General features: G+C 38.8%; 1 pseudogene; it reads right to left on the bottom strand.

The window, feature by feature from the left end:
• Positions 1–29,602: 29,602 nt before the first annotated feature.
• LOC149238885 (uncharacterized) lies at positions 29,603–70,396 on the bottom strand (annotated as a pseudogene).
• Positions 70,397–72,089: the final 1,693 nt, after the last annotated feature.

Below are 72,089 nucleotides of genomic sequence, written 5' to 3'. Positions count from 1 at the left end.
TGATGAACATCCCATTTTTCATTTGCGGGAACATAGAGAGGATGAAAAATTTCATGCAGCATCAGACCCCTCAGCAGCAGCTGAACAGTGTTTATCACTTTGCTCTTATCCGGATTTTGGTGGATCATCAGTTGGGATTGCAGGGTATTGCTTGGGAGGACTTCATCTCCCATGGCTTCTTCAGTGCTCCATAGGTAGTATCAGAGGCAGAGCATGAGATAGGTGGTCCATCACATCAGTATGAGTGCCATGAGACTACTACTATGCCAGTAGTCATGACCTATCAGAGAGGTAGTAGACATTTGTTTGCAGCAACAAAGCGAGTGTTATCTCCACCCAAGGTGGAAGGCTCCTCGCTTCCAACATCAGCATCACAGGAGCAGGGCAATGGTAAGGAGCCAGTGCAGGAGGAAGGGCCATCAGGTGAATGAGATACCGAATTCGTTCTCCTCCATGATGATGAGACAGATACAGAACCAACAAATGCAGAGCTTACAGAGATCATCCAAGAGCAGCAAACAGTGATTGAGGCCTTATCCCTTGACTTGGAGAGGGCCAAGTGGAACATGAAGTACCTCGAGCAGAGAAACAAGCAGCTTGAGGACCAACGGGCGATTATGGAGCTGCAAAACATTCGTGAGCATCGCCAAGTTGCTCAAAGGAGAAGAGTTGAGCTCACATCATTGGAGCAAGAGATCAATGAGGATCGGGAGGCCCATCTCAAGAGCGTGAACATGCACTTAGAGAGGCTGCTGGACAAGGCCAATCAGGACCTTGCCTTGCTGAGACACATGGCTTATCATTACAGGACACAAAATATGAGTGCAAGGGCCCGGATAAGGAGTTTGAAGGTGAAATTGAGGAATGCAACAAGAAAAGAAAAAGAGGAAAAAGAGTAAGATCAGCTTCAGATCTTGGCTGAGGCTTCCTTGGCCCATCATAACACCCCATAGAGAACCTCCAACCCAAATTTCAAGAAATTTGGGGAATTTTTGGTCACATGACAAATTTTTGGGCAAACCACAAGGTTTTTCTCCCAGTGGCGCGGCGCTAAAAATCTAGAGCTTCAAACGAGGAATGGTTTGCATTTTTGGATTCAGCATGGAAAATCACAACTACTGGTGCCCGGACAAGAAATTTGGGCAAGATCTGAGTCTCCAGGAGGTCAAAAACACCCAAAAAATGGCCTCTCTACCCCTTTTTTGACACACAGGAAGCAGTCTTGGGAGAATGAAGATTTGGAGGGGAAAATGAGAACCAAATTCAGAAATTCCAGTTGGGTTAGAAAGTAGATAGGATAGGTTTTCCAACAAGCCCACTTGGGTACATTTTGGACACCTGAAAGTGCCCCAAAGTAGTGCGGCGCACAGAGAAAATGGCGCAGTGCACAAAGGAAAAATTGCCAAATTTGCTTCCGTTTCGCGAAATTTCGATTCGCGACTTCTCCAAGTGGGCCCGCTCATCTACACTTCAGTTTTTTGGCACCAAAGGCGACATTTAAAGAATTTTCTCTCCAGATGGACTTCTATCCAAGTGGCGAAGGAAGGCAAACGGTCACCCAAGACAAATGTCATGTTTGTAGTGCTGCACCTATAGCTGATGGTTGGCTCTTCATCTCCATTTTGTAATGATTCGAGTAACTCCCCAACCCTTGGGCGTTCTATCTCTTCATGGAACATTCTATATATTGTATGTAAGCTATTTGCAAAGGGTTGGTTGGTTGGTAACTTCTAGGAGATTGTGGGAAAGAAACTCTATTTCTTCACTATATATTTTTGACAGAGAATTAATGAAAGGCAGCGGCTCTGTTTCATGAGATTCTTGTGGTTGTGAGTGTAGTAAATGTGTCTCTTATGTTTTCATATATATTTAGTTATGTTTCATAATTCAATTCATGTTCATTTCCAGTGAAATTTTATGAGTGAGATTAGGTAGAATTCAATTTTATTGCTCTGCCTGTGGGAAAATTTCATGTTCAGTGTTCTTCTTTTGTTGAAAAGGATTCATGTTCCTATGCCCTTTTCACACTCCTCAGCAATCTCTTCGTTCCACGTTATTCCAAACTAAATTGCTACACTTTCCGCCTGCCTTGCCTCACGAAGTAATCTGTGCCTTTGTATTAAATTCTCTGTTCTTTGCTGACAATTGGTCCCATACCATCCCAGAAGCTTAGTCATTCATAGAAGTTGTTTCTTGTATCCCTATTCACTTACTAGCCTAAGATCAATACTTCACTGTAAGTCATCTCAGGCCGTTTTTTTCTTATCTATTCACTGAGCGTGAATCAGAGAGAGCCCTCTCCTATTCTGGTAGGGCTAGCTACCACACTGAGCGTGGTTTGTGGTTACCCTAAATTTTGCCTTCCTTCAACCTAGTGCAGATTTAGGTGCTAACAGGAAGTTCGAATTTTATGTCCAATTTCAGTAATGGATTTTTTCCTTTTGGGGTTTTGGAATGAATATAGGCAGTTTCAGTGGTGGTAGTGGAAGATGATGATGTGCGAGATGATAGAGATGATGAAGAAGATGACAAGGATGGTGGAGATGGAGGTGGATTTCCACCAATCCCTTTGGAATCCTTCTTCTCATCCTTTTTTCCTCTGAGCTTCCTTCTCCATGTGGAGGTTTAGAACTCTCTCCAACCATTTTGTGTTCCTCTCTTCATAGAGGACTTTAACCATCTCAGTCAAAGTATAGAAAGATTTCTTGAATTCTTCCTCTTTTGAAGAGGGACCTTAAAGCTCTCTTTCTCCAAACATAATGGCTATGGATTCAGGCTCAAAAGTTTGTATTGATTGTAACTCTTCAATCTCAATTGAAGGAAAAACTTGAGGAGTTTCAAGTGCAGCTAGAATTGGAACTTTGGTTGGTGGATTTGTAGCCTTGTGGCTCTCCTTATTCTCGGAATTACCTCAGGAGTTGCAACCGATAACTTCCCTTCTCCTCTCTGCAAATTTAACCTTGTAAGCATCACAATTTTGCAACCATTAAAATCCTAATTGCACAAACTCAAGCAATCAAGTAATTCAACCTTGAGCTCTGATACCAACTTGATCTGTTTTTGTATGATTAATTTTGTTGTGCTAATAACAATTACATATTTATAAACATGTGCTTGCTTCTTTCTTTTGTGTTGAGGTTTCCTTAGTTGTTGGTGCTTACAAACAGGTAAATTTCCTTAAGTTAAACAAGAAATTCATGAGAAAAATAACTTCAGAAACAAATTATGAACAACAAGCATGTACTGTTCAGCTTACCATCAAAGAGACACATTAACATAGTGTTTTGATGACAAAGTTCACCCCTCCTAGGCTACATCTTGGTCCAACTTCCATGGCTTAGGCCTCTATATTAGCTCAATGTGGAAAATTGGTGTTTACGAAGCTCTATGGCTCCTAATACCTGAACCAATGTGTTCAGAATGTCCAAATTAGCCAAAAACACTTCTTTTTTAGCTCAATTTGGTCAAAAATTGAGCAAGTTATGCTTCATTCAATTTTTCCTAGGAAACCCCGCTAAGTCTGGAGAGACTCCAATTAAGTCTGCCAAAACTGGCAGTTTCCGCCTAATTTGGCATGCCACCAAATCTGTTGCCAATTTAATCCAAATTTAAAGCCTGATAAATTAAAGCTTTAAACAGAATTAGTTTTAAAAAATATGATTAGCGCTAAGCGCTATCCATTGTTGGCCATCGATCGCATACTTGAGGTCGCATGGGTGGGCGATGGCTCCCACCACCCTCGCCATCGGCAATAAACGCGCATTTAAATATGGTTCGCAGTTGTTTGTTTCAAAACCTTCGTCGGGTGCCCCAATGGTATGTTGTAGACTTTGGGTGGGGCAGGTTGTGAGTTCAAAACCCACCTCTGCCCAAACCATATACTTTTACCATACCATAATATATGCGCCATTTATATTTTGTTACCCGTTGACCTTTGTATAATGTGGAACTTTGGTTAATATTGTTTAATATTTAAATATATAATATTTATATACATATATTAAATATAATATATAGTTAAAAAGCTATATAATATAAATAATAACTATATATAATAATATTTAAATAAAAACAAATTTGAATTCCACCTTGGAGCCAACTAGGCAATTTCACCATCTCTGAGTCAGACTGGTGAATCCAGAGGTGACACTTGTCACAACCCCATTGGGTGAAAACTGAAGAAGGTTCCCCTTGCTGACTAGACTACTGACCAGACAGTCATGTCATCATTCTGTCCCATTCTACAATTTTTTTTAGTTGTTTAGGAAAATGAACAACGGGCCTTTTCTCCTTCATCCGAACATAGTTTTTGATGAAACAAATTGTGTTGCGATCGAATTGATGAGATGGACATAGTTGTATAGTTTTCGAACCAATTTGAGAACTTTGATTTTTTAGCCAAATAATGAGCGCCTAATCAATTACCTTATGTTGATATGGTCAAATGGATTATTGAAAATGTGAATATTGAAGACAGAGAATTCATGACCTCAAGGCTAGTGGTCATCATCTCCTTTAAACCATAGGATATCAGAAGAATGTATCATTTACCTCCACCGCATAAGGTTTATGATAAAGAATTTTTGGAAAATTTTGTTGCTAAAAATGACGAACCTTCCGAAGTTATAAAACAATGGAGGGAAAATTCAAGCAAGCACAAGATGGATAGAACTGGTATGTATTCATTAGCCTCTCTCGCTGCTCCTTATTTATACATTGCCACAATGCTATGTAGGTTATTTGGGTACACAAATGCTACCAAGTTTTCAGTGGAATGGGTGCATCTCATTGATGCCACTTCTAATTCTATGGTCATGGATTGGGCCACAATTTTGTCAAATAACTCATCCCACCATGTCATAGAATATAGAAGGAATCATTATGTTACTACAAAAGCCATTCCTCCATTTTATATGTCTGCCTATGTCATGGATGTTGTATGTTTATTTTTTCCTTTTCCAATCATGGGACGAAAGTGGACTCTTCAGGATCCCACGCCAATCCATGTGTATCATAAATATCTTTGGAAATATTGTTTAAACAACATTTCTACCAGATTTTTCAAGGGGTGATGCTCCCTATTTATCAGGCTATCTTTGACAAGAAATCCCCAAGGTTATTAGAAGAAGCTAGGGTTGATATTCAACCTGTGGTGAGATGGTTTGGAGAAGAATTTTTTACATATATCAGAGTTTTTGGAAGTACTTCTCTGCCACATGTACTTCCGTGGTATGTCCTTGATAAAGTGTTAGCTAGAGAAATTGCATATCAGATAGTTACCAAAGGTGTAACCAAATCTCTCAAAGAGTCTAAAAAATCTATCTGGCCCACTTTCCCACTTCAGTGTGGTGTTTATTGCTTAAATGATTTCAAACATGCACAAGTCAAAGTCAAACACATTCACAGTTGAATCTTGTTGAGTTTAGAGAAAGGAAATATGACCCTGTCAAGGTTGTGTATGATTTTACCATGACTATTAAGGTCAAGGCATTTATTCATGAGGATGATCGTTTTGATGATCTTTTTCTAGCAGCTGAACAATTTTCACAGGTTCAGAGTTTAGCTTCCCTCCAACTGAATCTGGATGAATTAGCAGAATTTCAGGAATACAGACATCAAAGGTTAACACATGTGCCTTTGAATCTTCTTAAAATAATCCCACAAGAATCTCAGGAAGAAAGGTTATCTACTAATGGCTCAGAAGAGAATGCAAATAAAGCATCCAATGATGTTGAATCACAAAAAGAGTATGTTATAGAGAAAGACATAGAAGAACCTTCCAACAATAAAAGTACTGAGAAAGGACTTGATCAGGATCAAATGCAGAAAGAATGGGGGCAGTTTGAACAAATCATCAATGAATCATAGGGTGGTACCAGTCAAGCACAAACTTTGCCCAAAACACCAAAACATCCCAAGAAATATTCAGAAAAAGATCTCGCTACTTCAGAAGATATCAAAGTAATTCCTGCTTTTCCTTCTTCAGAAATTGTTTTGAAAGAGGAGGAAATTCCTCCTTTGGATATTTTTTATAGTCCCAAACATCGAGAAGTAATAAAGAGGCAAAGGAAAAAGAGGAAAATTGACCATGTTGTTATTACTCTGTTAGGAAATGAACCAATGGATGTTGTTTGGAAGGACACACCTATAGATCCATCTAAAAATTTGACCAAATTATCTCAGTTTGCAGGAGCTTATGCTTCTGCAACAATTGACAAAGTGGAAGAAGTGAAAATTTTGATCAAGGAAAAAGAGGAAAGAATAAAGCAGCTGGAACATCAACTCACAAAAGAAAAGGTGAATACACAGGAATAGATTAATTCACAGCTTGAACAAATGCAATATATTTTTCACAGCCTAAGACTTCAAAGCCAAGGAGATTTAAATTCTAAAGATATTGGAATCATGCAACTGTGATTTACTGCAGATCATATAAAGGATTGACCAAAAGTGGATGAATTCATCAAAGAAGCTTTAGAAATCAATTCATTGCTATCAAAGCAACAATCAATCTTCTGTAATAAGTTAATAGAGATTAGTCCATTGTGCCAAGAAGTTGATACATTAGTGGGTCAATTTAATGACGCTAAAACCAATTTTGAAGAAATAAATGAGAAAATCTCAAATTTGATCACATGGAAGGATAATTCAAAGGGAAAGATAGCATAATTGCCAAATGTCAAAGAATCTGATAAGGACATTCTCTTCATTGATTGGGAAATCCAAAGAAAACGAGATAAAAGGGTAGTTTCAAGTGCAAGTTAAACATCAAACAATATAATTCAAACTATTAATGATAATCTTTGGTATGCAGGTTTCATTCAAAGATGTTCGCTAGGAAATATTCTTGAGATTTATGATTTGCAGTTAATCTCGCATGGAAGTCTTGTAGCAAGAGAACAACGAATCAAACAGCTATTGAATTTGAATTTGGATGCTTATTGGTCATATTTCGTAAAATTGCATAGTCAATTGATGGCCCTGCGATGCTTAACCAATTCAATAATCCATATGACGCCACCGCTATCAAATACAATTTATTCAGGACAAGTAAAGATGAGCATTAGGCAACCTTTAGAAGTTCAAGTATGATGGATATCTATGAAAAGTGGAATCAAATGAGGAGCCAACACAAATCATGATCAGATTTTTAAGTTTTAAATGAATCTTAGTTTTTGCATTTTTGGCACTAATTCTAAGGAGAGTTGTTTCACTCCACAAGATTTAGTGCTTATCTATTTTTGTAACATTTTTTATTTTTAAACCCCATTCATGTATTTAGAAAGGGGTCTGACAATTTTATTTGAAACTCTTTAAAACATGCACTTTTGTATTTTTTTTGAAGATTTTCTTTAATTTTTGAAGATCTACTCCATGAAAGCTTATCTGAGAAAGCTTGTTATGAAACACACTTCTATTTTTCTATGATCAATCTTGGAGAAAATGCATGGGTTGCAGCCATATTGTCTATTAATCAATCATCTCACATCGGGTACTTTTATCATTGCGTAGTGATTATTTTATGAATGATTAAGTTGTTTCTTTTTATGTTTATTGTGTGTCAATTATATTTTAATACAACCTGTTATTCCTTCACTTTTGAATTATAGTTGAGTTGTCATCTTTTTAATTTTGATAAGCAAAAATATGTTAGATATTTGATGCGATAAATTTTACAGTCAACAATTTCGATTAACTATTTAATCGAAATAATTGTTTTGTGAATGGTTTATACTTCTTGTTTGAATAATCTTCATTATCATTCAAGGTAGTCATTTATCTAGATTGCACAAATATTGACTTAAACCCGGGTAAATAGTAAATTTAGTTAGTTTGATTTTTTCTGTTGAAACCACCCTCATCTACCAAATCAACTTTGATAATCAAACGCATACCCCATCCTACATTCTTTTTCAAATATTGGGAAACTGGCCCCATAAATCTAGTTGGAGCCACCAACCCAAACGGATAATGGACGGTATTCAAGACCCCGACCAGGTGGTTATCGCCCATGTTGTCGCAGAGAATTTCGATGCCTCAACACAACATTAAACTCGGTTCCCCGGCTAATTAAGAACAACCAAAAGTGTAATAAGCCTATTAACGCACAGGAAGCAATGCAAAAAATGATTCTAGGGGTTGACTTATATTGGGAAAACATTATTAGACTTAGAAAAAGACTCCCAGTTGGCATATGGGAGTTCTTAAGGATGAATGGTGGACAGATAAAGGATTGGGTATAGAAAAGTTGCTCCACACTTTTGGGTTACAAAGCCAACATAAGCATGTTGGTTAACGAGTGGTTTGGATTCCACTTCTTACAGGAAGAGGACGTGAGTAAGATTATAACACTCCCATGGGTTAAAGGTCGGGGGTACCTGACTCTACAGAAATGGAAGGTGGTTTTTGACCCAGTTACGAAGGTGCCAAAAAGGAAAATAGTCTAGGCTAAGTTGCTCGCATTCCCCATAGAATTATGGACGAAAGGGGTCATCTGAGAACTAGTTGATAAAATTGGCAAGCTATATTATGTGGACGAAGGATGCATGGGCCTACTTGATAAAAAAATCGCTTGGTTCCTTGTTGAAGTGGATTTGGGGGGGGGGGGGGGGGGTTGTTTACCTGCAGAGATTGATCTATTCTGGGCCACTTTCACTAAAAGACAAAAGATTGATTATTGGGGCATTTTGTTTCGGTGTTTAGAATGCCATAACACAGGACACCTGCTAATCAACTATCCAAATCGCTACAAAAATAAGGATAGTTTGGCTACAGACTATAAACTGCCCAATAGGGATATTGAGTATATGGATTGTGAGGGAATGAGGATTTTACTCACCCCAAAGTACTGAATCAACCCTTGGATAGATCAGTACTCGAAATAAAATCAGAAAACTAGGGCACAATTCTCGTACCGAAGCCCCCCTTAAGATTTGTTCCTAGAAATTTTACAAGTGAGAATGGATGCCACACTTCACCTGAGAGTATTTTAGTTGGGTCTCCATCGAAGAGAAAATGAAAGAGTTGTAACAGCCCTCATGAAAATTCCATGTAATAAAATTAAAAACAATAACCATGGATGAATGGGATACTTATTCTAAGCTTAATGTTGGGCAAGACATCCTATGAGGTGTTCTTTTGGTTGTTTATGGCTAAGGAAATTAGAAAATGCAAAGGCTAAGGCATTAAAAGGCATTTTGGCACAATTATTTATGAAAATAATGGAAATTAGGAGAAAAAGGAGGTGAAAAGCCACATGTTTCATGTGAGGAGGAAAATGAAGGAAAATAATGGAAAATGAAGAAAATAGAGGCCTCATTCATAAAAAGGCTTCTGAGGATCAGTTGGTAACCTTTGGTCAGTTTAGCTTTGGAGCTCTCTCATTATTCTCTCTCTCTCTCTCATACTCTTGGATACATAGAGTTTCCTTGGAGCACTCTTGGAGGGTGTGACATACTTGGAGTCTTAGAGCAAGAAGGAAAAAGAAGAGCAGGAAAGCGAAAGAAAGCATCGACATCAGCAGCTACATCAAATTTTCTTGCAGGTGCCAAGTTGGATGTATGATTTCTTCACTAGTTTGGACATGCATGGCATATGCATGTGGATTCTTGGTCATGAGTTGTCATTGGCATAGAGGATTGCTTGGATCGACTGTGGGTGTTGGAGAGGTAAATCCCCTCTACGGATAGAGGCGATCCCTACTAGCCCAGCAAGGGTCTAGTAACAATCAAACAATGCTGCTATGCATGTTCCTAATTACAATTAAACAAGAGGTAAAGAGCACCTACTTGGATTCCAGCGCTGTCGTTTGATGAAGAGATGCTGCCTTCGCTCCTTCGCTTTGGCTGGTCACAATCCTCCACGATCCCCGCGAATAGACACCTGCACACACGAAGAGGAAACAAACACAAGCGTGAAATCTAGTAAAAGCAACCATACATCAGTCAGAAAAGATGTAATTCACATTTAACCATTGCGTAGACAAATGAGAATGGAACAATAGTAGCAGTCATCTATTATTAATCAAAATAGAGAAGAGTACAACCAAATGTTCTGACGTCGGTATCCTTCTCAGGAGGGGCCAGTCAGCAAGCGTCTCAAGCATTCACCTTTGGAAATGATTCTCCCAAGACAAGAAACTCTCTCTCACACAAGCAACACAAAACAACCTTCCCTAAGCTATCAATCACTTCCACACTTAGCACACCAAATACCTATAGTAGCAGCAATCTGAGCACTATAAGCTCTACACAATCCAAGCTATTCCAAACTAGCTGCTCATGGTAATGGTGGAAGTTTATATAGGAGAAGGAGCCTCCTAAAAGGGTGGAAGGATGAGCTTATCCTTGAGGGAAGTGGTTGCAAAGGGTCGAACAGACATGCCATAGAAGGGAGTCGATACTCACAAAGCCAACAACCAAACCTGGAGTGATCTGGAAGGCTGGCTGTTGGAACAAATTCGCCCAAACAGGATCAGCGCGGATTATAAGGCAACTGACGCGCTGACGTCGCGCCTCGATAACTGGGAAAGTCATGTCAGCGCGACCCAATACAAAGGAGAGACGCGCTGGCTCATAAAATGTGACCAGCGCGGAAAAGTGATGTGCTTCCGCGCTGGCAGCGCACTGAATACACTAAGAGCCGCCGGTCAGCGCGGATATTTTAGAAACAGACGCGCTGATGAGGAAAACTATGGAAAAGTGGGTTTTGGGCCAGTTCAGAAGGCATGAACTTGATTATTGTGAATTCTTGACACAGTAGGGTAACTGACAAGCAGACAGTGACAAATTACTATGTAACAGTGGGTTGTCTTACCTTTCCATTTGTTGGATAGCCATGGTGGTTGTGGGTTCATTTTCATGTTTTTTTTTTTATTAGTTCTCATGATTCCTTAGCTTGGGTTGACTTACTAGTCATGGAATCCTTGGTTGGAAAAATGCTCTAGAAGTCCTTAGTGGGTTGCGTTACTAGTCCTGGAAGCCTTAGTTGGAACAAACACTCTCGAAGCCCTAAAAGGCTTGGATGGAGACTAATCTGATGATGGTGTTGTGATGTCCAACCATGAGGTGGAATCATTGTTTGATGGGTTGAGGTGGATGGCCTCTGGAAGCCCTAGATGAGTTTTGATTGATGAGTTATATGAGATCCCACATTCATGCTTGGAATATGGCACGAGGGTGAATGGTTGAAGAGAGATTTGGCTCAACCATTTTGCGGTCGGGTGGAACGTGGTTGTCCCATCTCCAGTTGGTTCATTGCATTCATTAATGAGAAATACTTTCCCTTGATTTCCATGTGTAAAGGTATTGATGTATTTATGGATTTGATTGTTGTCATGTTTATTGTATTTATGTCCCTAATATGTTGGTTATATGCAAATTTTATGACAACAATTATGTATGGATTTCAGCATGTTTTTACTTGTATGTGAATGGATAATGTGTCTATGACCTAATAGATGATAACACAACAAATGGCATAAGGGAATAGTGGTTTATAGAGATTCTCATATAAGTATGAGATCCCTACACTTAACTCTGTTATTTACACCTGTAGGTTACATGTCAATGATATGTTTGATGAAATCCCTGTCATGGCTAGTAGGGATAGAATCAAGGTCTTAATCAAATATTTGCTTTAGTACTTTCATTTCCATGTTAATTTACTGATTCGAAGAGATGGATCAGTTATGGGTAGTGTCTTGTGCTTTGAGCCTGAGAAAGTAGCTTAAATATTGGGTTCACTGGCACAACACTGACAATTTTGGTCCACAGTCGCTGGCAGGCAGTCCTGTGAGTGCAACTTTAGGTTTTTGGTTGCTCCCTTGACCATAACATGAGAGCGACTATGGCCCAAGAGACCTAAAACAATAGTGGGACCTAGGGACACGTTGCCTGATTGGTTGACTCGTCTTCTGAGGGTTTTGTTGATGATGTTGGATGTTTGTATGGTGTTTTTCTGTCAGTTCCACTTCCTTAATGTGACTTAGGAGGTTGAATAATATCATAGTGGCCTCTCATCGCATGTTTACCCTGGCTGGCTGGTTGCTTGGGTAGATGTGGGAGGAAGGTGTTACAAAGTGATATCAGAGCATGGTTCACCCTTCGGATTGGATGGGTTATGTGTTGTTCATGCATGCATGTTAGTTTCATGTGTGTCTCTTACACTTATATACTTGTTACATTTTATTGATGATTAATTAGGGTTGTAGTATGGTTATCATGGAGAATTTGTTATTGACTTCATGAAATGTATTTGAAATGAGTATGTGATCAACTGTGTATGGATAACATGTCACTTACATGTTGAATTCATGGTACCTACTTACATATTTGTATGTTAGGTTACATTTTGAATATTTTTATTAAATGTATCAGCCTTGTAGGTTGATTACAAGAACTGATCGATTATGTTCGACTACATGCAGTTATACATATTTGTAGTTGGTTTGGCCTTGCTTATGCATACTGCTAGTTGCATGTGGAAATGTGTACAATGGAGTGATGGTTGTTCTCATGCATGAAGTCATAGCATGCATTATTGATATGGCCTTGCATTGATGACTGGATCCTAGATAGAGTAATGTTTATGAGTTGATACATTTACTCGCGTATGTCTATATGATGTTATGATTATGATATACATGTATCACATTGACTCGGTAATCTTGCAGACAAGGTATCCTCCCCAAGTTATGCTAAGGTACGTTGGTTTATTTTTATTTTGTTTATCTGACATATTATGCCTTGCAGTAAGAAATATCAAATGGCTAGCAAGATGGTTGACTACAGAGACTCTCCCTACGAATTTGAAGAGCAGTATGGCGTTGGGAACCCCTCTGACTTGGCAGTTACAATGAGAAGTTTAAAGGAGGAGATAAGGAGTTGTAAGGTAGATAATGATAGAATCATACATTCACGGGAAAAGTTAGTAGAGGTGAATGTAGTAATACTTCAAAGCTTGTCAAATTTGTAGCAACAAGGGTCACTACAGATTAGTCATGAGAAGAAATATAAAACTAATGGGGCACATGACAACAGGTCTTGTAGTGGACACAAGTCAGATAGATCTAACACCATCCTAGATGGTAGATTGTTGGACACTCCGGAGAGGAGAAGGGATAGACACGGATATGATTCTAGTTCTGATTCAGATAGGCACTATGATCGTCATCAGTATCATCCTTACAAGAGGAGTGATATGGGGTATTTTCCAGATGAATTTAAGAAAGTGAAGCCACCTAATTTTGACGGGGAAATGAAGAAACCACAAGATGAAGAGGAATGGTTTCTTGGCATGAGGAAGTTATTCAGGTTGCATGATTATTCAGAGAACATGAAAGCTAGAGTAGCTACCTTCAGTATCAAAGGTAAAATGGACATCTGGTGGGACGATGTGAAGAATGTCAGCTGTATTCATGAGGAATATTTGCCTTGGAGTGAGTTTGAGGGGCTATTTAAGAAGAAATACTTGTCAGAAAGGTACTTCAATGATAGAGCGAAATAATTTTATGAACTAAAGATGGGCTCTATGTCAAATGATGAGTACACTAGCAAGTTCTTGGAGTTACGAAGGTATGTGCATTATCTCACAGAGGAGAAGGATAAGATTTAGAGGTTCATTAGTGGATATTTACCGGTTGCATTCAAAGACATGATTGAATTTGATGAGCCTAGATCATTGGATGAGGTCATTCGAAAGCTAAAGCATTGCTATGAGCAATCGAAGTGCATAACTAAGACTAAGCTAGACTAGAGAGGTAATGAAAAGAAAAAAGGAAAATGGGAGAAAAGGTGACCAAGGCCGTAGGGTATGGATAACAAGGATAATGTTGCACCACCTGAGAGGTTCAATGCATCAGATAGAGGACAGGGACAAAAAGTTGAAGATAAGAACAAGGATGGAGGTTGGAAACCCATAGAGTGTTGGACTTGTGGCAAAGACCATCGCAGGAGAGATTGTCCACAGAATCAGGGTGGTAGACCCCAAATATAGAGTGCGCAGGAGGCATATACTGTGGGATATGTAGGCTAGAGTATTCCTCATATTTATGCAACCTTAGATAACAAACATATAGAGCATCAGGCATCTATCCTCGAGATGGACAGTAAGCTTTAGGATCAAGTTATTTTTATTTTGATTGACACTGTATCTAATTATAGCTATGTTAGTCCTAACCTGGTGGATAATTGTGGGTTGAATAAGGAGTTTCATGCAGAGTCTTGGTTGCAATTGGCTACAGGGACGAAGAAGCGAGTTCATCATTGGGTAAGAGCTTGCACCTTTGACTTAAATGGTATGCCTACTGCAACACATTTGAATGTTTTACCATTGGGTTCATACAATATTTTTTGGGCGTGGATTGGTTGTATCTACATAGAACCAATATTGACTGCTATGACAAGGCCATTGAATGCGTTGATGACAATGGAGAACCAAGAGTCTTGTAGGGTAAGAAGAAATCCACATCATTTACCATGGTGACAACTATATAAGAAAAGCATAGCTACAGGAAAGGGTGCAAGCTATTTGCAGTACACATTTCTAGTGATAAGGGCAAGGAGGTTGAGGATGCTGATGTGTTAAACAAGTACCCGATTTTACAACAATTCAGGGATGTATTTCCTGAGGACATTAAAAAGTTGCCACCTCATAGGGAGGTAGACTTTTCTATTGAGTTAGTGCTAAGGGTAGCTCCAACATTGAAATCAACTTACAGGATGAGCACATCTAAGTTGGTTGAGTTAAAGTTGCAGCTGAAGGAAATGTTGGACAAGGGTACATTAGGCCAAGTGTATCACCTTGGGGCGCACCAGTCTTGTTTGTGAGGAAGAAGGATGGTACCCTCAAATTATGCATTGATTACAGGCAGTTGAAAAAAGTTACTATCACTAGCAGATACCCTTTGCCAATGATTGATGACTTGTTCGATCAGTTGAAGGGAGAAGCAATGTTCTAAAAGATTGACTTGAGATTCAGATACCATCAGGTACACATCAAAGAGGAGGACATTTACAAGATTGTGTTCAGGATTAGGTATGGGCATTATGAGTTTGTTGTTGTTCCATTTGGCTTAATGAATGCTCTAGCTACATTCATGTGTTTGATGAATAGTGTGTTGCATCCATATTTGGATAAGTTTGTTACTGTGTTCATTGATGATATATTGGTATATTCTAAGAATGAGGAAGAGAATGTCGAGAACTTAGCAGCAGTGTTGAGGTTGTTGAGAGAGCATCAGTTGTATGCTAAGCTCAGCAAATGCAACTTCTTTCAGACTAAGGTACACTACTTGGGACATGTTGTCTCCAAGGAAGGTATTGCAGTAGATCCAGAGAAGATAAGGGCCAAAATGGAGTGGGTAGCTCCTAAGAGTGTGGATAAGGTGAGATATTTCATGGGTCTGACAGGGTATTATCGGAGGTTGAACTTCTCATAGATTTCTTTTCCCATTACATCATTGCAAAGAAAAGGTAAGAAGTTCAAATGGACTGAAGAGTGTGTGACTAGCTTTTAGTAGCTTAAGAATTTGTTGACACATGTACCAGTACTACAGATTGCGGATCCGGACAAAGAGTTTTTAGTATGTACAAATTCTTGCAAGAGAGGGCTTGGTGAATTCCTTATGCAATATGGATAGGTGGTTTGTTATGAGTCCCGAAAACTAAACAAGCACGAGCAAAACTATCCCATGAATGATCTTGAGTTGGAAGCAATTATACATGAATTGAAGATGTGGATAAATTATCTTCTTGGCAGGCAATTTGTGCTTATGAGTGATCACATTGGGTTGAGGTATTTGTTTGACTAGCCAAATCTGAATGCCAAGCAGGCTAGATGGTTGGCCACGATCAATGAGTTTGACTTTGATATCAGGTACATCAAAGGCAGGGAGAACCGAGTGGCAGATGCTCTTAGCAAGCGGGTACAGGTGAATCACTTAGCAGCTATGAGCTCTTATGGGACAAATTTATAGGACAAGATCTTGTGGGCAAGACAATAGGATGTCAGAGATATCGAGATTGTGCACAAGTTGCAGCAGAGTACAGGTGGTGGTACATGTACAACTATAGGTATAGGTACAGGTGCAAGTGCATGGGACTTGAACTATTGTCTTACAGCAAATGGATTGGTCAAGTTCTGAGACAGGATATATGTGTTGGATGACAGTGACCTCAAGAAGGTGATCTTGAGGGAGTTTCATGTGAAACCATATGCAGGTCACCCAGATTATCAGAAGACACTGACAACAGTAAAGAGATATTACTATTGGCTGAATCTGAAAAGGGATGTAGCAGATTCTGTGGCCATATGTTTCAATTGTCAAAGAGTGAAGGCAGAGTGTAAACATATAGGTGGAATGCTACAGCCAATTGAGATTCCGAAGTGGAAATGGGAGGTCATTTCCATGGATTTCATCACAGGGTTGCCAAAGACAATGAAACAACATGATTCCATCATGGTCATTGTGGACAGGTTAACAAAGGTTGCACACTTTGTCCCAATAAAGTCTACATTCTCAGGTAGTGATGTGGCACAAGTATTCATATGAGAAGTGGTTAGAAAACATGGTGTTCCAAAGAAGATTTTATCAAACAGGGATACAAAGTTCACTTCCAAGATTTGGAAGGAGTTATTTGTAGGTTTGGGCACAAAGTTGACCTTCAGCACAACTTATCATCCACAAACAGATGGACAGACAAAGACGGTCAACAAGATATTAGAGGACATGTTGAGAATGTATGTGATGCATCAACAATGGAAATGGGAAGAGTATCTCCCTTTGGTTGAGTTTGCATACTACAACAGTTATCAAGAGTCACTGAAGATGAGTCCCTTTGAGGCATTGTATGGATGGAGTTGTAACACTCCCATTAGTTGGAGTGATATGGTTAGCAGGGTATTGATTGGGCTAGATATGTTGGCAAACATGGAATAAGATGATAGGTAGAAGAGTTATGTATACATGAACAAGGTTTTCAAGGAGTTTCAGGTTGGGGAATAGGTGTACTTGCGCATCAAACTGAAGAAGAACTCCTTGTGGATTCGCTCATGTGCCAAGCTGGCACCACGGTTTTGTTGACCCTTCAATATTATTGAGTGGATTGGGCCAGTAGCCTATCAAACTGCACTACCTCCGACAGTGAAATTTTTTCCATGTCTCATTTCTTAAGAAGTTAGAGACGTTGATCATGTAATTAACTAGTCTGTATTGCAGGTGGAACTAGATGGAGAATTCTGGCTAGAGCCTCAGTATATATTGCAGAAAAAGGTGATCATGCTCCGAAACCAAGAAATCGAGCAAGTTAAAGCGTAATGGAAGCACTTTGGGCCCGATGAAGCTACATGGTAAATGGAGGATAAAATTGCGGGCTATGTATCCTTCCTTGTTTACCGGTTGAGGCAAAGCAACTTGATATGGTGGTTTGGTATTTGCTTATGGTGGTTTGGTAGTTGATTTATGGTGGTTTGGTATATTCTTATGATGGTTTTGTATTTTCTTTATGGTGGTTGATATATGCTTTATTATGGTTTGATATATGCTATATGATGTTTTGACATATGCTTAGAAATGGTATTTAGTATATGTTTTTATATATGTGTTGGTATATGTTTTGACATATGTTTTGGTATCTATATTATGATGATGTTTCTATAAGTACACCCCTGTATGGATGTAAATACCGTAACGAGCTGTGTTATAAAGCTTCACTATGTGGTATGTTGTCATGATGTTTTGCCTTGAGCAGGTCTTTCATTATAAATACTGCATCAAGTTGCGTTGTAAAGCTCCATGAGAAGTATGTCTTCTTGTCTAGTCAATTTAATGTCTTAAATTGCTCTACATAAATTATCAATCCAGGTATCGTAAACTGATGAAGTGTGGTGCACCATATGTGCTTAGTTAACCTTTCTCTTACCTCGTTGTTTTATAGTTTATGTTGTTTTTGGGGTTTTGTTCTTGTTAGTTTCCTAAAGTGTCTAATGCAAATGGAAATCCTATTCTAATGTCTTAAGAGTACTTTTAAAGGACAAGTATGGATAAAGATTTCAAGACAAGGTCTATGTCCCTAATGGTAACTTCCAAAACTTAGCACTTCAAAAGAACTTAAAACATGTTATTAATGGAGTTAGTATTTAAACAAAAGTGTAAATATACAACTAGTTCAATCAAAATAAAATGCAATAACCAAACAATGAGCTAATGACTATGAGACCCAGTATCCTTGCTGCTTCAGCAAAAGGACAAGATGATTCTATCATGTCATTAGTTCAATCAAAATAAAATGCAATAACCAAACAATGAGCTAGTGACTATGAGACCCAGTATCCTTGCTGGTTCAGTAAAAGGACAAGATGATTCTATCATGTCATTAGTCATTAAAAGGCTATGTGCATCACTAATCTACAATCAACTTGAAAGCAATTTATGTACAGCTAATATACATAAGCACAACAAAATTAAATAAAAAATTAAATGACAACTATACAAGGCAGGGGCCCTCTGCCACCTATGAAATCAAAGCAAAATTGAACACACTTGCATGAATTAAAATTGCATGAATGAAAAATCTAATCTATCAAACTTGAAAGCAATCAAATCAAATCAAAGCAATATTTACAAAATGAAATCTACTCTACCTTACATCCTAATATGCTCCATGACATCTACTTCACATCTCCTTCCATGTTGAGAACATCAAAGCTTTATTCAATTTCTTCAAAAGTACAAAGTACAACAAAGTCCTCCAAAGCTTTCAAAAGCCATCAAGGAAGAACTACAAACTTAAGAACTAGGGACTAAAAGACTAACAAATGAAGGAGAGAGATCTCCTATTTATACAAAAAGATGAGAGCCATCTCATTAATGATAGTCCATGAATCTCTCCCTCTACCTCTAGAGTCCTAATCAAAATAGGAACTGATAAGACACATGTCTTTTTAGAGTTACAATACAATTAGGAGATGTGACACATATCCTCATGATCCCATGATTTTTTCCACTCAAACTTGAATTTGGCCTTAGAGTGCCACATAAGGGTCTTCTAGAAGTCTCCTTTCAACCTACACATGTCAACGACCTCAACCCATTTGTTAGGTATAAGCATATGCACATTATTTTCTAATGTTAACCACAAATTCACTTAAAAGGCTTAGAAATAATAAAGATTGGAAAAACATAAAGGTGGCCCAATGATAATGAAAGTTGGATGAATGTGGTGACATAGTAGTGAAATGGAGGTGATATAATGGACATAATAGTGAAAGTGTAATGGAAATGAATGACATTTTCAAGACTCAACACTTCTTTCAGCAGGATGCTGAGTTATATGTGTGATTGAACACCGACGATGGTATCCCCTAAGGGGGAGGGTTTTGTAACAGCCCTAGTGAAAATTCCAAGTAATAAAGTTAGAAACAATAATCACGGATGAATGGGACACTTATTCCAAGTTGAATGTTGGGAAAGACATCCTAGGGGGTGTTCATTTGGTTGTTCATAGCTAAAGAAATTGGAAAGGCAATGGCTAAGGCATTAAAAGGAATTTTGGCACAATTTTTATGAAAATAATGGAAATTAGGAGAAAAAGGATGTGAAAGGTCACAAGTTGTGTGTGAGGAGGAAAATGAAGGAAAATAATGGAAAATGAAGAAAATGGAGGCCTCATTCATAAAATGGCTTCTGAGGATCAGATGGTAACCTTTTGTTAGTTTAGCTTTGGAGCTCTCCCATTATTTTGTATCTCTCTCATACTCTTAGATAATTAGAGTTTTCTTGGAGAACTTTTGGAGGGTGTGAAATACTTGGAGTCTTGGAGTGAGAAGGAAAAGGAAGAGCATTAAAGTGCAAGAAGGCATCGACATCAACAACTACATCAGATTTTCTTGCAGGTATCGAGTTGCATGTATGATTTCTTCACTAGTTTGGACATGCATGGCATATGCATGTGGATTCTTGGTCATGATCTGTCATTGTCATAAAGGATTGCCTCGATCGACAGTGGGTTGCCTAGCCTTGCCATTTCCTAGATAGCCATGGTGATTGTGGGTTCACTTTCATGATTTGGTTTTGGTTGGTTCCCATGATTTCTTAGCTTGGGTTGAGTTATTAGTTCTTGGAAGCCCAGGTTGGAAAAACACTCTGGAAGCCCTGTAATAGCTTGGGTTGAGTTACTAGTCTTGGAATCCTTGTTTGGGCAAACACTCTGGAATCCCTTGGTGGGTTGAGTTACTAGTCATGGAAGCCTTAGTGGGACAAACGTTGTGGAAGCCTGACGACAGTTGTGGGTTGAGTTACTATTCATGGAAGTGTTGGTTGGAACAAACGCTCTCGAAGCCATGGAAGGCTTGGATGGAGACCAATCTGATGATGGTTTTGTGATGTCCGACAGTGAGGTGGAATCACTGTTTGATGGGTTGAGGTGGATGGCCTTTGGAAGCCCTGGATGAGTTTTAATTGACGTTTTTTATGAGATCCCACATTCATGCTTGGACTATGGCATGGGGGTGAATGGATGAAGAGAGATTTCGCTTAATCATTCTACAGTCGGGTGGAACGTGGTAGTCCCATCTCCAATTGGTTAATTGTATTCATTAATGAGAAATCCTTTCCCTTGATTTCCATGTGTAATGGTACTGACGCATTTGGGGATTTGATGGTTGTCATGTTTATTGTACTCATGCCCCTATTATGTTGGTTATATGCACATTTTATGACAACAGTTATGTACGGCTTTCGACATGTTTTTACTTATATGTGAATGGATAATGTGTCTATGACCTAATAGATGATAACGCATCAAATGGAATAAGGGGACAATGGTTTATAGTGATTCTCAGATAAGTATGAGATCCCTACACTTAACTCTGTTATTTACACCTATAGATTACATGTCGATGATATTTTTGATGAAATGCATGTCATGGCTAGTAGGGATCCAATCAAGGTCTTGAACAAGTATTTGCTTTAGTGCTTTCATTTCCATGTTACTTTACTAATTTTAAGAGATGGATCAATTTTGGGCAGTGTCCTAGGCTTTGATCCTAAGAAAGTGGCTTAAATCACAGGGTCGTTGGCACAACACTGACAATTTTGGTCCACAGTCGCTGGCAGGCAGGCCTTTGAGAGCAACTTTAAGTTGTTGGCCGCTCCCTTTCCCATAAAATGAGAGTGACTATGACCCAAGAGACTTGAAACAACAGTGGGACCCAGGGACAAGCTATCTGATGGGTTGACTTTTCTTCCGAGGGTTATGTTGATGATGTTGGATGTTTGTATGGTGTGTTTTTGGCGGTTCCACTTCCTTAAAGTGACATAGGAGGTCGAATCATATCATAGTGGCCTCTCGTCACATGTTTACCCCGACTGGCTGGTTGCTTGGGTAGATGTGGGAGGAGGGTGTTACAAGAGCATTAATATGGAGGGTCTTAAAGCAAGCAAACCTTCCTTACTATCACCCATCTGTAACAAGAATGAACATTAGGAAGAAATATTTTCATCTCTAACTGATGAGGATCTATAGGCCTTGGTTGGTAAGGTGGGCATTAGACTCGATGCAATTTCTATTAGTAAAAAATCCATTCACATCTTGGACTTGGGTGATGGAGGACCATTGACAGGTGCATCCAGCAAAAACAAGAGAAGAGAGACTAAATTCAAAAGTCTTTCTCCATGTGGTGGTATGGGGGAGGACTTAACTCTCACTTCTCTGAAGTTATGGAGGAGGTACTCCTCCCTTCCTTCGATCCTGGCCTATCTAACACCCCTTTTGATGATTTAGTGGATACTCTGCCCTAGGACCTTAGAGCATGTTTCCCTGATGCAAAGGTTCCGTCTATAAATGTTAGAGGCTTGAGATCTGCCTATACCAGAAGGTATCTAAAACAAAATATTAAGTCTAAATGTCCCTCCATTCTATTACTTCAAGAGACAATGATGCCTAAGGAAAAATCCCTGGTAATTCTTTTCAAGATCTGCCCTTAGTGGAGTGGATCTACTACAAATTTCCTTGGAAATTCTGGAGGTCTCACTGCCATTTGGGATCTAGAAATTTTGAATTTTCAATCATTTAGTTTTTGTGCAAGTTTAATTTTGACTAGATGTGTGAGGGACAACCTCTATCGGCTCTGAATAATGAACATTTATGCATCATACATCAAATGCAAAGCTTTTTTGGAGGAAATCGAATCATATGGTATCGTAGACATCAGACTGTGGATCATAGTTGGAGATATGAATTTGAATTTGGATAAAAAAGAAAGTTGGGGCCTCGGGGCCAAGGCTGACCCACTGGAAAATTTCTTCAAAGAACGGTTTGATCAAAAATCCCTCAAGGACGTTGTTCCAACTATTTTGTTTCCTACCTTGCAGAATTGATGCTTGGGTGATGATGGAATTTCCAAAAGAATCAATAGGTTCCTTTTTTATTCTACCATCTGTTAGAGACTTAATCAAATTCAATCTTGGGTGTTCTTCTCTGATATCTCGAACCATGATGTAATCATTTTGGAATGGACTGAGGAACTGGACTTTCCCAAGATACCCTTCAAATTTAATTTGATGTGGTTAGAGGAGGTGGAATTTCAGAATTTGATCAAACAATCATGGACTTCTCCTATAATCCCTGTGACAGATAACCCAATAATGAGATTATCGAATATTCTCTATTCACTAAAAAAGGAAGGGAAAGTCTGGATATATAACAGGAGAACTTCCCTTTACAAAGATCTGGCTCTAATAGATGAGGATATTGATCGTATGTGGGAATTGATTGCTCTAGGTTTATTTTCTGACCTACAACAGAGGAAATTGTTGGAGCTTAAGAGGAGGAAGGAAAAAATCCTTAAATTACAAGAACATGAATGGAGACAGAACAATCATGTAACATGAGTTAAGGGTGGCGACCTAAACACTAAGTTTTTTCACTAGGCTGCTTCTAAAAGGTACCAATCAAACTCCATCTGGGTTATTAAAGATGATGATGGCAACTCCCATAGCTCGACTCTGGAGATTAGAAGAGAGGCTTTCAATTTTCTCAGTAAATTATATAAGGAAGACGAGGGTGAATATGTTACTGAAAAATGAACTTCGCTAATATGTTTCATGTTATGGTAAATGAGGAAGACATTTCAATGATGGATAATCCAATTACTAAGGAGGAACTCCTGTAGTCGATCAAGGAGATGGCTAAGGATAAAAGCCCTGGGCCTAACAGTTGGCCCATTGAACTTTTCTCTTTCTTCTTCGAGCTGATGGAGGAGGATCTAGTAAGTATGGCGGAAGAGATTAGAGTTTCTAGGCACATTCCAGGTGTTATTAATTCTACTTTTCTTACTTTGATTCCAAAGAAAAATTCATCAATCTCTTTCTATGATTTTAAGCCTATTTCCTTATGTAATTCCACATATAAAATGAATTCTAAGCTACTATCCAATCGAATAAAAAATATTTTTTCATCTCACATTTCTCTGGAGCAATTTGGGTTTTTTTCAAACATGAGAATTCAAGATGCCATTGCAATCGCACAAAGGTGCATGCACTCGGTTAAATCAAAGAAGCTTAAAGTATACCTAATGAATATCGATCTCTATAGGGCTTTTGACGGTGTGGACTGGGAGTTCCTTTCGATGATTTTATATAGAATAGGATTTTTTCACAAGCATGTTAAATTAATACTGGCTCGTTTATCTACAACTTCTATAGTTATTCTCATCAACGAACAACCTACACAATTCTTCAAAATTTTCAAGGGCCTTAGACAAGGTTGTGCTTTTTCCCTGCTCCTCTTTATTCTGATTATGGACACTTTCAGTAGAGGGATAAAGTCCAAAACAACAAATGGATCGATTGTGGGATTTCAGCTCACCAGAAGATGCAATATTTCCCACCTAATGCTTGTGAATGACATTCATTGTGTTGGGGAAAGTAAACTATCAAAATGGGAGGTCTTTCATTATACTTTTGATGATTTTTTCAAAGCTTCTGGACTGTGGGTTAATAAAGATAAAACTGAGTTGATCATAGACTAAGTGAATGACTTTGTTACTCTTAAAATTGTAGGGTTTTTTGGTGTCAAAATTAAAGAAATGTCATTTGGATTCAAATATCTGGGATGTACATTAAATCCTTGTAAATACTCTCCATCAGATTGGGAATGGTTAGTCACCAAGTTCAAAAATAAATTGTCTAGCTGGGATCAGAGATGACTTTCGATGGGTGGTAGGTTCATTATGGTTAAGGTTGTTCTACTGAGTATCCCGGTCTATTAGATGCATCTCTTCAATATCTCGCAATTTGTCATCAATAAAATTGAATCTTTGATTACCAAATTCCTTTGGTTTGGATCTGGACTTGACAAGAAGATTCACCTCATAGGCTTGAAGTTTATTTCCAGACCTATTAAGAATGTGGGATGGGACATCATTGATAGTAGAAGCTTCAACTTGGCATTGTTGGCTGCGAACATGTGGAGACTCTTCTTTGATAAGGGTTGTGGCAGGACATCTTATTCGACAAATATATCCAGAAAGATTGCCTCGAAGATTGGATTGTGGCAAGGGCCCCATTAGTTTGCAAATCTTCAAAAATTTGGAGCAGCCATAGAACTGCCACCCCATGGCTTTGTAGCAACCTTTGTTGGATGGTAGGTGATGGGATATAAATAAAAATTGGCCTAAACGCTATTAAATGTCTCATTGGTTGTCACCTCCTTCCTTTTTCGATAATTTCATCCCTTAATACTCGGGGGTTGGTCTCCCTTGCCAGCTTGTGGGAATGGTCTCGGACCATCGGCATTGTTGATACTTGGCCCCATGCATGGTAAATTGGATTGTCGGAGGAGATGATTGTAGATGGGTAATGTTATCGTTCCCTCCTTTGCTTGGATGGCATTAAGATTACACAGGGGTGAGACAGCTTGGTGTGGGGTAGTCACATTGGTAACAACAAAATACCGGTCAAGGAAGTCTATGCCCACATAATGTCGTCCACTCTACAGTTGCACTTCTCTGACTATACCTCCTAGTTTTTGCAGTGGAACATGCCCTTGAAAATCGAGTGCTTCTCCTGGCTAGCTATACACAATCACATCTTGACTTGGGATAACTTGCTTAAGAGGGGATTTCTGGGCCCTGGCATTTGCTCTCTTTGTTGGCAGAACTCTGAGAGCAACACTCACCTCTTCCTCAATTGTCTTGTGGTTGTTGAGATTTGGGCCAAGGTCTCCTCTCTTCTAGGTGTTCCCTATTTCAGTGATGCAGACTCTATACATGAATGCATTAATTTTTGGTATGACCGAGCAAAATATTATAGATCAGTCCCTCTCTATGTTCTATGGGGGATTTGGAGGGCTAGGAACACTCTTATTTTCGAGAACAGGACCCCTATGATCAAGGATGTTTCCTTGAATATTGTGGCCTACTTCCAAGAAATTGGCCCCTGGGTGCTGAAACCCTCTTCTCAATCCATCTCTTTAGTGGATTTGAATGGGATCTTCCCCATCTACTCCTTCGATGGGGCTTCCTTAGATAATGATTTTGGTTGTGGTGTCACCCTCCACATTGATCCCGATACGTTCTTTCAATTTTTCTGGTATGGAGACATGGGAGATAATTGCAGGGCTGAGCTGCTCGTGATGTGAGGTGCCCTCCAGTGTTCTTCTTGGCTTGGGCTAGACAATCTACTGATCATTGGTGACTCTCTTTCAATGATTAAGTGGGCTTTGGGGCAATGCTCTCTTGAGGTCCCTATGCTTTGTAACTGGATGCTATAGATCTGGGAACTCATCCCCTCTTTTCAACATGTTTTCCAGGAACAAAATATCGAGGTTGACGCTCCATCCAAGCATGGCCTAACCCTCTACCTTGGCTTCCTATTCTTTGAAAAATTATCCTTTGGGCAGAGTCATGGGATTGGTTTCTTTGAGTTTTAGTTCCTCATTTCTGCTACTGATAGATGGTCTCGATGTCAGTTCTTGGAGATCTTTGTTCCCCTTGGGTATGTGTTGTCCCATTATCTTTCATTCACGTTGGGATGTTTTTTTTTATTGGTTTCAACTCTTCTTTACATTTGGATAGCAAATATTTTGGTTTTTATGATCTTCAGACAGAGATCGTCTATGTAATTTGAGCACAACCATATTTGGCTCTCCTGTTTCTTCTCTGGCAGAGATTACCTCACTTTAATGTAAAACTCTCTATGGAATGAAGGTTTTGTTTTTTTCCTCTAGGAAAAAAAGGGTGGCGGGTTCAACCCCAAGTTATTGCAATAAAAAATTCTTTTTGATAATTGAACATCAGACCTTCCGTCTCAATGCTCTACATTGATTTGCTCAAATATATACATAATATAATGATAAATATTTTTGAAGCATAAAATAAATGTGATTTTTTTTAATAAAATTTTAATTTTTATTATTTAAAATCAATTTTTCACTCTTTATATAAATAAATGTAGCAAACACTCATTGTGAAAACATTCGCAACTTAAACTTATAATTCCAAGTAATTCCCATTCTCAAAAAACCCAAACTTATAACATATATACTAGGGCAATGAAATGTGGGAGCAATTGAATGCTAAGTAATATATAATTATTCTTGTGCTGTGCAAAATTTCATGCAGTGCCTTGGAAAACCTTCATGGATATTAAAATACTTGGTAGCCTAAAATCCCTGATGCTCAGATATCTGCGCAAGTGGTGTAGCGTCAAATCCCTGATCATGCTCACGTATTGAGAGGCGGTGACCTCTAACGCCATAAAAATGCATTAAATAAACCCCAAAATAAAGAATGAAGGTTTGGGGAACGTAGGATCCGATGATGAAAGGTTCCGGATCTTCCTTTTTTGGATATGAAGCACGGGAGAACCAAATTCAACCCCAAAGATTCAATCATTATCACTTACGAATTACTAAGTGATTTTTATGACAAAAATGAAGTCAAAAGCTTCAATTATTATGACCTGAAATTCGTTTACACAGAAGAAAAAGAAGTGAAGTCAATTTATGGGGGAATGGTTTACATAAAAAGCTGTAAGATTCGAATATGTTTGCCTTGTATGCTTCTTATTATTATTATTATGCAGTTGTATGTCGTACAACTGAACGTGTGCAAGTTGGGTTGTGCGAAAGAAATGATGGATGGTTACAAAAGTAACGACAAACGCCACTTGAAATATGGAACGACACAACATCGTGGAGACACGATGAGAGGGCGTGAAGAGTTGGTAAGAAACGACGAATGCTCCATGGCCAGCCATCGTGCTTACACAACTTGTGTGACATCCACCGACATGGAGAAGCCCAAAGATAATGTTCCACACTGCAAAATCAAGGCATATAGTGTGAAGTTAGATACGTGGTGGTAAAATGACTAAACTTGGAGTTTTCTTAGCCAACACGACAATGTCCAAAGCACTCACGTTAAAAAATAGCGCATAAATGAGTAAGGAGCATGATACCTCCCAACTTGCGAGGCTCAAGTCATAACACTAACTATTATGGAGGATGCGCAAGCTCTTGCCCAATAATGACCAACAATCATGCATCAAATAAGTTATTTGACATTAATCTCACTTCTCAGAAAAGAAGTTAACCAACGACTTTCTATAGTTGCATAATGAAGGAACAAAACATTGATACCACACATGCAAATCAAAACTGAGACATTGGAAAATATTTTCCAAAGAAGCAATACCCACTATATAGTTTATGAAATCTGAGCATCCAATCTCTATGAGGGAACTATAGGGCATGGTCAAGAGGACTAAGGCCACCATTTGAATATATTGTGTTAAGGCTCATCAATCTAATGACTAATTCTTGAGAATTTCCCCTTAAGGGAGATGAGGAATGAGGCCAAGATGCCACTCCCCAGGAAAAGCAACTGAAGGAAATCTCTCGTAAGAAAATGATCCCATTGTAGTACTAGTGTGGGACAAAATGATTATCTAGAGAGACTACCACCTTCAAGGTTTTCAACAAAGATATGTCAAAAGCATAACGACAAATAAGAGAACACCTAGAAGGGTCGAGATAAACTAATGCTTAGACTATGGAGACGTTACAAAGGAGGAATAACAAAGAGGATTCTCCTTGCACTTAATACATCTCATTTGTCACTGAGTAGATGTAGTAACAAGAAGAATATAGACTATCCTACCAATGACCCAAGGGAAAAGTTTTGGTGGATGCAACATGCACCTTGGATATTGTTGTCTCTTTTTAGATAGATCCCAGCTTGTGCCAAAGAATCAATGTGAGGGTGTGCTTGAAAGTGGATGATTCAAGGATACAAAATTTGCTTATATGTTAATAATCCTTAAAACCTTAAAGAATTATTCAAAGTGTTGATTCCAACCTTAACAACAGACAAACCTTTGTAGTTTTTTGGTAGAAGACTAAAGAAGAAATTAGAAAATTACATATCCTCCCTAAATATCTAATCATCTAACAAGAGTAAAAGCATATAGAAGAATCTCTATAGCTAACAACAATACATCTAAGAATTGATATAGAAGCAACAATCTATTGATGCAGAGGGATCAACATGACACATTGTCACCTTGATCTACTTAGTAAAGAACATAAATTTGTGGTGGGCTTCCAAGGAGGTTGACACTCAACCTAGCCTTACCCAGTGTTCTATATAACCTCAAATATATGAAAAAAAAGTTACACAATTACAAGATAGTACTCACACAGTAAACAAATGTTGCTAAAGATCGAAAACATGACCTTTTGATTATCTCCAAAAGCTTCAAAAATTACAACTGTATTCAAAATTTGGTCTAGGTATCAACCCTTTTCCATTAAAAAATAAGAGTATATATAGAGTACTTTAAAAAATATCCTATCTATTACAAATTTACAATGAAAAATAATTATTATCCAAGATATTTTGGATAATCTAAATAACAACTTGATAAAAATAGAAATACGCTCCTATAATGTCTTTAGTTTCCCCTAATATTTGTGTTTGGGTTTGATAAATACGAATTTGTTCTTCTTTTGCTCCTCAAAATCACGAACTGTGTTGATTCCTTGCAGAGATGATGCATAAATAAACTGAACTTATCCAACCAGTTTAACTAGTTGTTCCTATTCTTCATCTGTTGGATAATCTAGATCAATCATTTGCTTGTATGCTTCATCTACTTTATTATATTTTTCAAAAGATGGTTTTACTATGAACAAATGTTTGATCTCATAGCAAATAAAAAGATCATCAACTAAAATTTGAAGTAGATTTTGACCACTTAGTTCTCCCTTGACTCCAACAAACTTTGACTTATCCATCACTACCATGTTCAATGATATTTGATACTCGTCCTCTGTTATCATTTAGCCTTGCGAATTCTTGAAAGAGGGCAGGCAAAAAAAAAGAAAAAAAAAATTTGTAAAATTTATTAATATGTACCTACGAATTTTCACACTTATCTTTTGTCTTCAACATAAGAGTTTTCTTTATTAGAACTTTCCTAGTTTGAATCACCGAGTCAATTTTGTCATCAATACCTAACTTTGTCATTTCTTCCCTTGTCTTTTGTGTTCAAAGATGTGATAATTTGAGTTGTTAGGCTAGGTTTGCTTCCCACTTTAATTTATATTTCATCAATAAATTCTTTTTCTCTTTCCAGCAACTCTTCCTGTTCCATAATAATTTCAATAGAAGACCAAAAATCAGATATAGATGACATGATTTCCATCCAAATTTGTTCTTTTGCCTGTATCAAACATTGAACATTGTTAGATCCACTCAAATACTGCTCAAGTTGTTTTTGCAACTTAGAACTTTTCTGCATCTCGGCCACTAATGCATTATCTGAATTGAGCTTATTTTGTTATGCTCTCTCCATTGCTCTATTCAGTTTATCAATCTCTTCATTCTTTATGGTGAGAGAAAATAATGCTTCTGTTAATTTTTCTGTGGCATCATTTCCTGTTGAACATGTCTCCAATGTTGAAATTACTATACTGCCAACTTGTTTCCTTTTCTTTAATAACTTTTCCATCTCTGCTTCCATTTTTTGTATTTGCATGTTTTGTTCAATTATAATAGATAACAAAGTCTCTTTCTCCTTTTTAAGCTCTCCTACCTCTTGTGCCTATGGATGCTCTGTTGTGGGCAACTTCAACCTCTTTTGAAGAGCTTGGATGTCATCATTCTTCTTTTTGATAATTTCTTGGGCTGCATCAACATTTTGAGGGTCCAAACCCAATTTAATCACAATATCATCAGACGATTTAATATTAATTCCCTTTGCAAGAGAGGACATCTTCTCCATTTTGAGCTTTGAAAGAGTATTGTTTAAAAATTATGTAATTTAGACACACTGATGGCAGAACTAGTGAGAGTGGAATAGATCATCTCACCAGTTTGTTTGTGCAAATTGATCTGATCTATAGGATGAATCTGTTTAGTATTAAAAGAAAGCACAAAGGTTTTGTAGTATTCATTAACTTTAGCTCTAGGGATATTAGGTTCAAGAAATGCTAATTTAAATTGGCCCTTTTCAACATCTAGGGTTGAAAGCAACCTTTTTTGTGGAAGAAGTTTGCTTCCAAAACTGAGTATAAGTTATTGCTTTCAAAGACTCATTTTTTTTCTTCATTTCCAAGAACTCAAAAAATATGTTTTGGTTAGAAGAAGAAGGAGATGAATGTTCTTCTATTATCTCTATTTCTTGTAGTTTGAACAAAATCTCACCTGAAAAGACCACAATATAACATTATTTCCTCCACATACCTTGTTTTCTGACTTTGATACACTCTAAACTAATCTGCTTCTGACCCTGATACACTTTGAACTATCCTCTTAAGTTCCTTTTCCTTCAACTGAAGTGTTATTAATACCAAAGTTTCCACTGATTTTTCTATTGATTGCTCCTCTATCAGCTCTTGTAATGTATTTTCTTCCCAAGTTTACTTGTTGTCAAACTTTTTTATTTCTGGTTTAGACACATGGAAATAGGGTGTAGATGTCTTTTGAACCTTGATGGCTGAAATTCTCCATATTGGGTCATATGGCCAACTGATTCCCAATCTAAATTTCATTTGTGCTAACAATTGCTCCACCTCTTTATCTATTGATCTAAAATTTACCACAAAAGACCCTATTTGTGCCTTTAGTTTAAACAAAGTTTGTTTCCTTCTTGGTAAAAAATGCACTTGATCTACATTAAGACTCTATCTAATAAACTCAAGAGAAAAAAAAACATGGGAAGAAAGACTCGTAATTGATAGGGTGGGATCTCACATCCATATAATCTAATCTCAGTAGCATATTTATACAAGTACCAAACACCTAACTTTGTTCACTGGGTTTCATAACTCTCTTGATTTTTGGTGAGATTATAGGCATGCTATCACTAATTAGCAAATAGTAACATACATGAAGTAAATTGTCTACAAAATCAGTAAAAGGAAACTTATAGTTTATTCTAACTAATGAGGTCCAATCTACCATTGATCACTGATTTCCTTGTAAATCTCGTGTCTGCAATTGTATTTGAAACATGTCTGAATAATAATATATATAAAAAACCAGTACAAAATGATATTTGAATGTTTTCTCAACTCCAAATTTTAGAAATTGATCGTGAATTTATTCAGAGAGAAACTAGCTAATGTTAAACAATATTTCTAGCTTCTTCCATGTTGAGAAAGTTGACAGAAAACCTAGACTAACTTCATCAACTACCTCATCATTTTGATACCCTAATAGGAAACATAATATAGATATAATATTTCTTGATATCTCTGGGAACATAGATGATGGATAAGGCATATTATGAGTGGGAATTCCAATTCCTTTAGGTATAAATGATTAAAAAACAGAGGCTCTCTCTTCAAAGGTCAATTTCTGATAAATTTCCAAGAGCACCTCACTAGAGAATGGGGGTAGAGAACAAATAATAGTAATATGCAAAGCTTTTAGCATGGAATAAGAAGTTATATTAAGCAAGGGTTCTCCATTTTGGGTAATTATGGCTTTTTCACTAGGAAAAAGTCTTTTAGCACACCATACAACGAATTCTAGGAAGTGATGGGTCTAAGGGAAGATAAATTGGGGATAAAATGATTCCCAAAGGGAGAATTCGTCATTGTTATCTTGAAACCTCTAAAAGGCCCAATTTTGAAGCTCATAAAGATCAATTTAGCATTTTCTCTCTACTATCTTATCCTCCCAATCAACTATATGAAACTCATCAAGTTTAGTTGTCATAGAGGAGGGCATGGTTTCAAACTGAGTTTGGGGTTCCTATCCTTTTTTTGAGCTAATTTTGGAATGTAAAAAGATGGAAAAGGAGCTAAATTACCCTTAGAATGGTGCATCGTAACACTTCTACAAATGATAATTTTCAATTGGATGCAATTCAATGCAAATAACAAATGGATAGAGAAATGTAGAGAAATGTCTTATATAATGTTGAAGAAAAATGTGGCAGGAGTGAGTGTATAAAAAATTATTTGAAGCGGAATCAATTAAATGTTATATTCATTTAAAACACAATGAGATTATTTCATAATGGTCAATGGAATGGATAGTATTGGCGAAAATTATAGCTAGCCGACATTTAGAAAAGTGTGAGGCTTTAAAAATTTGGCAGAAAGCTATTTTAATGCAAATCAGAATGATTTTGCATGGGGGGAGTAGATAGTAAGTGGTAAAATTTGAGGGGGGTGCGAAATTAATAACGAAGCGCCACGTTGCAAAGGCAGTTTTGAGAAACCCCTTTTGCGCCTCCCCCACCCCCCTCTATTAAACTCTGAGTAAGAAGGGGGGGATGTGCAAATAAATGAGAGTCATTGATCAACATGAGGAAAATATCGACCATGGAAAAGAGTGCGTTCAATACCAAGGTGCTTTATTTATTAAAATTAAATGAAATTTAATAATAAACAAAGTTTATATTTCGCTTATAAATATTCGTGTACATCTTTTATTTACAAAATATAAATATATATATATCTATATATATATATATATATATATATATATATATATATATATATATATATATATATATATATATATATAGATAGATAGATAGATAGATATGTGTGTGTGTGTGTGTATGTGTATGTGTATGTGTGTGTGTGTGTGTGTGTATATATATATATATATATATATATATATATATATATATATATATATATATATATATATATATATAGTTTCTTTAAAAGATATATAGCAAGAAAATGTTACAACATATACCATCACAATTTACTTACATAAGTAGATTAAACCATGGGAGAGAAAGGGACATAAATGTTGTCACTTCTTTATGAACATGGAAAATGAACATTAACCCTTAAATGGGTGGCATTGATCCAAAAGTAGAAAAGAACCATACACATAATTATTGCTTCTATCACCTCTCATGTATTATTGATCGGATATGGTAGAAATATGAAAGTCGATTGCCCTACAAACAACTAGAGGTCAAATTTTAGATAGTCTCAATAGAAAACTCAACTACCACCATAATTTGCAAATTTTTAAAACCCCATGGACAATGATGTATCAACTAATCCACGTTGAATTCATATAAATAAGGCTAAAATTCAATACTAACATGCGGAGCTAATGAGATTTAAATGGCATAATTTGGCACAGGTCTTGTTGTACATCTCTTTTGTTAGTAGGAAAATTTGATAAAATGTGGAATGTCAACCACTCTATCGATGAGTTGATGCCAAAGCTTGGATGAACATGAAAAATACCTTGAATTCAACACACAAATAGATTATGTAGCGAAGAGAAAGGGACCTAAAGGTTATCATTGTTTTATGAGCCTAGCAAAAATAAATGTCAATTATTCACAAATGAGCTACACCAAAAGTATAAAAGAATTTACATGCATTGTTGTTGCCTTAGTTACCTCTCATGTGCTACTGAGTGGATATGGTAATAGGATGAGGGTCTATTACTCAACAAATGGTTCAAGGCCAAAAATTAAACAAACTTGACAAACACCATAGTTTCATCATAGTTTCCACACAACATTATTTCCACGGACAAACAATATGAAACTACTAGATATTTTAGTCCTTTAAACAAGCCTACACATTAACACTCACTTAGGATATCAACTATCATTAGAGTGCATAGTATAGCACATGTGGCCATACATGTCATGTGTTATTAAAAATATGTAGTAATTAGAAACCCTATGAATGACTTGGGGCTAATGATATGAGTTGAATGAGATAAAGGAGGCTTAGTTATCTCCACATGTGTGGTTTATCTCCTTGGTCCATGATGAATGTTTTATTATTGGTCTTCGATTTGTGACCATTTCCCTTGACAAGTTCATTTCCTTTGTCAAGTTTCGTGTACCCCTTTAGATATTCCACTACTCACCCTAAAAAATGAGAAATTATGTCCAAACTATGACAATGACCTTAAAGTGGGTTTTCACCATAATTCTATTGTAGTGTTACAATTACTATTGGTAACAATAAGTGGCATTTCAAACCCATCCCAACTTCACACTAGCTCCTTGAAAACCCCAAATTCCATTATCTTCTTGGCATTAATGTGCAATGGGAACATGTATTTCAATGCAAATCATTTGGTATCCCATGTTTCCATCCATGGTTATGATTTATCATCTCTCTAATGTATATTTATCTTAGCTTAGGTGTTGAGGATAATGGGCATGTATTCCACTATTCACTATGTCCATCGTGTCCCACTTCAAGGCTAAAGTGGGGCTTATATGATGGTCCAATCCTTCATGAATGAACATATCCTAAAGGATTTTTTCATGGCATAAAATTCTAGCATTATGACCCTAGATAGTGGCTTGTTCCTTGAGAATAATCATAGCGTGCCAAACCTAAAAATGTTCACAAATTCTTGCTCATGTGATAAAATATTATCTATGTAGGACCTATATGCTAGACCAAGGTCCCACACCTAGCCTATATGCCCTAAACATACTTTGTTGACCATAATGTTATTGATGGAGTTAATTAGATGAGGTTGTTGATTCGTCACATGAAAAACAACCATGGCAAATTTGCAAGGAAAAATATGAACTACTATGGTTAAAAGGTAGTGGTACTACAATTGGATCTTTATCCATAACACTTATGACATTTTTAAAACTTTTATATCAATATTAGAAATTGGATCATTGCCAAGAAATGGTTCAAGTGGAATTTTTCACCATTTATATCATTAAAAATGGATCACATACCCCAACATACTCCCTTGTTATGCCAAACCTCAAAATGGACACTGTTTATTTCTCATTATCCAAAGATTTCCTATGGAAGGCTTACGTGTTGTCTTGTTTCCCCATCATAGCACATGGTCCCAAAAGATAAATGATATGGCCTAATACCTTATATATTGGTCCTCTACCATGCCTTAAGCCATTAGAACTATCCCTAATATGCCAAACCTTAAAATCACCACCATGTTGAAATCATAGTCCAAAGATTCCTTATTTAGGGCATGCATAGTTTCAATGTATTTGGTCCCTAGATCATACCCTTACCTCTAAGAACGATATTTATGGTGCTAAAACTTGAAGTGACCATATTGAACTCATGTCTAATATTCCCTATTACAACATGTGTAATGCCTGAGGGGCCCACACCTAGCTGAAGAGGCTTGACCCCAAAACGAAATTACTATCAATGAATACATTATATAATGGGATCTGGATCATAGCATGGGCATCAAGAACTATTTTGGTGCGTTATTCCCTCAAATCGTGAGCATATTTCACTTGTAGGCTCAAGATTCCTTATGTACAACCTATGTGGTTGTTTGGCACACTACACATGAACCATGAGCGTAGTGGTAATGCTTGGACTTAGATACTAGGTATAAACCATAAACCATGGCCTACTTCTAAATAACCATTCATGGTGTTATATCTTGAAATGATGACAATATACACATGTGACCAAAGGTTCCCTATCTAGGTAATGTGTGACGAATTACAATCCTACACATGACCCATGGGGTTCCATGCATGATACTAACTCATACATATAAAAAAACAGATCTTATTACCCATAAACATAAGAAACACAAAAAATCCATGCATATATGTGACACACATAAACATCTCACTTGTGATGGCTTAGGGCCCCATGCATCATTAATGAGCCCCCTAGGAAAGTCTTATAGCATAAGACCTTGGCTATCACTCTTGAAAAATATAGTAGAACTTAAGACCTATCCTTACTATTCCAAACCTATAAATTACCACCATATCACACTCTAAAGTAAAATATTCGCTATTTAAGGCATGTGTGTTGCCTTGGGATCCCATACATGGATGATGAGGCATAAAGGAAATTATTATTGCCTGAGATTATAGCTTTTGGTTCTAGAAAATGGAAGAGGCCCTAACAACTATATCTAGTGCTCCAGTCTTGAATATAGTTATCTTATCTTACTCATAAGATAAATATGCCCTAAGTTGGGTCTTTTTGGATATTTAAGGCATCATGCATGGCCCATAATCCCTAGTGGTAGGTAGTGTATCCTTAGATCCTAAGTTTTGTCCCTATAACAGGAAGTGGGCTTTAAGAACCGTCCATGGTGTGGAAATTATTGAAATGGATACCATATCTTACTCATATGCTAAATATTTGTTATTTATGGCATGTTTGGTCGTTTAGAGTATTGCACATGTATTATGAAACCTAGAGGCAATTGGTTGGTTTAATACCATATATTTGACTTAGAACCATGGATTAGGCTTCAAGATCTGTCCTTGGTTTTGTATATACCAAAATGGATATCATATCCCACTTGCAGGCTAAGGATTCCCTATGTAGGGTCCACGTGATGGTTTGTAGCCTTACATATGACCAATGGAAAATATGATGGCATGGAATCTTTCTTTTGAGTCTCAACCATGGATTGGCTTGTAAAAAACATATTTAGTATTTAAAACATCATAATCAATGCAATATATTGGTTACATGGAAAACATTTTTCTTTTAGAGACTACACGGTGGTCTAGGATCCTATGAATGCCTCATGAGCCTTATAGACAAGTGTTATGGTCTAAGACCATACACTTTCTACATTAAACCATGGATTGTGCATCAGAACCATCCTTGATAAACTATTGGGTATATATTATATTCTTTGTACAAGTAATCCCATGTGTGATTTGTATGCACTATGTGGAGTTGGGGGGCGGGCGGGTGTCTTGGAGGGATGGAAATCACCGATAAAAAAAAATTGGGCAGTTTTTAGTGCATTTTTTGGTAGTTTTTAGTAAACAACTTTCAATTTTGGCAATTTTATGGTGCATTGTGGTTCAACCCATGGTTTTTTAGTTCCAGTTAAGGAATTAAGGTTGCAATATTATATGGGTTGTTGGATTAGGGATTTTGGATGATACAAGGTCATATGTATTGTACTATAAACAATAAAGTTGATTGATGATAAAAAATTAGAGGTGCAACTCTAAACAGTTTGGTAGTTTTCCTAATTTGGGTTTTCGAGGAATATGTAATATGTGATTTCCATTGTTTTAACATTATCCTTATTAAAAATATGTGTATGCATTATATAACTATAAAAGGTTTAAAACTTACACAACGATAAATATTATCACCATAGCCCACTCAAGGGCCAAATATTCCCTATGGATATTTAATGTGATGGTTTAGGGCCCCACACATGGACCACGAGTTCTAAAGGAAAAGGTTATGTGCGGAGACTTTTCTTAGTCTTTATGTTAAGAAATAAGACTTGAGATCCATCGTAAGTGCACCCCTCCTTGGAATGGTGATCATTCTCTCATATAAGGTAAATATTCATCTGTCGACCCTCTATGGTGATTTGATTATCATTCACAGTATTTAAGCCCGCCATAAGAAAATGATATGGCCTTAGATATTGAATTTAGACCATGCACCTTGTCGTGGATGATGAGGACAGTCCTTGTGGTACAAATATTAAGATGGAAACCATATATATGTTCCAGAAAAATGATACCCTATGCAAGGATTATATGATGGCATGGGATCCTATGGATAGCCCATGAACCACAAAGGAAAATATTATCACCTAATATTATGAATTTTGACATTAGACAATATCTTGGCCCATTAGAACCATCCCTAGTGTTCCTAAACTTAAAATTGGCACCATATTGCACTTACATGCCAAAGGTTTCCTTTGTATCGCCTATGTGGTGGTCCAAGTGATGAGCCTCATAAATGGGTAATTTTATGGGCTCATTTTACCTCCTAACCTAGTCAAATCAACCATTCTCTTAGCTTATTGTATGACTTTCTAATTATATTTATGCTTATAGAGTGAGTTGAGTTAGTTATGATGCCATGTGGTCTAATATGTGTTTAATGCAAATTATTGATGATTTTTGTGGTCAAAGTCAAGGATCCAGTGGAAAAATGGCATTAATAACTTGAAGTGGAAAAAGGAGAGGAATTATAGGAGGGAATCCCCCTCATTTATTACTCCTCACTTCGAATTTCCCTTCATTCAGCTCGGAGTACAAGCAACTAAGTCATGCATTAGTAGACAGCCGAGCAAAGTGGAGGATAACTGTTGTTTATCTCGAGTTTTGGGAGCCAAGCATCCATGATTCTAAGGAAGTTGTTGGTAGCTTAATTTGTATAAGTATAGAGGCCTAGGGCCTCACTAGGGTTGGATTTTTTTTGGATTTTTGCTGCAATTTTGATTATGTAAACTCTGCTCACCTTCGAGCTTATTATCTTGACAGTTCATGTAATCTTGTTAATGTTTTGAGAATAAAGATGGAATCCTTTTTGAGTTAGCACTAAGTTACCTCAGAGGGATGAAGCTCTTGGGTTAGGGCCCAATCCAAGCAGCCAAGCTCCTCTTTACTTGTAATTGTATTTTTTATTTCAGTTTGTAGATTAGGTTGCAGTTAGATGTATTTCTTTTATGGTTTGGAATAGGTTGATTTTGATGATTCAATAGTTCACTTCCATTTGTGCCTTCTATAGCAGGTTAAGCAGTGATAGAGAAAAGATTCAAAAGGCTAGCAGTAGTGCCTTGGCCTCTCTTCCTCCCCGTGGGACAATGAGTTGAGGCAATGACCCTCTTGTTGCCCTAAAAACATAGATTTCCCTCCTTCATAGGACTTCTAGTGTTTTTAACTTTCTAGTTGGTTCATAATCTAGTTTGCTTTGCTTCAGAACTTCTTCATCATGCTCATTTACTTAATTGCAGTAGTCTTCTTTCATGCTATTCTTTCATGCAATGGTTATCAACATTTCCTTTCATAGATCATAGTTTATTTGGATGTAAAAACTATGTTTTTCTAGATGCAATTATTTCCTTGCTTGCTTAATCTCATTGGTTGGTTGTCAGTTGTTTATGTAGCAGATATCCTCCAGCTACAGGCCAGCCTATCAACCATTCCACCCTCCATCTGATCCATGCCCTACAGGTCACCCAAGTCTCCCCTCAATTCTTCCTTAGTTTTCTGCATTTTCCATAGACTTTCCCCTCTCTCCTTGAGCAAATCCAATCATCTTTCTCTCTCCTAATGATTCTTGGTAGACCCTAGGTGCCCTAAAACTTCATCCCAACCTTCATATACCTTTTCCACCCGCTCTTGCACCTTCAAAACAGTGAAAACTGCTCTCGGCCTCCTCCTGTAGGCTCCCTGTAGAACGTTGTTTTTCCTCCTGTAGATTTCTTGTGTCCTCCTATAGATTTTCCTATAAGATTTCTTTTGAAGGCCGAGTGTGGGAAAAGAATCCAGAAGGCCACTTGAGACCTCCTAGGACCCATCCACACCATCCTACATCATTTCACATCCCTAAACTTCCCTCCATCGCCACCTATTCACTGCCACATTCACAAACAAATAGTTGCATGCATGACAAATTCACATAAAAATCCAGAAAGATGCTTTTTACTCATTTGCTTCCAAAAATAGCTTAGTTAGATGTTGTTTACTTCCTTAAGTATGTAATGGCATTCTTTTCACGATTTTCATAGTGCTTTCTTCAAAAGTAGGATTAGAGGTTAACTAGGATTTCCTTGGTTTGCTTTACATTTCAGCCTTCCTTTCTACAAGTAGAATAGCATCAGTAGAGTAATCTCTCTTTTTCCTTTCATCACATATAGAGCTTCTTCTGGAATCCATAGAAGTTGGTTTGAGCTCCTAGTGATCTTGCCCCGGCTGACCAAGTGACAACCTACAGTAAGAACTAGTAGTTGTGCATACAACACCGTCACTTCCAAGTTTGTTACGAACTATCGGGTTGATAAGAGTAAAGTAGGCAACCCAGGAGTTGCAACATTATTGTTGCAATACTAGTGCTCACCACTTTTTGGTGTCATTGTCGGGGAAGCGTAAGAGTATTCTGTGATTACTTCCTTCTTCTATTTTCCATTACAACATTTTGCTAATAGTTTATTTCAGCAAAAATATAGTAGTCATTTCCTTGCTTTCAGTTCTGCATTTCCTTGCTTTCCTATTCAATTCTGTAATTTCCTTTTCAGAAAAATTAGATTAGTCATTCCCTTGCTTTTAGTTCTGCATTTCTTTTGCTTTCCTCTTCAGTTCTGAAATTTCATTTCAGCAAGTTCTTTTGAGTTAGTTGCAATTTGTTTGTTCAATCAATTTCATATTTGCAAGTACTATCAGTGTGGGGAAAAAGACACAGAAACCAACCAAAAATATTTCCTTTCATGCCTCATAGGAATATAGATAATTCAGGTAAATTTTTTCCCAACGCCCCCACTGCTTCACACAGCCAACCTTCTCTCTTCTTCGGTGGCTGCGATCAAGAAGAACCCTTAGGTGAACAACCCAACATATTTGAAGAACCTATAGAGGAAGAAGAAGAAGAAAACATTCCTTTGGAGCCAATGGTTGAACACAGAAATGCTAGGGGGAATGGAGAAAGAATAGAGGGTACCTTTCCCATTCAGGAGACCAATGGGGACACCAAAATGAAGAATATAAGCCCTTCTGCCCTACCTCATTTCCATGGTTTGACTACAAAAGATCCTAACACCTTCTTCTTTGAGTTTGCTGCTATTTGTCGAACCTATGACTATGCAGAAGATGAGCAAAAGTTGAAACTGTTCCCTTCTACTCTCAAGGATGCAGCATTGTGCTAGTTCATGGGATTACCTGGAAATAGTATCACAACTTGGGCTCAGATGCAGCAAGCCTTTAACAACAAGTATCGAGACTATTGTAGGTCAAAAGATACTAAAGAAGAAATTCTTCGAATGACTATAGGAAGTGATGAGTCCCTGGAAGTAAATGAGGAGAGGTTCCAACTCAGTTACAAAAGGTCTGGGTGCACACTTGACCTTGAGTCTCTGAAGATGGTCCTGCTCAGAGGAATTCGGGAAGATATTCTAGACACCCTCCATCTACTAGTTGGGGGAGACATCTATCAACTATCCTTTGAAGACATAAAGAATATTTTTAGAAACCATTCTAGAGTAGCCAGAAAGAAAGGTAGGGGGGTTAACCCATAGCCAGTACCTCTTCCTCTAACTCATCCGTTAAGGGGGAAATTGGAACCATGCTGGAAGACTTCAAGAGTGAGATTCTGAAGACTCTTGCCATGCAAATGGATACTTTTCATATCAAAAGGAAAAAAGAGGAAACAGAGAAGGCTTTGGCCATCTTTTGCCATAGATGCACCAGGAGGCATCCTAGAAACGAATTCCCATTGAACTCTATAGAGGTATGTTTAGTTTGTGAGGAGAATCATTCCACAAATAAGTGTCCTTCCTTACCTGGGTTTAAATTTGTATATCAAGGGGCTGAGGGAGTGACTGAACAACTCTATTACATAAACCAAAAAAGGTCACATGGACCTAGACCATACCAGCACTGGATGCAAGGGACATCCCAGGCATACTACAACCCCAACACAGTCACTTCCATACCTTCTTGGGGTCCCCCTGCTCATCCTTCCTGGTCCACGCCTCCTCCTTGGTCCTTCTCATCTAAATATCATGCCTAACCAATCAACCATTCATCACAATCCTATGCTCAGCGACCACCTCAATGGAATGCACCTCATCAGGGGTGGAGGACCCAATGCAACTCTCTTCCCACTCTTGTGCCTCCACAACCTACCCAACTGCAGTCGTTACCTCCTGATCCACCAAAGTAACCCCAAATGCCTTCCTAGCCAAACCTGAACTCGAAAAACAGACAGGCTCAGCAACTGTATTGTGGGGAACCATCATGCCCAACTTATGCTGTGGAAATTCAGGAAATTAACTTTTGACCTGGGAAATTTCTCCCAGATTGCCAACCTCCACCTAGGGAGGTTGAGGAAGATAAAGAGGAAAGTGAACCTAAATCAATTCCACCCTTTCCTGAAAGACTATCTGTGACAGTCCAGCCTACCCCAAAATAAACTGAACTTCTAGGGGAATTAAAACATTTATGTGTGAATATACCACTTCTCCAAGCCATAAAAGATGTGCCTATCTACAACAGGTTGATCAAAGAGAAGTGATTTAGGCATCTAGGAAGGCGCAAGAGAGATGTCCCAAACATCAATGTCATAGGGCAACTGTTCGACCTGATGTTGGGGCAGGTAATCTGTCCAAAATATCTAGACCCTGGAAGCCCAGTAGTTGATGTCCACATCAATGGCACCATGATCCCACACACTTTGATTGATCTGGGAGCTGCCATTAATGTGATGACAAAGGACACAGTGCTCAAACTCAACCTCCAGGGATCCTTGAAGAAAACCACAACCATGCTACAGTTAGTAGACTGCTCCACTGTGACCCATGAGGGGATTGTGGAACATGTGGTGGTCTCCATTGATTCTTGGGAGTACCCTGTTGATTTCTTAGTTCTCCAGCCCAAGGCAAAGCTCACTGGGTATCCTCTCATTCTGGGAAGACCCTAGTTGGCTACCACCGATGCCTACATCAGCTGTCGAGCTGGGAACATGACCATAAAGAATGGGCATATGTCCAAATAGTTAATCCTATATCCTCCTGCACAAACTTTGTTAGAACGTGATCTACCTCTCTAGTTGGAGGAGGAAGATGAGGATGAAGTTTATTCTGCATCGCTTTGTGCATTATAAATCGCCATGGGAGGAAAACAACAATATGAGGATGATATGATTGAAAATATGAATCAAAATCCACCTCCCAGTGTATCGCCTTTAGAGGACATAATAAGAGAAACCCAAAACAACTCCTCAACTAAGCTCTGTGCAGCTGAATCCACTTCTCTCCGTGTTAAGAATATAGAGTTCGGTCCATAAAGAACCTTGAAAATCAATCCATCCCTATCCACTTTCTAAGAGAAGGAACTGGGTAGCCTGCTGAGAAAGCACTTAGATGCCTTCGCCTGGAGTTATAAGGATATGAAGGGAGTGCACCCTTCAATTTGTACTCATCATATATACATCAAGGAAGGTTGCAAGCTAGTCAGGTAGCCTCAAAGGAGGATGAGCCCAACATTTAAAGATATTGTTAAGGAAGAACTGTAAAAGTTGCTTGATGTAGGGTTCATCTATCCTATCTCTAATAGTGAATGGGTCTCTCCTTTGGTGCTAGTGCCAAAGAAAAATGGTAAGTGGAGAATCTGTGTTGAGTATCAGGAATTGAACAAAGCCACTAAAAGGGACCATTTCCCTTTACCTTTCATAGATCAAGTGTTAGATGGTCTGGAAGGGAAAAAGTTTTTCTCTTTCCTAGATGGGATTTGCGGGTACAATCAGATTCAAATCAGCCCGGAAGACCAAGATAAGACCACTTTCACTTGTCCTTAGGGTACCTTTGCATACCAGGTCCTTCCTTTTGGGTTGTGTAACGCTCCAGCCACTTTCCAAAGAGCAGTACTGAGTATATTTTCTGAATTAGTTCATGATGCAGTAGAGATATATATGGATAGCTTTACTCCTTATGGCTCTGACTTTCAGGAAGCTTTATCTAACCTAGGAAAATTTCTAGACAAGTGTATTGAGATGAACTTGTCCCTCAGTCTAGAAAAATGTAAATTTCTAATGACTGAAGGGACCGTGCTAGGTCATGCAATATCTCAACAAGGATTGCAGGTGGACCCCAACAAAACTACTATCATCCAATGGGTCCCACCTCCTCAAAAGGTGAGAGATGTTAGAAGTTTCCTAGGCTTAGAGGTAAAGATTCATTACCGAAGATTCCTGGGTATTACTAAAGATTCATTAAAGATTTCAGCAAGCTAGCCTCTCCGTTGTTTGGTCTTTTAGGTAAAGATGTCGAATTTGTATGGTCGAAAAGCTGTCAAGAAGCCCCAGATATCTTGAAAACCAAACTTGTGACTGCCCCAATTTTGAGAGGCCCAAACTGGGCCCTACCTTTCCACATTCACACAGATGCCTCAAACAAAGCATAGGAGCAAACTTGGGACAAATTGATGAAAGTTACCTTATGCCATATACTTTACAAGCGAAAACTTGTCAAAGGCGGAGTTGAACTATACGGTAACCAAGAAGGAGCTCCTAGCTGTCGTGCATTCTTTAAACAAATTCAGACATTATATCACAGGCTATCAAACCTTTGTTCACACTGATCATGTTGCAATTAGATATTTAATGAACAAACTGGATGTGAATGCTCGCATTATTAGATGGTTGCTTTTACTGCAGCAGTTTGATTTGACCATTGTTGATAAGCCTGGTAAAGAAAATGTTGTTGCTGACTTTTTGTCTAGAGTAAATTTTCCTGCAGGTGAAGAAGGAATGGTGGATGATCAAATGCCAGATGAACACCTGTTTTCTATCTCAGTACTCTCTCCATGGTTTGCTGATATAGCAAACTACTTGGTTTCAGCACAGTTCCCACCACATTTATCATCAAAAGAGAAGAGAAAGATAGTAAGGAAAAGCACCCCTTTCACCTGGATTGAGGGAAATCTATTCAAACTGGGCCCAGATCAGATCTTGAGGAGATTTGTCAAGGAGGAGGAAGTTTTTGACATCCTCCTGACTTGTCATGATGGGCCTTGTGGAGGTAATTTTGCAGCAAAAAGAACTGCCTTCAAGATACTAAAAGCAAGCATCTATTGGCCCACTCTTCATCAGGATGTGAGGAGATATACCAGCCAGTGTGATCGGTGTCAAAGGATGGGGAAACCTACTCCAGAGGATGAAATGTCCATGCAGCCTCAAGTGACCTTTGAGCCATTTGAGAAGTGGGGCGTGGACTTTGTGGGGCCTATCAACCCTCCTTCAAAACATAAGCAATACATCATTGTGTGCACCGATTACCGGACCAAGTGGGCAGAGACAAAAGCAATCTAAGTAGCAACAAAGGAAAAAGTAGCTGAATTTTTGAGGGAGAACATATTTTGCAAGTCCGGGTATCCAAGAAGTTGGTTACAGATCAAGGCAGTCAGTTTACTTCTAATCTGATTGAAGACCTGCTCACACATCATAGAATCAAGCACAGGACTTCCACCCCTTACCATCCATAAGCCAATGGGCAGGTGGAGGTCACTAACAGAGCATTGGAAGGGATCCTGACAAAGGTAGTGAGCAGCAGCAGAAAATATTGGGCAGACAGATTAGTTGAGGCCATTTGGACCTACAACACAACATGGAAAACCACCATAGGGTTCACACCCTATGAGTTGGTCTATGGGAAGAAGGCTTTGTTTTCAATAAAATTTGAATTCAACACCCTGAGGATGGCAACTTAGCGAGACCTAGACCTTAGCCATGCACATAAAGAAGATTACTCCAGCTCAAAGGATTGGATGAACACAGAATGCAGGCCCTTCTCCACACAGAGGTAGTTCAGCTTCAAAGAAAGATATGGCATGACAAAAACATCAAAGAGAAGTAATTTCAAGAGGGATATTGGACACTACTTTATGATTCAAGATACAAATATTTCAAGGTCAAGTTGAGGAAAAGATGGTTGGGACCCTACACTGTGGAGAAGTGCAATGACAATGGTTCAGTTCTGATCAGAACCATTGATGATGAAGCCATCCCCATGCTTGCCAATGGAAATTGGTTAAAAATAGACAGGAAACCCCTCTCCAAGTGAGAGTTCATTGAAGGATTGAATAAGTCAGTGATGGTAGTGGAGCATGTCTTAGCCTCCACTTCACCCACTCACTGAAGAAAAAGAAAAAGAAAAAAAAAGAAAAAAATAATAATGACTCAATTGAAAACCTCCATGAGGCGCTTGAGTCCCATCATTGGGTTGAAAACCTCTTTTGAGGTGGCCTAGTGATGTCAAGAAAAAAAGAGAAGGAAGAAAATTTGATGCCTAGGTGAAAACCTCCCTTGGAGGCACCCAGGGCACGCAACTAGGGTGAAAACCTCCTTGAGGCACCCTGTTTGTATGAGGACTACAGGAAGTAGTAGAAGGTGCCAAGGGAGCTTTGATACCAATACCAGCACCTATCCTACCTTCCCTCACCTTTCCCCATCATTCTTGGCATTCTTTCCACCTCACTGTGCTTCTTTTTCAAAAATTGTGTTTTCTACAAGAGGCTCCTATAGAAATTACAGAGAACCAAAAATGGATTTTAAAGGCAGTTTGAGGAACATGGAAGCTTCATAAAATATTTATAAATCCTCCTATAGTATTCAAACCTCTCTTCCCTCATTTGTAGACCTACATCACATCCCATGTATCATTCTTCTTCCTGCCCAAGAAAAAACAGTTTTTAGAAAAAGAAAAAAAGAAAAAAATAAGAAAGGGAACAACACCATTCACCTCACCTGAAGCCTACCCATTACTTCTCCATATCAATCTACATTTTTGGCATCATCCTCATAGCTCCAAGCATAGAAAAAGCTAAAACTTCAAAGGGAGAAGCAACTACAGGAGCTCCTGTAGGAATTCCTGTAGCAGCTAATCCCACTAAAATCTAACATCAGCAGCATGAGGGTACAAATATGAAGGTTGAAGTAGACACCTGAAGATCAAATCCAGCCAAGCACAACCACATATCAGCAACTAGAGAAGCATGCATCAAAGGAAATAAAGGTATGCAGCAGAGGGAAAAGCCATGTCAACTCACAACAAATGCATTCGTATCTCAGGTAAGTAACTAACCCGCCTCTATTTGCATCTGTATAATTAGAGGGCATGCAACAACAACGAAATGGTTGAGGTTGGTTGAGGTTGAGGTGGTCAGTTAACTTGGCCACCTTCATCTGGTTGACTTCACTCATCCTAAGATGTCACCACACATGCGCTTAGTCAAACTCAAGAGAGATGTCAAGGATAGGTAGTGGAGGCGGTGGGAACTCCGATGCAATCATGACAGATGCTTACGAGGAAAGGGAAATGATGACAAGGCAGGTGGGGATCAACGTTCCAAATGGGGCCAACGTACACTTGGCTAGCTCACCCTCCATCACTGGAAATATCCATAAAAAGCCATAAGTACTCCTCGCTGAAGCACTCTCACCACCTTTCTCCTTCATTCTCTCCTCGAAAATCCACTCCTGCTACCTTCTCGTGCCCCCACAAGCCTCATACCCATCATTCTCCACTAATCTCTCCCATATCTTGCTCTCGGCGTTCTACAGGAGCACTTACAGGTTCTACAGGAGAACCTACAAGAATCCTACAGGAGGGTTGGCAGTGTTCTACTAGAGGGCCAGTAAGCTGTTTTGGAGAGGGAAAACATGGTTTTTAGCACAATTCTTGGGCTGAAGAGGTAGGTTATTGGCATACCTCCATTGAACATCAAAATATGCAAGCAATGGTTTAATTTTGAGGAGAAAATAGAACTTTTGGGTGGAGGAAATTCATAAAAAGAATTGCTGCTTATTTCTTTAAAAAAACACAGTCTCTCTCTCTTTGTTTTTCTTCAAAAAAATTGTTCTCTCCATTTCAATAGTTGGTTTCCCAAGGAAGCATAAACAAAATGACAAAAGGTTTTATGAGGAAGGAGCCCACCAACTCCTCCAGGCTCCATGCATACCCCCAAGTAGTGGACATATTCACAAGAGCCAATTGGATGAAGTTTTTTGAGAAATTCTGAGGGTTTGATGAGGAAATTGCTCAGGAATTTGCCCACTCTTTGGTCCCTCACTCCATAACACATTCCACTGTCATCTCTACAGGCCTTTCCATGGAGATAACCCCTGAATTTATCAGTAGAGTCACTACCCTTCCTCTTGGGTTGCCTTGGAGTAAGGATGAAACACCAATTGGCTAGGATGCCAAGAAAAACTTCTTTCAAAACAATGAAACTCTTGTAGAAGATAAGAATGGCATAAGAAGGGATAGCATACCATACCCTTGGGATGAGGTTAGCTATCAAATAATCAAGTATATTTTCTGTGAGGAGAGGTACAACATTATCTATGGTTACCACTTTAGAATCATGCATGAATGAAGGTATGGCATGGACACTCTAGCCCCTCAAAAGCTCAGCATCCCTTACTTCCTCTTGCAGTCTCTCATTGACTCCAGTACTAAAGTAAAAGCAGGAAATCCAGAATAGCTTGCTCACCATGGGTTAAGCAAAATTTTAGTGGAAGAAGCCCTCCATACATTTACAATCCCCATAGCATGGGAAATTTTCCGAAACATGACTGCTGAAGATGACATAAAAGCCCTGACCTATGATATTAGCCCTACTGGAAGTGAGGAGGAAGAGAAGAAAGGGCGAGAAGGAGAAGAACTGGTGATTTAGAGGAACAATAAGGGAAGAAGGAAGAAACCAAAAGATAGGAGGAGAAAGCTGAAGAAACGGAGCAAACAGAGACAGAGAAAGAGGCAGAAGGAGGAGAAAAAGGGGTAGAAAAGACAGAAGTGTCTCTTGAGACCCTAGAAAGAGAGGTAGAAACTACTCTCACTTCCCTCGGCGCACCAATTAAACCAAAACAAAATAGGAAGAGACAGACCTCAATGTATTTCAGGGCTAGGAAGAGCACAAGGATCAAAACAGGGAAACCCCATCCTTCTTCTAAAGTGTGAATTATTATTGAAAATTCACCCTCTACCCAAGGAAAAGAATCTCCTTCCAAAGCACCTATCACTTATGAAAGGGGGACTCCTAGGTCTCCCACATGGAAAGAGAAAGTAGAACTACAGGACTAAAAAACAGTTCTACAGGAGGCACAGACTGTTCTACAGGAGACCCTGTCAAAACTACAGGAAACCCAGAAACTTGAAAAAAGGGTAGAAGGACAGCCACAGGGAAAGGAGGAAGCAACAGAGGCACAAGAACCTAACCCCCAGCCTAGTCTTGGCTCTTAATACAATCTTCTTGAGAGGGGAAGAATAATTCCACAAAAATTTGCAATTCCATTATTCTTTGAATTAGAGAAAGAAAGAATAAGGACCCATAGGTGGATGCAAATAGCCAAATCCAAAGGAGTTGAGGATGTTGGCCATATGGAGAAAAAACTCAGAGAAATGGGCAAAGTGTTAAGCGCTGTCAGACATAGGGAAGAAATCACAAGAAATCACCTTCAAACCGAAAATGAATTGCTAAGAAGGCAATTGCAAGAGAAAGAGACCCAACTGGCATGCATGGCCAGCTGGTCCATGGAGGCATTGCAATGTAGAACACCAGAAAAATCCTATGGTCTGTATCTCAAGGACCAATGGATGCAATTTCAGATCAAGACTTTGGCCCAAAGAGGCACAATGCCTTTCCAGGATTACAGGGAGTTTATGGACCTGTGTGACCAAAGAACATCAGAAGATAAGGCAAAGATGGCATAACTCTATCTGCATAACATGGTCCTCACAAACATGAATGTGTGGGACCCAAATGCTAGGCTAGGGGATGCGCAACTAATGGCCATCGCCTCATGGATGAACCATGAAGAGTTAAGGGCAACATAAATAAGAAGGTTGATGATAAAGGAACAGAATGAGCCCTTAATGATCAGAGCTGAGCCATTAGACCCCATGGCACTCATTAGCACACATAACCTGCTTGCACATAATCCTCAGATTGCCCCTAGATATATCAGTGAGCAGGCACAAGCCATTGCACATTTTGAGGATATGGAAAGATTACTTGGGGATGACTGTGTGCATGCTTGTATGAGGAGATGGAACACCTTACAACATAGTCTGTAGATTAGGGAGTATCATTCTCCAATGAGGATGAAGGAGGCATTAAGGAGAGTGCCAATATACAAGTGCTCAATGCAGAGGTTGAAGGTCAATTGGATTGGCCTGAAATTGAGTCCCCCACTGTTGCTAGGAATGCTAGAAGGCAGAAAAGAAGAAGAAGAACAACAACAGTGGGAAGAGGTAAACCAGAAGGCAGGATTCTATGACAAGGAAGAGGAGACCACATCAGAAGCATGGGATGCTAGGGAGGCCACCAGGGCCATAAAAGATGAGGAGATGGACTAAGTTTCTCAGAGGATGAGCAACACTTTCAGTAGGGGGTGATGATGAGTCTCATAAATTAGTAATTAATGAGCTCATTTTACCTCCTAACCTAGTCAAATGAACCATTCTCTTAGCTTATTGTATGATTTTCTGATTATATTTATGCTTATAGAGTGAGTTGAGTTAGTTATGATGCCAAGTGATTTAATATGTGTTTAATGCAGATTATTGATGATTTTTATGGTCAAATTCAAGGATCCAGTGGAAAAATGTCAGCAATAACTTGAAGTGGACAAAGGAGAGGACTTATAGGAGGGAATCCCCCTCATTTATTACTCCTCACTTCGAATTTCTCTTCATTCAGCTCAGAGTACAAGCAACCAAGTCATGCATTAGCATGCAACGGAGCAAAGTGGAGGATAACTAATGTTTATCTCGACTTTGGGAGCCAAGCCTCCCTAAATTTATTGAATTTGTTGGTAGCTTCATTTGTATAAGTAGGAAGGCCTAGGGCCTCACTAGGGTCGGATTTTTTTTGGATTTTTGCTGCAGTTTTGCTTATGTAAACTCTGCTCAACTTCGAGCTTATTATCTTAAAAATTCATGTAATCTTGTTACTCTTTTGAGAATAAAGATGGAATCCTTTTTGAGTTAGCACTGAGTTACCTCAAAGGGCTGAAGCTCTTGGTTTAGGGCCCAATCCAAGTAGCCAAGCTCCTCTTTTCTTGTAATTGCAAGTTTAATTTCAGTTTGTAGATTAGGTTGCTGTTAGATGTATTTCTTTTTTGGTTTGGAATAGGTTGTCTTTGATGATTCAATAGTTCGCTTCCATTTGTGCTTTCTATAGCAGGTTAAGAAGTGATAGAGAAAAGATCCAAAAGGCTAGCAGTAGTGCCTTGGCCTCTCTTCCTCCCTGTGGGACAATGAGTTGAGGCAAAGACCCTGTTGCTGCCCCAAAAACACAGATTTCCTCCTTCATATGACTTCTAGTGTTTGCAGCTTTCTAGTTGGTTCATAGTCTAGTTTTCTTTGCTTCAGAACTTCTCCATCATGCTCATTTCCTTATTTTCAACAGTCTTCTTTCATGTTATTCTTTCATTCAATGGTTATTAGCATTTCCTTTCATAGATCATAGTTTATTTGGATGCAAAAACTCTTTTTTTCTAGATGCATTTATTTCCCTGCTTGCTTAATCTCATTGGTTGAATGTCATTTGTTTATGAAACAGACATCCTCTAGCAGTAGGCCATCCTATCAACCATTCCACCCTCCATCTGATCCATGCTCTACAAGTAGCCCAAGTCTCCCCTCAATTCTCCCTTAGTTTTCTGCATTTTCCATATACTTTCCTCTCTCTCATGGAGCAAATCCAACCATCTTTCTCTTTCCTAATGATTCTTGGTAGACCCTAGGTGCCCTAAAACTTCATCCCAACCTTCATCTACCTTTTTCGCCCACCCTTGCATGTTCAAAACAGTGAAAACTGCTCTTGGCCTCCTCCTGTAGGCCTCCTATAGAACATTGTTTTTCCTCCTGTAGATTTCTTGTGTCCTCCTGTAGATTTACCCGAGTATGGGAGAAGCCTCTAGAAGGCCACCTGAGACCTCCTAGGACCCATCCACACCATCCTACATCCTCTCACATCCCAAAACCTCCCTCCATCACCACCTATTCACTACCAGATTCACAAACAAATAAATTACATGCATGACAAATTCACATAAAAATACGTGAAAATCTGAAAAGATGCTTTTTTCTCATTTGCTTCTAGAAATAGCTTAGTTAGATGTTGTTTACTTCCTCAAGTATGTAATGGCATTCTTTTCATGATTTTCATAGTGCTTTCTGCAAAAGTAGGATTAGAGGTTATTAGGATTTCCTTGGTTTGCTTTACATGTAAGTCTTCCTTTCTACAAGTAGAATAGCATCAGTAAAGTAATCTCTCTTTTTCCTTTCATCGCATATAGAGCTTCTTCTGGAATCCATAGAAGTTGGCTTGATATCCTAGTGATCTTGCGCCGGCTGACCAAGTGACAACCTGCAGTAAGAACTAGTACTTGTGCATACAACATCGTCGCTTCCAAGTTTGTTACGAACTACCGGGTTGATAAGAGTAAAGTAGGCAGCCCAGGAGTTGCAACATTATTGTTGCAATACTGGCACTCACCACCAAGACCTTACAAATAAATCATGTTCCCTAGAGACAAATGTTATGGTACAATAACGAGTATTTCAACATTGTGCCATGGAATGGGTACCAAGAACCATACTAATCTAAACCTCAAAATAACATCTATATCAGACTTATAAGAAAAACATTCCCATGGAGGGCTTCTGTGTGGTTTGGGGCCCCATACATGATCCATGTTGTCTAAAGGAAAATTTCATGGTTTGAGATCTTGCTTTTGGACCTATATTATGACACACGTCTGTCAAAGCGAAAGAGTCGATAATAATATTTTTATACAATGAGTGAAAAAATAGCTAACAAGCCCCCCCTTCATTGCACTGGACGCAAAACGGGGGTCACAAGGGGGGCGACAACCCCCCCTATTGAGGGGTTTGAGGGGGGCGGTAGCCTCCCTATGTGTGGTCCAAGGCAGTGCCCTGGGAATTTTCTTTTTGGACCCTATATTAGGTGGGTAGACATATCTATGGTTTTGTGCATGGACTTCACACATGGTTTTGGGCGCGATGGTTTTCGGTCCATGGTATTTTGTATATCTGGTCAAGGCAACTACAGTTATGTTCTAATCCAGGGTTAATGGATTGGGGTTTGTGGATTCTTTGACATGTATATATATGTATTGTAACATTGAAAGAAACATAATGAAAAATCAATCTGGTAGTCCCGATTTTGGGATTCAGGGGAAAATCTTTGTGTATATTTGTTTTATGTGTTATGCTCTCACCATTATTTATTTTCTGTTTTTAGAATTTGTATGTAGGTCATTTCTATACGGGGTTAAAGCCTACATTTGGTATCAGAGTTTGGTTTCAGAGTTGTTTTGGCTTCAAGGGGATGCCTTTGTTGCTGAGGGGTTTTGCTCAGGCCTGTGGTGGACACTGTTCAGTGGGAGATCTATGAGATCAATTCTTGTGGTGAAATAAGATGGTGAGCAGTGGAAAGATAGAGATCGAGAAATTTAATCATCAAAGTTTTGATTTGTGGAAACTCAAGATGGAGGATATGTTGGTGGATAAAGATTTGTGGATTGTAGTAGATCTGGGTACTAAACCAACGATAATGTCCAATGAAGATTGGAAGAAATTGAATCAGAAGGAAAAAAAACACATTATGATTGTGTGTCTCAGACTTAGTATTGTTGAATGTAACAAGGGTAGCTACGCTGAAGGCTTTGTGGGACAATTTAGGGACTTTGTACCAATCTAAGTCGCTAGTGAATAAATTGTTCCTACGAAAAAAGTTGTATAACCCGAGGACGAAAGTGGAGACTTGGTGATAGAGCATCTAAACGCATTTAATACTCTGGTAAGCCAGATATTATCTGTTGACATTAAAATTTCATATGAAGATAAGCGCATCAGTTTGTTGTGTTCTCCACCATATTCGTGGGATATTCTGGTTATTGCAATAGGTAGCAATGCAACTGCTTGCAGTTTGATGAAATAGTCTCATCCTTGCTGATGGAGGAGATGATATGGAAAAATATGGAGGGTTAGAATGGTGATTCCTTTTCTGTACAAGGACAGTCCCAAAATAGAAATAAAAATAAGTCCTCGAGTGGGAGATCTAAATCTAGAGAGAGATCTAAATCTCCAGGAAAACTTGTAAAGGTGTGTTCGAAATGCGAAAAGGAAGGGCACTGCAAAAGGGACTGTAAATCTAAAGCTTTTGAGAAAGGAAAAGTATCTCATGATGCTCCTTCTGTAGAGGCAAAAACCACCTCAGATGAAGGTGGGGATGTGTACTTGGATTCTTCTTCAAGTACACATGTAAATCATGAGGCATGGTTGATTGAATCAGGTGCATCCTTTCACATCACTCCCCATAGAGAGTGGTTATGCGAGTATGAGAAGTATGATGGTCGTGATGTCTTCTTAGGGGATGACAGGAAGGATAGAATCATTGGTCACATAAAATTCAAGTTGAAGTTGCAAGGTGAAAGGATTAGAACACTTTCGGGTGTTCTGCATATTCCTGCATTAGCCAGAAATCTGATTTCTATAATCAAGCTGGATGATGCAGGTGTAAAAACAGCGTTCGTGAAAGATACCTGCAAGATGGTTCAGGGAGCACTGGTATTGATGTAGGGAGTTCAAATTGGAACTCTATACAAGCTGCAAGGTAGAATTGTTATTGATGGGTGCAACAGTTTTGTGGTTCCTGAAACTGGAGTAGAAAATATAGTGGTCTCTAGAGAAAAGACCATGCTATGGCATCAAAGGCTTGCACATATTAAATATTAGGGCCTTTTAATAATTCTTGGTAAAGGTATGATAGAAGGTATGTCTAATAGCTCTCTATATTTTGATTTCTGTGAAAATTATGTATATGGGAAGCAGAATCGAGTGAGTTTCCCCTCTAGTGGTAAGAGGGAGAAGCAGATATTAGAGCTTATGCACAGTGATGTGTTTGGACTTGTGTCAGTTCCATCACTGGGTAAGTCTACGTACTATGTACCATTTATAGATGACTTCTCAAGGAATACATGGATATATTTCCTCAAGAATAAATCTGAAGTCTTTGACAAGTTTAAATAATTTAAGGCTCTGTTGGAAAACCAGATAGAGAAGAAGATAAAGGTGTTGAGGATAGATACCGGTGGAGAGTTTTGTAGCAAGGAATTTGAAGAATTCTGTAAGAAGTGTGGTATAGCACGGTAGAAGACTACTCCATACACACCTAAGAAAAATGGAGTTGCAGAAATAATGAACAAGACATTTGATGGAAAGGGCAAGAAGCATGCTCAGTGGTGTCAGGTTAGGACAGGAATTTGGCTAGAGGCAGTGGAGACTACATGTTACCTGGTCAACAGAGAACTTTCATCAGCGTTGGAGGATAAGAATCCACAAGAGGTATGTACTGATAAGAAACCTTCTCTTTTCACATCTAAGGGTATTTGGATGTGATGCATATGTACATACTCCAAAGGAGAAAAGAACAAAATTGGATAGTAAATCTAAAAAGTGCATATTTATTGGGTATAAGGATGGTTTAAAAGGTTATAAACTTTGGAATCCAGTAACAAGGAAGGTTGTGTATGACCAAGATGTGGTGTTTAGAGAGGTTAAAAATTGATTAAACATGAACTCCTACCGAAGGAACCCCAAAAGATAGAGTTTGAGCTAAAGGAGGAAGAATCAAACTCTACAGCAGAAGAGGAATCAGAAGATGAAGAGCCACAAACTCTGGTTCTGAGAAGATCAGTTCGAGAAAGAAGGCAGCCAGAAAGGTATAGTCCATCTGCTTTCTATTCAAATTTTGCTTTATCTATTACTGATGATGATCCCAGAAATGTGAAGGAAGTAGTAGATTCAGAGGATGGAAAAATCTAGAAAGAGGCCATGGTTGATGAAATGGCATCTTTGCACAAAAATGAGGCTTGGGATTTGGTGGAGTTGTCGGATGGAAAGAAACTCATTGGCAGAAAATGGGTGTTCAAGAAGAAGATGAATGCAAAAGGAAATGTGGAGAAATACAAAGCTCGGTTGGTAGAAAAAGGTTATTCCCAGGTGCTGGGAATTGATTTTGGTGATATTTTTTCTCCTATTGCCAAGGTAGCTTCTATTAGATTAGTTTTATCTTTGTTGTTGCTTTTGATTTTGAGGTAGAACAGATGGATGTGAAGACAACATTTCTTCACAGGGATCCGAAAGAAGAGATCTACATGAACCAACCTGAAGGCTTTGCAATGAAGGGTAAGAAATAATTGGTATGCAAGTTAAAAAAGTCTTTGTATGGGCTAAAACAATCACCAAGGATGTGGTATCACAAACTTGATACATTTATACAGGGACTTAGCTTCACCAGAAGCAAAGAAAATCACTATGTTTATTTAAATTAATTGGTGACCGCGTTATTTATCTGGTCTTATATGTGGATGATATGTTGCTTGTTGGAAATAACAAAGAAACTATCCAGGATTTGAAGACCAAATTGTCCTCCAAATTCGACATGAAATATCCTGGTACTGCAAACTATATTTTGGGCATGGAAATTAAACAAGACCAGGAAAAGAGGAAGCTCTAGTTAAACCAGAGGAAGTATGTCGAAACAATATTGCAGAGGTTTAATATTCAGGATAGTAAACCGGTGAAGGTTCCTATTCCTGTAGGTGTAAAGTTGTCTGTTGAACAGTGTTCCAAGACACAAGAAGAGGAAGAGGAAATGTCCTGTGTTCCATATGCAAGTGCATTCAGTAGCTTGATGTATGTGATGGTATGTACTAGACAGACATTACACATGCAATGGGAGTATTGAGTAGGTTTATGTCAAAACTATGGAAGGAGCATTGGACAACAATGAAGCGAGTTTTCAGGTATTTACGTGGCACTAGTGATTATAGTTTGTGCTACCAAGGAAGACCAGGATTGGATACAGTTTTGGACATTTGTGGCTTTGTTAATGCAGAATAGGCTGGACATTTGAATCAGAGAAGATCTACAAGTGGGTATGTGTTTAACCTATTTGGAGGTGTAGAGAGGCAGAATACATGGCAGCCACTCATGCAGGCAAGGAAACAATTTGGTTGCAAAGATTGTTTTCAAGTATGGGGTTAGTACAACGAGCTATAAGGATAGGTTGTGATAGCCAAAGTGAAATTTTCTTGGCAAAGAACCCTGCTTATCATTCAAAGAAAAAACACATTGATGTTCAGTATCACTTTGTGAGGGATATGGTAGAAGAAAAAAAGGTGTTGCTGGTAAAGGTGGACACTTTGAAGAATATTGTAGATGCATTGACAAAGTCTGTAATCATTGAGAAGTTCTCTTGATGTAGAGAAGCAATGGGCATTGTAGGGCTGGATCAATGACTAAGCTCTCTTGTGACTCCCTGTGGAAATAAAACAACAAGTGTGAGAATGTTGGGTTGTGTTATATTCTTTCCACGACTAGCCCCAGTAGTGAAGCCGGGGGGTTAGAAGGGGGGTGGCTAGCCCCCCCTTGTTGTTGGGAAAAGTATCCAATACGGAATGCCCCTATCCCACTCTAAGAGGTGATAGTGCCTTAGCAACAAACAGGTAAACTTATTCAAGTATTCTTCTTTATGGAATGTAAGTGAGGAAGAAGGATCTAACTAACCTGTATCATCCGCTAGTTTGTCGATCCAAATCACTCCTCTCTTCAGTATCTCCCAGCTTCTTGCTCCTTCACCGGCCCAGCTTCACCGAATTCCTGCAAGATCAAAAGAGAGAGAAACTAACAAAGATACAGATATACATTCATCAAAAGCTCAAGATCAGATTAAGCTAAACATGTAAGCATAACAAAACATCATTGGTATACAACATGTAGGAGAAACTCAAATAGTTTATTGACAAGATAATAAAGTCCAGAAGGAGATACAACCAAGTGAGTTCCGATCCAGCATCTACCTCCCAGCAAAGGAATCCCTTCCTCTCCTCCAACAAAGCATAAATCACCCAATGTGCTAAACTCAATCTCAAACCAACAGCAATTCTCTACAAAGTACAAAATTCCAGCCTCTTGAACCTCTGGGTGAGAGATACATATATAGATGTGAGCAGAGAGGATGAGTCAGCTCATGTTTTGACTTGTGGCTTCTCTCTGTCAGTTCTTGCTTCCACTTGGAGGTTGAGAACCTCTTACTCATCACTAGTCGAATTCATTGAGGCAAGTGTCATTGGAGAAGATTCTGGAAGCTTCCAGGGTCTTTCCACCTCGTTGAATGAACTTGCCATTTGTCATTTCCCGCTCAGTGCACCCTGGTAGTGCTTCTACCTGCATTGCAGTGCACCTAGCCAGTGTAATCTCTGCATTTCAGCGCAGACAGCTAGTGGAGCCTCTGAATTGATCCTGAATTAACTGTTTCTGAGTGGTTTTTGGTGGAGAACTTCTGGGAGAAGCTGTCATTGGTTGACCTTGTTCCTTTAGGAGTTGTAACAACATCATTAGGGACTTTGGATCCCTTGAATTATGGACATTTCATGCTTATAGCTGTAAGGCACAAAAATGTCTATAACAGTTGCCCCCTAAAGTATGAGACCGTTTATCGGGTGAAATACTTTATTAGGAGGATCCGAACTTCTTCCAATGCTGGGAGGAGACCTGTAATAGGATACAATACAATACATTATTTTTCATACTGCTTTCATGATCTAGCTGAGGCGGGCATTCCCATTCTCAGCTTTATAAATTCATTTTTGTGTACATAGGACAGACAATTGTCTGATGATAGACTGATGATTCTGCTGAAATCATCATCCTTTGGTAGGATGATTGTCTGTGCTACAATGCTGTACATGTCAATGTCTTTATTTTTCCTGAATATATATCACAGCCCGGATGGATGAAACTAGATCTGGGGTCTTCAAACTCGTTCGATCTTCACTCTAAGTACAAGTCGATCCATGTGGGAAATGTTCTGAAGTCGAACATGGAAAGACATCGCTTGATTACCGGTCAATGAGGTAAACCGTTAACAAGCGCGAGAGGAATCACCAATAATGATAATGACCCTCAAGGTACTGCAGTACAATTCACGTGGTGTGAATAAAGGACTTGGCGTCGAACACCACACAAAATCTTTCGGTCGAAGGTCATTGATGTATACCTGCCGCCGGAAGTGAGAAACTTGCCATTGAGGCATGCAAGCTTCAAAGTACTGAAGGGGTTGTTCCTAGATCAACTTCTTGGATAATGAGCTGAGGTCGACAAGAAGCGATCCGTCAAAGGAGGGCCTTAATGTATCCCACATCAGTGACACGGAACGGAGCAAATGATTTTGATGGAGGTGAAAACGATCTGATGATATATGGTTCAAGGTGGCGGTCGTGAAAGGATGAAGGATAATGTATGGTAGTGGATGGAACACGGTTGACTTCTCTGGATGACTTCTCTTGAACATATCGGTGACACTTGTGTGATGGATTGGTAGCATTTACCCCAAAGGTGGATGGTATGGCGAGACCATGGCGATGTGACCGGTGAATGAAACAACCCAACCCGACTCAGGCACGGAGTGGAAGTGTCATGTTCAAGAGCGACTTGCTACCAATAAAGTTATTTGAGTTTCTTCCCAATTTTCCCCAGTCATTTCTGACCAGTACCTCTTTATTTTTTTCAAGCTTGAGGAGGATAACATATGCTTGTTCTATAATTTGCCCTTCGGGCAAACCCATCACTATGTTTTAACGAGCCTAGCAATAGTGAAACTCGTTCTCGTCTAAAGACAAGTTTGTCGCTATTTAATGTTTTTAACGAGTCTAACGACAAAGATAACTCGGTCCTTTTCATTTTTAGAGAGTCTGAAAAGGTACGTAAAGTTAACTCCGAAAGTCCTTTTTCGTCATCTAATCCCTTAAGTCTGAAAAAGTATAAAAAAACACAGAAGGGATGAATTTTCGATAGTTTTAACGAGCCGAACAAAACAAGTGCTCGATCTTTTTGTGCAATAATCCCTCAGGTCCAAAAAGATTAAAATCTAGAGGGATAGCACTTCCGGTCACTTTAACGAGCTGGAAGGCCAAAACTCGGCAATCTTTTCATATTTCACGAGTCACATGAAAAGAGCTTAAAGAAGACTCGTCTTTTGAGGAACGAGTGATAAAACGGGTTAGCAGCTGATTCCAGGTAAAGGTTGGAATTTTCCAATCACGGCAGTGTCACAAGGATGGCTAGTGAAATCACTCTTCGCAGCTATTCCTCAAAATGGGTAAACAATCATATGGAGGTGAACGATCGGCCAATGGAAAAGTGGAGGTGACGGTGCAAACACGACCAAGGCTTTAATGGCTGATAATGTTACATTCACGGTGGTTATTTATCGGAAGATAGTTCATTTTTTAACGGGCTTAAATGCAGAAAAACACTGCTCAGTCTTATGTTTTTTTTTTAACGAGCATGAACTATGTGCTAAAACTGCTCAATCTTATGTTTATTTTTTAACGAGCATGAACTATGTGCTAAAACTGCTCGATTTTCCAGTCATATGATAAGAATGTCTCATGTAAGATCCCATTTTTTATGGAGCTTGCGCCTCACAAAGCTATGCTCCTGGAATCCTTTCTTTATGCAAGTTCGGAAACGACTAATCCTACGAGTTTAAAGGGTTAGACCTACAGGTTTAAAGGGAGGACCTAAAAATTTAAAAAATAAATAGCCGCCCCTTGCTTGCACTCCAAAAGGTTTTCATGCCCCCAGGTATAAAACAGAGTTTCAAGGTTACCCCTACTTTAGTCTGATAAAACATTTGTTTCAGCGAGAAAGGCCTACCTCTTACAGGTCACCCAAAGATTGTTCTATTAATCTTTCAAACAAAACACTTCTTCGGCAATGTCTACCGAGATAGACAAAGGTGATTGACTCAGTTCTGTCAACTCACATAACTTTGACAAGAGAATCTTATTCTAGAATAACCCGACTTCCAATACGGACAGGGTACAGACTAGTCATATTCTCCTGCGGAAACCTATCCTATACCCAAAGTTTTCCTGCCGAAGCAGACCAGGACGCATGCCCCCTGGGTTCCAGTCATATCCTTCCGAATCACTCGTGCTCATCGGGAGGACAGACCGTAGGTTGAGACATTTCTTGTGTGAAGAGACCATTTAAGGATGGTATATGACTATTTGCGATGCGTGATCCGGGAAATGAAAGCTGGTCCACGAGCTTGACCACTCTTCCTTCGTGCGAAAAACACATTACTCTAAAGAGTGAGGAGACGATTGCTCCCATGCAATATATATAGTCTCGTCCAAGGAGTAGGTTATAATCCAAGGGTCCTTGAACGACCATCACGTTCATTTGAAGGGTTTTCCCTTTCAATGTGATAGGCACATTGGGGAGGATCCCTAAAGGTCGACTGGTTCCTTTATCAAATCCTGTCAGATTTCTCATTTCAGGCAAAAGCACTGGCGAACCAAGCGCTTTCCAAGCAGTGGAGGAAAGGATACTCACAGATGCCCCTTCATCAATGATGGTGCCAGCCATGACCATTCTGTATATTTGGACGATAATTCTGAATGGTATGCTTGCTGGCAAACGGGGTTTGCCTAGTTGGTTCCAGTCGAAGGAGACAACTAGGTTGCTTGGTGGTGGGACCGAGTAAACGGCCGGGTATCGCTCTGACGAACTTCCTTCCTGCGATAAAGGAATAGGGGAAGTGCCCCCTTGCTCGTCGGAGTCTGTGTTGATGAAGAGAATTTGGATGGTGTCATCTTTATTCTCTTCAGTGACTGGATCATTCGAAGATAAATCCTCTGAAGGCAAGACCAGATCAACTGTCGCCTCGACCTTTTGACTTTCGTCGGGTATGGATTCAGCTGGTTCATCTTCAATGATCGGCGCTTCAGCTGACCACTTGAGCGGGCCAGCTGGATTTTCAACTAACGAAGGACTCGGCAAGAGTTTTTTATATCCAGGAGGAAGTCGTAACGGTGAAACCGGACGATCATCCAAAACTCTTTTTGCTTCATCTAAGAAGGGACAACGGTGGATGGCGTGATCGCCTTCGCACAGTTTGCAGGGAGATCTAGCTCTCCCTTTTTGTCCAAGGACTTCACTCTCGCTAGTTGACGGCATGCATTCAACATGGCTATCAGAGGTTGATGCCACCGGATTGTGCAAACGGGGAGACCAGTCCCTTAGTATCCGAGGGATGCAGGGACAATCTCTGTGGAAGTGGTCTCCCTTGCATATGACACATGGCGATTTAGGCCTAGTCAGTGCTATGTGTGGATTTCTGTCAGACGACACTTGTTTGCCCCCAGTCGCTTTTGGCTCCTTCTTCTTCTTCTCTTTCTTATTCTTTTCCTTCTTCTCCTTAGGAACCTGGTTTTTTGTTTTACCAGTTCCGTCAAGCGAAGAGGAAGGAGGAGAGGAAGAATTAGAGGAAGTAGAAGGCTGGTGGGCAACTCTGGACTGGTCTAACTGTTGATTCGACTGTTCAGGAATAGTGGTGTTCTGAACGACATTGGTTGAGAAGAGCGAGACCGGCAAGCCAATTGTCAGTCCTGGAAGCGACAATGTGGCCATATGGGGCGCACCAACATCTCCCCATGAGGAGAAGGGACCAATATTTCCACCAAGGGGAATTCCTTGGTCGGTGGGTTCCATTTTCTCAAGCTTAAAGATCAACGCAGGAAAAAGGGGTGATTGCTCCGTTTAAAATAAATTTTAACGACGCTTTAGACACAACTTGCTTTTTCAATTTTAAAGAGTCGAGAAAAAGCTAAAGATGACTCTAGTCTCCTTCGATGTTTTAACGAGCCCGAAGTGACAAATACTCGGATGGACTTTTTCCGTTATAGAGTCTGAAAAAGGCCAAAAGTAACTGCTCTGGAGTTCTAGGTAGAGGGTGTGCCAAACTTTTCACAAAACCGCAGAATACTTTTTAAGGTACGAGCGGTCAATCTTCCTGAATGCTGTGTTCAGTGAATTGCGATCAGTAGGGCGGCCGACATGGCTTCCTAAGGATAAAGGTTTTATGCCTATAAGGGTCTCCCAATATATACTCGACGGTACGTGGGAGCATAGTCCGTACTGGCGCTATTGTCCCTCAGGAGGAATCACCCAACCATCAGCGAGATCGACAGTCACCAGGTTTTACGACGTCGGAACACGTCTCTAGCCTAGACCTCTATGTTGTGCGTTAAGTTACAAAGCATTGTTAAGTTCATTCAATTTATTTTAGGTTGATCTTTCTTAGAAGTTTGCCTTTTTGGATCACCACGAGATGTATGATACAATTCCTAAATGCAGTCTAAAGATGATAAGCAAGCTTTTATATCTTTTCAACAATGAAAATCCTAGTTACAAGGGGAAAAGGAAGATACAATTTTTCTCAAAGAGAATAGAGCACACTGTAATGCACTTTCCCCTAAATCAACACATGCAAACTATCAAAATGCAAATGCACAAATGCATGTATTTGTTTTTGCTTTCTTAATATTGATGCCTAAAAAGAAAGCTGTTGTACAAATTTGAATTCGATTTCAAGTGAAAACATAAACAAGTTCCTTTTTCAAAATCAAAAAGACGATTACGACACCTTATGATTTACTTGTTTCGACACTAGAAATGCATAAATTCAAACCAAACGACAAAAGTAAAAGCTAAATCAACTATGAACAACAAACAAACTCACTCCTAAGATCAAAACGACACTTACGACAGGTCTAGATCTAAGGGCGACAGTATGACTAGTTTACTTTCGTAATGGGAAACTGCAAATGATGTAACAAATACACAAAGAACAAATACAGTTTCTTTATACAACTGAGGCGGAATTGAGGCAAAGAAAAGGGGTTTCAGATGGGTACACTGACTGATAACAGGCTGCAAAAACAGAGATGAAACTGAGCAAAAGGAAGCAGGGAACCACAGCTGCACAAGGCAAAGACTGATCAGCGCACTCCCAACACAGAGGTTTTGACATTCAGCGCAGGTAGCCTTCACGGGACCTGCGTTGAAATGCAGAACCTCTTCACAGAGTCTGCGCTGAAGCAGAAACGAGAGTTGTTTCTAGGTTCTGGGTTACGGTTTGCAGTTAAATCAACAGTTTTTGGCCGGATCAAAGCTATCAATTAGGTACAATTAGGAGGATGATTTATAGGAGGACTAAGATCTATCACAAAGGGCTGTTAGAGCACTTGTGGATCAGTTTGTTCAGATCATAAAAACAGGCCCAGTGATTGGACTAGAGTGGCAGATCTCTACTTTGCACTTGAAAATGGCAAGTGCATTTCGATTCGGCACTCCTGAGTTTATGAGAAGAACAACACCAGAAACACAAATAAACCAACAAGATACGATCCCCAGCGGAGTCGCCAATTTGTTGTTGGGAAAAGTATCCAATACGGAATGCCCCTATCCCACTCTAAGAGGTGATAGTGCCTTAGCAACAAACAGGTAAACTTATTCAAGTATTCTTCTTTATGGAATGTAAGTGAGGAAGAAGGATCTAACTAACCTGTATCTTCCGCTAGTTTGTCGATCCAAATCACTCCTCTCTTCAGTAGCTCCCAACTTCTTGCTCCTTCACCGGCCCAGCTTCACCGAATTCCTGCAAGATCAAAAGAGAGAGAAACTACACAAAGATACAGATATACATTCATAAAAAGCTCAAGATTAGATTAAGCTAAACATGTAAGCATAACAAAACATCATTGGTATACAACCTGTAGGAGAAACTCAAATAGTTTATTGACAAGATAATAAAGTCCAGGAGGAGATACAACCAACTGAGTTCCGATCCAGCATCTACCTCCCAGCAAAGGAATCCCTTCCTCTCCTCCAACAAAGCATAAATCACCCAATGTGCTAAACTCAATCTCAAACCAACAGCAATTCTCTGCAAAGTACAAAATTCTAGCCTCCTGAACCTCTGGGTGAGAGATCCATATATAGATGTGAGCAGAGAGGATGAGTCAACTCATGTTTTGACTTGTGGCTTCTCTCTGTCAGTTCTTGCTTCCACTTGGAGGTTGAGAACCTCTTACTCATCACTAGTCGAATTCATTGAGGCAAGTTTCATTGGAGAAGATTCTGGAAGCTTCCAGGGTCTTTCCACCTCGTTGAATGAACTTGCCATTTGTCATTTCCCGCTCAGCGCACCCTGGTAGTGCTTCTACCTGCGTTGCAGTGCACCTAGCCAGTGTAATCTCTGCATTTCAGCGCAGACAGCTAGTGGAGCCTCTGAATTGATCCTGAATTAACTGTTTCTAAGTGGTTTTTGGTGGAGAACTTCTGGGAGAAGCTGTCATTGGTTGACCTTTTTCATTTAGGAGTTGTAACAACATCATTAGGGACTTTGGATCCCTTGAATTATGGACATTTCATGCCTATAGCTGTAATGCACAAAAATGTCTATAACACCCCTTCATTGCATTGGGTGTAGTAGGGGTGTCACAAGATGGGGCAGCAACCCCCCTGTCGGGGGGTTTGACGGGGGCGGTAACCCTCCTATGTGGGGTCTAAGGCAACGCCCTGTGAAATTATGTTTTGGACCCTATATTAGGTGGGCAGACCTACCTATGGTTTTGTGCATGGATTTCGCACATGGTTTTGGGCACGATTATTTTTGGTCGATTGTATTTTGTAGATCTAGTCAAGGGAACTACCATTATGTTCTAATCCAAGGTTAATGGATTGGAATTTGTGGATGCTTCGACATGTATATAGATGTATTGTAACATTGAAAGGAACATAATGAAAAATCAATCTGGTAGTCCCGGTTTTGGGATTAAGGGAAAATCTCTGTGTATATTTATTTTATGTGTTATGCTCTCACCCTTTTTTATTTTATGTTTTTAAAATTCATATGCAGGTAATTTATGTATGGGGTTAAAACCTACAATAGGCTCATTTACATCATATATATCTCTTATTATACTTTAATTTGAGTATGCTTACCATAATATGGTAGCCAAAGATGTGATCGATCTATTGAAAAATATCCATTTAGCTTTTTAGACTAATCCCTACTTAATAAAAAACCATGTGACTCAAAAATATCAACAACCACTATATCTATAATCTCGTGCACTTTTAGGTTATATAAAAGTCTAATAAGTAAACCTTTTAATTTAACTATTACGTTAACATTTAAGCGATCAATTTTGAACAATCTAAGTAGTCGTTTTATTGGGTTCTACATTCAATTTATTTCATATTAGATATTGCATAATGTCAGAGGATGCCTTAGAATCAACCAAGAAATTATTTACAATATGATTATAAATTTCAAATGTTAATTTGCAACAACTTATTCTTCTACTATGTTAATTTAGATAATTCAAAAACTAAAATATTCGTTGTCCTTTTCTTTAAATATTCTACCAAACCATACTCTAAATTATTTGTAATTACAATGGATTTACCTACATTGGAATTCATTTATTACTAGAAGTTTTACACAGAGGATAAGAACTTGAAGGAGATCCTAAGGTGGATGAGGAAGGACATTTGTGTCTTGTTTGAACAACACAAACTTCCTCTAACTCCTCTTCATCTTCATCAATAACAACTCTATAAATTTCCAAGAAAATGTTGTTTGATAGATCTGGATCTTGGGGGGCCAAGATCTGAGAAACTGAAATGCTGAGAATGAAGAAGAAAATATTTAAGGAATCTCTTTATTAAAATAATAAAAAATAGCTACAACTCCATTGTGGTGGACAAATATGTCCTTTTACAAAGTGAGGCTTGTTATTTATAGCCTTCTTGAGTTACAATACCATGGGTAGATACCATGGGTAAATACCATGGCTGGATGCCACTTTCTATTTAGATCAATCCTCCCTCCTTAGGAAGAAATGGCCCCCATTACATAAATTTCCCTGCCAAGGATATTTTTTTAAATACTATCCAATAAAGAGAAGGATTTTTATGTGGTTGACCCATAATCGTGGGTTTGTGGGTGACCCTTAACCATGATGAACACAAATCTGAGGATATAGATACCCTATAATGCTTGTGGGCTAATTGTGATATAAATGTGTGCGACCTAGAAAATGGACTTTGATGGCAAGGGTTTTGTTTGGTTGACCTATAATCGTGGGTTTATGGGTGACCCATAACCATGATGAGAGAATGTGTGAGGATAAAGATACCTTGTAATGCTTGTGGTCCAATTATGATACTAACAGTGTATGACCTACCAAATGGACCTCAAGATAGTTTTCTTGTTGGTATACCAAGGAATTATAGAAATATGGTGCCTTATCTTTGTATATTCTCACTATCTAATTAGATGTCGTAAAGGATTTCTCAAAGTACTCAAGTTTCACATTTGTGATTCCCATTGTTTTAATTTGATAGTCCCACAATGACATTACCTTGGCATCAAGAGGGGTTTTTTCTGCAACCAGAATTATGCTACAAGATATTCAGAAAAGATATCCCAATCACCATGGGAACCCCTAGCTTCCAAATTAATATATGGAAACGTATGATACAAATCTCCAACATGCCCAGTCTAGCTTGTAAACAGGTAATGTATCAAGAAGTATGATTCCAGAAGGATGTCGAATGCTACTAGAGAGCTTAAGGAGAATGATTCAGATGAATGTGCAATATTAGTAACTTTCGAGTCTAACAATCCACAAGCACCATGATGTACCTCCCTCGTATAATTTCTATTATTTCCATTGCCATCATAAACATCTGAGATGAAACCTAGAAGACAAACTCCAATCATCACCAAGAAGACCGATGTGTAGAAATGGGCACTAACACAATTGCTTCTTTTGTCTAGCTTTGCAGGATGAATGCAACTTAGAAGAATTTGGAGTGGCCTTGCATTGATTTCATGGCTCTTGGCCACCTCAATATCATACAAAATTACAACCAATAAGGAAACGAAAAGGAAATAGCCAATGGGCAAGTTGATGAGGAGAAAATTATAAATCATGTCATAATACTTCAATCCAATAAACTATGATACAGTGGGAACCGAAATAGAGGAATGAACACCATAATAGACCCCCACTAAATTTATCCAAATTACAATGATCCTAGGATAGACATGTCCATAAATATGGATCCTACAATCATACATATTGCAAGACTACCATCCGTACAGATCTTAGAATGCCTACCTTCCTTATAAAAATCTCAGAGATGGACCCTTCTCCAAAGAATCCCCATATACTATTGAGAGAAAAAAAATGGACACATCATCATAGCCCATGGAAAGGATGATTTAGCCAGCATTATTGATTACAAACATGTCTATTCCCACACCACAAAGAATCACAGAAAAAAAATGATAAGTCAAACTTTTGTATCACCTAAATATTGCATTATCCTCACATATGTGAGGAGGATTAGGAATGCATATAGTCTGGTTCTTAGTGTTTTTTCTTTGTGAAGGCAATTGTTTTGTAGAAATGGTTTCAACCTTAGCTTACACATATATTTCAAGGTTTTATCCACCCTTTTCTTCCTCCATATTCATTAATAATGACTCTCTAACTTGTTTTTTTTTCCATATCTTAGGATTCCCTATTGTCAGAATTCGATTTCTAAAAAGATGGAATCAATTTATCACCTCTATAATACCTTTCTCTAAAGAAAATATTTAGAGGAACGACTAGAGGTACTCCAAGAAGAATGAGAAAAAAGCCCAAAAAAAGGATTGAAGGCACAATCCAGTGATTTCCAGTTATATTAAAGGCAAGAAATAAGAAACCACAATGATTTGTATGACACCGAATGTAGAGAAGCTCTCAGCTTCTTATTTTTCTTCTCTTTCCTCAGTGGAATAAGGAACATGACACATAAATATCATGGAGGTCATACACATGATTCCTTTAAAATCCTCAGCATCTTGTCGTCGCTCTTGGCCCTTTGGCAGAAGACCCTCATGCAGTTTGGGTCACAAATGATGTCATCACCTCCATGAATAACCAACATGGGAAAGGTCACCTATTTGAATCTCGACTGAAAATTTCACCAAAAACTGATGAGCTCTAACACAATGGTAGGTCGTGGGCACTCCATCGTCTATCCTGGGCTAGCCACAAATAGGCAACTGGTCACAGCTAGGAAGTGCTTCCACTACTCCCTAAATGAGACCAATGAGATCTAGCAATAGATGTGCATCATCTACCACATCAAGATTGCCCAGGCTAAGGCAGTGAGAAGGTACTCCAGTGGCTGGGAGGCTTGAAATTTGGGGAGATGTTGTACATGGTGTTGTTGAACATCACACCAACTCAGACATCTAGTTGGTTAAGAAGTCCAATAACGATGAATGTTGAAGCAATGGATGCATGTGGAGCTTGTCAAAGAATCCATGACTTGGGTGTTTAAGGGCATAAATGCATAACCCTTTCTTGGTGATGTCGATGGATGTTAGTTAGATGGCCTACTTGCTCTCCCCCATGAATCCATGCATGATAGCCACTAGGCCCCTTTATTCCTACATAAATTTTGTGTTCATCCACGTGGTGTTGTTACCTCCCTTGCAAAATAATATGCACATCTACCAATAGGGAAAATGTCGAACCTTTTGGCTGAGCACAAGCCATTTTGCACCATAGCCCATAAACCCTTTAAGAGAATTAATCAACAAAATGAGTGAGGTAGGTAAATAATCAGAACAAAAACCCTATTTCAAGACAAAAGGTTTTCCTGACACCCTTGGTGATGCTGAGATTACTCAACTCAACCTGGTTCACATCAAGAATAGATTTAAGAGCCACAAAATAGTTAAAGAAGGTGTAATTCCTCCTAGCAATGGCTTGTAACCAGATGGTCATAATGAACCCAACCCACTATGATACAACTGATCTAGATCTTAGAGGAGGGGGGGGGGGGAGAATATATGAGGAATTGAAATGTTTAGAAAGAAGAAGAAAATACTTAAAGAAACTCTTTATTAAAATAATGAGAAATAACTACAACTACATTGTGGTAGAAAATATGTCCTTTTACAAAGTGAGGTCTGTTATTTGTAGCCTTATTGAGTTACAATACCATGGGTAAATACCATGGGTAGATACCATGGGTAGATACCATGGGTAGATATGATGGAAAGAGAAATTGGGGGCAACCAAAATCCCTTTTCCTTAAAAAAAATATCGATCTTGAGGCCTGCGGGTTATAGCCCACTAAGCCTATCAAAAGCATTTCTTTAGGCCTTAAGCCTTTAAACCGTGGACTTACATTGGACCGGAACCATATAACTTTATCGGGGATTTTGTTACTATCAGGATCATTACTTATTGGCGTTCAAGCCTTAAACCCCACAAACCATTTGACTACCATAATACGGAATACACAAAAACCATGGAGTTCCCGCTCTGAACACATATACTAGACTTGAAATATTATTAGCCCGATTCCATAATTCGTCGGTTCGCACTCCGAACCTTCTGATCGCCAATCGACGCCTATCGGCGATATCTCCATATCGCTCATCGATGTATTGGCCATTTCTCATCCTCAGTCCAAGTCCTTTGGCATCCCCAATATGTGATCACCAACCGCATCTAGACTATCGATCTGGACTCTTGATCCCACGGTCCATGATCCATCGGGTTATCATAGTCGCTCTGCTCGATGGTTGAGGTCCGATAATGCCCTAAGGGCTCCATCGATACGATATGATTTGGACCGTTGATCTCACAGATCTAACGGCTCCTGTGTGTTCTTGCTGCTTCTCCTTAACTTAATCTCACTTGGTTTCTTTGATGGATTCTATGTTAAAACACATTTTTGCCACAGACTGCCAAAGCACGCATAACTTCCACAACACAATTAACTCGATTAAATCAATGGGTCGCCATCGATCCTTATGGTGATCAATGGTCAATCAACACACTCACAATTCGGATTTAAGCCCTCAGCACATATATACATAACAAAATTGGAAAGGGACATAATACGCAGACACACGGAAAACCCACAGAACACATATCTATCATACATATACAGACGATTACAAGCTAAGGCATTTCAGCCTTAGAACAAGCTCTCCTTCGACTACATTATACTTATCTCTGTTCCCATAAATCTTTAACAATCGCTCTATATTCCTCTCACACACACAGTCTCTCTTTTTATAAGAGATTACAACAATCGTGGTCATTTAAGATGCATGAATTACTCAAAAAACCCCTAAATTCTCTATATGCATACATATGGTAGACAATTACATTAATTAAGTCTTATAGAGACTTAGCCATTCCATCAATATAGCTTTGTTTTAAACAGAATTGTCCCTGTTTTCTCGGTGGTCCACATCTTCCTCTTCACTCTGCTTTGGATTCCTCTTTAATGAGGAGTGTCAGATGCTCCTACATCATGATACCATGGGTGGATGCCACTTTCCATTCAAATCATTAATGGTTCAAGGATCTCTTCTTCTTCATGTTCCTCACTAGTTCAATGATTTACTTCTTCTTCCTCAATCTCAATGAACAATTTTCACATGTTTACAAAGGCTTGACAATTATTTTTTGAATGGGTAGCATTATGTGCTCTATAGAAATCATCTTAAGAAAAATCGTCATGATTAAGCTCATGAGCATAAGGATTTTGATTTGTAGGAGGTGGATTATTTTTTCTCATGAATGGTATCCTTAGTCTCCTATAAGATGGACCTTCTCCTGAGTTTTTCTTTAAATTTATTATATCATTTGATAATTCTTTTTATTATAATTTGTAAACATTCCAAGTCAAAAGATATTTTTTTTTATCTTAAGTAATTTTAGCAATTGTTGGTTTTTTAACATTAGAGAACTTTTTGTTTTTACTTATGTTGAAGATTCACTAGCAATGTTAAGCATTTGAGTTTCAATTGTTAATGTTTTGGCTAAAGTATTTCTACTGGATCTTTTCACAAAAGTGGCAATGCTTGAAGAAATAGCTATGGTATAAAAATCTATGAGGATATTTACAACATGTCCTCAGTTTTCAAGGATTTTATTCAGTAATGTTAAAAATCATTAATTGAAGTCTTAAATTTTTTCCTTTTTATTCTTTTAATTTTGGAAATTTCTAAAACTAAAGTGGCAAGTGTTTTGTCTTCACCAATTTTTGTAATAGAAGAAGTTTCAAAATCATTCCAGTTATAATTGTACCTAGAGGAAGAGAAAAGTACCATGTTGATGTTTTACCTTCAAATGTCGAAG

Source organism: Pinus tabuliformis, chromosome 8 (assembly GCF_031772625.1).
Source record: "Pinus tabuliformis cultivar Carrire ecotype Pingquan chromosome 8, CPIR1, whole genome shotgun sequence".
NCBI classification, from domain to species: Eukaryota; Viridiplantae; Streptophyta; class Pinopsida; order Pinales; family Pinaceae; genus Pinus; species Pinus tabuliformis.
The sequence above is the reverse complement of the archived record's forward strand: the minus strand, read 5'-3'. Positions and strand labels throughout refer to the sequence as shown.